General features: G+C 37.6%; 5 protein-coding genes across 8 annotated transcripts; 3 read left to right on the forward strand and 2 right to left on the reverse strand.

Annotated features, from left to right (window-relative positions):
- The first annotated feature begins 24,502 nt into the window (after positions 1-24,502).
- LOC133861153 (ketol-acid reductoisomerase, chloroplastic) lies at positions 24,503-29,963 on the forward strand. The gene is made up of 10 exons (XM_062296870.1): positions 24,503-24,880; positions 25,255-25,347; positions 26,087-26,152; positions 26,274-26,414; positions 27,353-27,580; positions 27,680-27,797; positions 27,875-28,014; positions 28,130-28,297; positions 28,505-28,660; positions 29,194-29,963. The coding sequence occupies exons 1-10, from the start codon at positions 24,599-24,601 to the stop codon at positions 29,560-29,562; spliced, it is 1,761 nt and encodes a 586-aa protein (XP_062152854.1). The 5' UTR covers positions 24,503-24,598; the 3' UTR covers positions 29,563-29,963.
- Positions 29,964-34,728: 4,765 nt separating this feature from the next.
- Positions 34,729-36,166, reverse strand: LOC133861657 (senescence-specific cysteine protease SAG39-like). The gene is made up of 2 exons (XM_062297445.1): positions 35,648-36,166; positions 34,729-35,518 (listed from the first exon to the last, which is right to left on the reverse strand). The coding sequence occupies exons 1-2, from the start codon at positions 36,081-36,083 to the stop codon at positions 34,926-34,928; spliced, it is 1,029 nt and encodes a 342-aa protein (XP_062153429.1). The 5' UTR covers positions 36,084-36,166; the 3' UTR covers positions 34,729-34,925.
- A 26,522-nt stretch (positions 36,167-62,688) lies between these two features.
- Positions 62,689-66,951, forward strand: LOC133861357 (inactive TPR repeat-containing thioredoxin TTL3-like). 4 transcript variants are annotated; one of them, XM_062297129.1, is made up of 8 exons: positions 62,689-64,044; positions 64,653-64,848; positions 64,954-65,138; positions 65,221-65,554; positions 65,645-65,849; positions 65,959-66,065; positions 66,360-66,557; positions 66,768-66,951. In XM_062297129.1, the coding sequence occupies exons 1-7, from the start codon at positions 63,131-63,133 to the stop codon at positions 66,510-66,512; spliced, it is 2,094 nt and encodes a 697-aa protein (XP_062153113.1). In that variant the 5' UTR covers positions 62,689-63,130; the 3' UTR covers positions 66,513-66,557; positions 66,768-66,951. The 4 variants fall into 4 exon arrangements, with proteins under 4 accessions (XP_062153113.1, XP_062153112.1, XP_062153111.1 ...); XM_062297128.1 differs by having other exon boundaries at positions 66,360-66,545; XM_062297127.1 differs by lacking the exon at positions 66,768-66,951 and having other exon boundaries at positions 66,360-66,757.
- Positions 66,952-68,297: 1,346 nt separating this feature from the next.
- Positions 68,298-68,711, reverse strand: LOC133860295 (uncharacterized). Its single transcript, XM_062295929.1, has one exon. It carries the CDS (start codon positions 68,709-68,711, stop codon positions 68,298-68,300), a length of 414 nt encoding a protein of 137 aa, XP_062151913.1.
- Positions 68,712-70,461: 1,750 nt separating this feature from the next.
- On the forward strand, positions 70,462-70,785 carry LOC133860296 (uncharacterized). The gene has a single exon (XM_062295930.1). It carries the CDS (start codon positions 70,462-70,464, stop codon positions 70,783-70,785), a length of 324 nt encoding a protein of 107 aa, XP_062151914.1.
- The last annotated feature ends 1,304 nt before the right edge of the window (positions 70,786-72,089 follow it).

A 72,089-nucleotide genomic window follows, 5' to 3' on the forward strand; every position in this document is an offset into this window, starting at 1 on the left:
GTCCGACCTCAGTGCTCCCTTCTGAAAGCACAGAAAGCAAAGGTCAAGAAAGAAGTACCCAGACAAGCTAATCATGGCACTAGACCTCTGACCCAGCATCAGACTCCATGGTATCAAGCTCCTTACCAAGCTCCATACAGGCAAGCACCAAGGCATCAAGCTTCTCAATATCAAGCCCCTTGGTCTCATGCACCTTGGCACCAGGCATCTCAGCATCAGCGACCTCAGCAGCGATTTGTACCGACCAATCACAGTGGCAAATCCAAGATCAAAACCAAGCACTCTAAAAGGTCATAGAAGGTGGAAGAGGATCAAAACTACAGAAAGCCACCTATTTGGATGCAAAGCATGATGGAGTGGATGGGTCAACAGATGAAGTCCTGCCAGCAACCACCCACTAGAAGGCAGGCTTGGGTCAAGAAGAAGAATAACATTCACCCCATGAGGGGGAATGGACGCACCCAGTAGGAAAAGGTGTTCATGCCTAGGATTTGGTTCCTAATCCTAAGGCATCAGGTTTGATTGCTTGACTTTTACTTGTTATATTTTGTATGCAATCTAGGAACCAGTTTTGTTTTGCCCCCTATTTCTCTTGAGAGAGCATTGCAGGTACTTGTTGGGGAAGACAGAAAAAGCAGGTCGAGCGATTGTTTTTCTGTATTGGCATCATCAGGCTTACACAGGTTTAATCATGCCTTGCATATGATGTCATTTCCATATAGCATTTTTTTTAATAAAAAATGGGGAGAAATTGCAGGATTTGTTTTCTTGGCATATCAAATATTGCATGTGTTTTCACCTGATATCTCAATTCTTTATGCATTAATCTACTTTGCTTAGATATGATTGAGAGTTTATATCTATATCTGCCAAGTGTTTTTCCTATATATGCAATAGTTGGATAGCTTCTTTCCTCATGCGATGAAAATATACACTATCCAAGACTTCCCCTAAAGGTACATCTTTCCTTCTCTGACTTTTTATTTCTAGAAATTTTGGATAAGAGAAGAGGTTTTTGATAAGATGGCCCAATTGACCAAATGCTAGTTGAACCTAGAACCTAAAAACTCTGGCATTTTCTCTAGGTTGCAGCATAAAAAGAATTAAGCAGTTACTATTATGAATTCTGCGCTATATATGCATATTTTCTGCTTATGTGCTAAATTTGCAAAATGCCTTGTCCTTCATGGTGCAAGTAAAATATTTACCTTGTCCTTCATGGTACAAGTAAAACAATTGGATGCTGCATCTTAGGAGGAGTGTATCAGATGAGGATGGCTAGGCCCTAGTACTGAATAAGGTTTGACTTTTCACTAATTTTCTCTCTTGTCTAGAAAATCTGGTTGCTTTTTGTTAGATCAGTGAAAGTCATATCTTGTGGGAAAAGTCTTCACACACACACGCATTACATTCTATTTAAATTTTTTGTCTACAGGAAAATCTTTGTGCTGATTGAACTCTGAACTCTCTCTTATATCTCTACTTGGTTTTGAGATGCTACTTGATTGTTTTATCAATTGATTATACATGCGTGTTCTGAAGCTGACCTTAGGAAAAATAATTTCTGCAAATTTTTCCTCAGCTTTTGTCTTTTCAGTGTGAAGCGTCCGAACGGCCTCTTCTTGGGTCCAAACGGGAAGTCCAGACGGGTGTGGCTCAGTCGTCCGGATGATCTTGTTAGACGTCTGGACGTGCGCGGCTCTGACGTCCGGACAATAAGGATACATGTCCAGACGTGCGCGACCTGTCAGCATGTTTACGAGGCAATGCGCATCTGAACGGGGTTAATGATCCGTCCGGACGGGGACCCCATAGCCTCTATAAAACATGGCCACCGCATTTTCTCCCTACCCCACAAAATCTCTCCTTTGGCTTCTAGTGAGTGATTTCTCACGAGTTTTTACATTATCTCGCTCGCTTTTGTCTTTTTGTGCAAATCTCTCACATCCCAGGTATTCTTCTAACTTTATTCTTTTCAATTTAGTTTAAACTGTTACAATTTTGATTATTTTGGAATGTTGTTGAGAGTATATCTGCTGTGTGGGATTATCTGTTTCGGTATTATTGTGTACTAAATTGTGATATATTATGTCTGAAATTTTTGGAACAGTCCCTTTCACTGCTGCTATAATGCCGGATTTTCTATGTTCACTAACAAGATTATTTCCTTTGGAATTATTCTTGGCAAATCTTATTGGTTTCTTTTTGCAGAATCATGTCTGCAGGCAGTCCACTGCGCAGGGTCCGCCAGAGGACAGAGGGAGATAGAGCAGCTCTTAGAGCCAAAATTATGGACCGACCAGTCATTGCCGAGAGGAATGTGGCCCGTTCCGATATCATGGTGGCTCCTCTGTATAGTATTCACGACATTATCCAGACTTATCATTGGGGATATCTACACTCCTGTACCTGCGTTGTGTACACCAGGCTAGTCAGGCTGTTCTATACCAACCTTGAAGTGGTACAGGATGATGACCACGGGTTGGTGCTTCAGTCCACTGTTGGAAGGCATAATATCACTGTTGATCCCCAGATCATCAGTCAATTCATTGGATTCCCTGTTCTCCAGATCCCTGGCAGCCTATATAATGAGGTGGTCATACCTCTTTCTTTGGATGATCTCCGAGAATTCTTTCATGCCGTTCCCCAAGGAGAAGAGCGCTCCACCACCATCAAGATCGGTGCCTTATCCGCTCCTCACCTCATGTTGGCCAAGATTGTTCAGCACAATCTATGGCCTGTTGTCAGGCGCAGTGACCTGATTTTGAAGAGAGCCCAGTTTGTCTATGCTATCAGTCTTCGCTTGCCGTTCTGCCTATGCAAGCATATCTTGGGTGTTATTCTAGAGGCCCATGATGAGGGCAATGTCGGTCTTCCATTTGGCTGCCTACTCACACAGATTATTCTGCAGTCAGGCATCAGTATTGCTGGCGAGCCAAAGATGAAGATCCAGGATCCCCTCAGCAAGCAGACTCTGATGAAGTCAAAAGCTCAGCTGGGACACGATGAGCAGGATGATGATGTGCCCCTGCCTCCTCATATTCTTGTCGGCATTCCAGATGTGGCGTCTTCTTCTCAGACTGTTCTGCCACCACCACCATCGGATGTCAACTATTCACAGATTATGGAGGCATTGGCCGCTATTCAGGGGGGCATGAGTTCTATGCACCTCTCCATGGCATCCATGCAGCAATCCATCTCAGTCATGTAGTAGAAGGTTCACTCAATCAACCTCCTTGGTTAACGCACTGGAAAAGTCGAAATGGTGTTTTGAATTTTTTTTCTCAACATGTTTCATTATGTTTTCTAATGTGTAAAAAGTCTGAAATTTTAAATTCCTGGTACATGTTTAGGACTTACAAGATTTCTTTTTTATGCATAATCAAGGAAATAAATTTATTTGATTATGGAATATTTTATATAAGATATATAACATGTTAGTGATCAAACGAAAAATAAGGTTACAAGTTATTGCGATGTGTTTTAGAACAACTTTAAATTTTATTCAAGTTCTTGAGGATTAAAACACATGGCTATGAAATCAATATTTTCTAGTTTTTTGAGTGCAAGGTTTTCATGTTGTTAATAATTTGAAAAGACTTTTATATTATTAAAACATGATTTTGCATTCATAAATGTTTGGTTGCATGGTGATTTAAATCACCATGCATGATAGGACATGAGTTTTACTCGTGATCAAGCACATGAGATCTCCTTAGGTGTCACCTAGTTGTGGTGGCCTGCAAAAAATTTTCTTCTAGGAGAGCCATGGGTCTAACCCATGACTTTGGCATCACCTAATTGTGGTGGTCGGTGGCCGGCGGCCACTCTTGGAGTGCAATACCTAAGTTTTGGATATCAGTCCCAACAATAATATGTCGACCTTAATGATCTATTTCGATTAGGAGAAATAGGTAGGGCTTTGGGTTGATATGTTGGTATAAGAGCAAAGTACTGCTATGCATCGAACGAACTACATGAGTTATCATTCTTTCAACACTATGATAAAGAATGATGCACGTGCATGACGACTTATAACAGTTACTTTAAATCCTAAGAAGACTGTGAACTCAAATGTAAAGTGTAGGTCACTTTGATGTATGAGAGTGAGATCAAATCTTTGGTCAACATATCTGTGCATTAGGTGATCGCATGTAGCATTATGGGAACACACTTTTCAAGAAGGAATTCAAATCTTATGTCATTGAAGAATGATGTACGTGCATGACGACTTATAACAGTTACTTTAAATCCTAAGAAGACTGTGAACTCAAATGTAAAGTGTAGGTCACTTTGATGTATGGGAGTGAGATCAAATCTTTGGTCAACATATCTGTGCATTAGGTGATCGCATGTAGCATTGTGAGAACACACTTTTCAAGAAGAAATTCAAATCTTATGTCATTGAACAAAGAGATAAGTAATATTCCGCTTGATGTAGATTTAATGAGAATAACTATCTCAAAGCTCATGCCTGAGTGTTTTAATGGTATTTGTTAGTTTTTGTGTTGGCTGCATTCTGTTGGACAAAATCACTTTTATGTAATGTTGCTGCTTTCACAGGGATGCTGCTTTATCCAAAGTCTACTCTTCAGCTATGTTCTTCGAGAAGATTCTGTGAAGTTTTCAAGGATTTATTTCGGTTCCTTGTCAGCCATCCGGACGACGTGGTTTTCCGTCCAGATGCTCATCAGTCAGCAACATCCGTCCAGACGATGAGATCTTTCCGTACGGACGCCCATCAGTGTCTAGAAGCTTCGAACAGTTCAAGGTTGCATCCGTCCGGATGTAATGGCAAATCGTTCGGACGCTCTTCAGAGTTCGAGAAGATCCCAGTGTTCCAGCGCATCCGTCCGGACGACGTGGTTATACCGTCCGGACACCATTCAGGGTTTGACAAGCATTAGGGTTTCTGCCTCAAGACACAATTATGGGAAGACGGCTGCTACCATCCGGACGATGTCCTCTATAAGGCAAGAACGTGCATACCAAGTTCAACCGTCCGGACGTCAGCCTTCATGGTCCGGACGATCAAGCTTCAAATATGGAAACTACGTGCACCAGTTCAACCGTTCGGACATCAGCCTTTAGGGTCCGGACGCTCCAAGCCCTATTGTGGTAATTACGTACAGCCAAAGTGTAACCGTCCGGACGCTAGGGCAACACCGTCCGGACGCGGCCTTGTTATGGAAGCTTTCAGAGCTATCTTGGAGAGGCGGTTGCAGTTGACCGTCTGGACGCTCGGTCAAGCCGTCCGGACACCCTCGGGTATTTTGGTCATAACTTTTTACTCAAATATCGGATTAGGACGAAATTGGCTTCATTGGAAAGCTTAGAAAAAATAATATAATTTGAGCATCAGGACGGACCCTAGAAGCATCTGGATGCCATCCCTACGGACAGAAAGATTTGCCCGTCCGGACGGCCCTGCAGAAAATTCCAGAATTACTTTCCGGACAAGAAAAACTTGGCCCGTCCTGACGGTTCTGGCTCCCATCCGGACGCGCGTGTCTCATAATCCGTTTTTGAGTCAATTTTGGGTTTCCTAAGCCTATAAATAAGAGGCTCTAGGCATGCTTTCAATATAGAATTTGGTGGTGAATTCTCTACAACTTAGAGACGTGATATTTCCTCTAAAGCCTTGCCAAGTGTGTGATTTGATCAGCTGTGAAGTCTATCTTAGGGGTTGGTCCTAAGGTAAAGGAGTTCCATTGAAGACCCCTTTAGGTAGGAGAACCTGGTTGGGAAGCGTTCGTGTTGGGCTACACGTCAGAGATCAAGGTACGACCACTGCATCGGTACATGTGAGTGTTACTGTCTTGTATCTAGCTATGTCTTCTGAATAGTGGAATTCCTGGGTTTGGCTGTCCCGGAATGGTTTTTCTCTTAACTGAGTTTCCACTTCGTCAACAAAAATCTGTGTCATTTACTTTCCGTTGTGCTTTAATTTTTGTTGACACCTATGCACACACTTTATTTTTAGAAGTCAATTTCGTTTTTCAGTATTTACTGGAACTTTGTTCTATGTAAGGTGAGATCTCATAGGGTAAAAAAAAGAAAAGATAAATCATGTAATTAAATCAGGTTATCAAGGAAAAGAGGTAGTGAACTAAGTTACAGTATATTGACTTTGGTTCAACTACGGAATGATTCCATGGAGGGGTAATATGTAATAAATAAGTACGTCAAAAGAATTAATTCATTAATTTGAAAATACATATTAAAGTGCAGTTACATTTGTTTAGTGGAACTAATTGTGATTAATAGTGTCATGTGATATAGTCACAGACCTATTAAAGTTAATTGTATTTTTTCCTTTAGGTTCCTCTTTGAGCTGATGTAAATTGACCATTTGATTTGGGTCTTAGTTATGAATTTATTTATTTGGATTGTTTTATTTGATAAAACATAGGCCATAGGAATATGATTCTTAAGTGGCTTATTACTTAGAGAAGATTGGGCTTAGGAATTTATTTTCTAAGGGCTTAAGACATTAAAAAGCTTTGGGCTCTTAAAATTTATTCCAAAAAGCTTAAATGGAGTTAAAGGAGCATTGGGCCTAAGGAAAAATACCCAAGCCCATGTTTAAGAGCGCGTAGTAGTGGGCTAGGGTTAAAACCCTAACCCAAGGTGCATGGGGAGTTTTTTTTTCTCCCGATGGCCATGTGATGCAAGGCCAAGGGGAGTGTTTTTCTCCAATTTGCAGTTTACCTAGTAGGATAGGACTAGGAGTCCTACTTCTACTGTGGCTGTAGTCTTAATTTATCCATTACTCCAGTCCTAGTTCTACTACAACTTCAACTTATCTTCTAAGACAATCATGATTGTAAATCTAAGTCTATAAATAGAGGACCATAGTGAAGTATAATTGACCAATTCACTTATTGATAGAATTCATCGATTCATCAGTTGAAAAACTGCAAGACTCAAGTTGCACAAATATTTTTGTGAAAGGTGAAAGAACATGCAAAGAGGATCGTGAGAAATATTCAAGAGAGAATATTTGATTTTCTCAATGGTATGCTTCTACCTATTCTATTGATTTAGGAATAGTTTGTGAGTCCACACTCATGGTCATAATTAGTCATTAAAGAGAAGATCTGAAGGTTTAATCAAGAACACCAAGAAAGTCAAGAACGTGTTCTTGATCATTCAATATGCAAAGAGAATCTCAACGAGAGTCAAATAGCCCTACATGCCTAGGAGATGCCAAATTCAATTGTAAGTACCCCGAACTTGCGAATTAGTGTAACGCCCCAAAAAGTTAATTAACTGGTAATTAACTTCATAGTTCGTCTCCCAGTCTCATTCCACAATGAATAAAACTCAAGGATATACTACTCCTCAAGAAGAGAATACTATGCAGTAGAAACATAAAATACTTAATCAACATTAATTACAACCAAAGCATCTATCAAAAGTCATTACGTTAATTGAATCACACTATACACATCATCAATAAAAAGACCAGAGCTAAACCTTAATACATGGTCAAACCTCAAATGCTAAGCCTACAAAATCACCCAAAAGTACTAATTACCATGAGTGATCTTCAAAATCCAGCAATCAATCCTCAAGCATAACTGGTGAAAAATTAAGACTCCTACTAATGTGTGTGTGTGTGTGATCAACCAATCAACCAAAATATAAATGCGGAAAATAAATAAGACAGATATTTTGGTGACGAAATGAAAACTCTTTTTACTAAAGAGAAAAACCACTATGGGGCAGTCAAACCCAGGAAATCCACTATTCAGAAGAAAAAGCTAGTTACAAAGGAGTCTTACTCACATGCCCCAAATGCAGTAGTTGTACCTTGAACTCTAACACGTACCTATACGCGAGTGCCTCTCAACCAGACCGTCTATTTGAAGGGTTTTTCAATAGACTCGTTTAGCTTAGGGCTCCTCTCTAAGCTAGACTTCAATAGATGATCAAATCACACAAATACTCTAAGAGAGCTAGCACATTTAACAATATCTGCCTAAACACCCTCTCTTAGCACACTGAAATTCAATACAGAATTCTCACAATATAACAGCCTAGGAGCCCATTTAAATAGGCTCTGGAAAACCAACTTTGACACAAACTCGGATTTCCCTAGGCAGTGTCTGGACAAGACATTGGGCGTTCAGATGGTAAGCAGTAATTCTTCATAAGTTGCTGAAGCGCGTCCAGACAATTGCATAAAGTACTTCCATTGTCTGTAGTCATCGCATTTGCATCCGAACCTTCATGCAGACAGGTGCTCTTTGTGGCTCGCGTCTTCTGGGCTATCCAAACTTCTTCTAGACTTTTGCTCTCGGACTTCAACGTCTGTTGAGCCGTTCGGACCTTCATAGGACTTTGACTTTCTGAGCTAGGCATCCAGACTCTGGCATCTGGGCATACGAATGGCTTGTAGGGAAAACCGACTTTCTGAGCTCGAAAGTCTCTAGAATATTTCCTTCAACAGGAAATTGCCTTCTTAAGAGATATTATGTGCAGATACTTGTGATGATCGGTCCTTTCCATAAAGGAATACATATTCTGCAATAGTCTTCTTGAAGTCCTCTGGAAAAAAGGTGTCTCTGTTATAGAAGTCCCTGATATGGAAGCGTTTTTGTCCACGAAAATGTAGCCAATTAAAATAAACCAACGAACTCCCTTTTTGGCCATTGTGGACAAAAACGACTTATGTCCAAAAATAAAACTACTCCCCATTTTTGTTTCAAAAGGACAAAAGGTCAAAAGAGTACCCATAAACAAACATCCAAAATAAATTGGGAATGTAGCATATTGCTACAATTACTACAAAAAGTAGCCCAGACAAACACAAGTGACACAACACTTAATCCTCTAACAGCTTTCTAAACCAGAGAAGAAAGGCATGCAGAGTGATTCTTTCAAACATATAAAATGGATAAAACAGTTATGAAGCAGGTCAAACATATCCAAACATATACAAGAGAGATGAGTAGTTTATGAGCAACAATTTTTCTGCAGAATTTTAACTATGATTAATTTACTCAACTTATGCCGTGTGTGTCGTGTATGAAAGCTTTTTCAAGAAGGCATATGTTCACTTATAGGTTGAGAATTTTCTAAAAAGAGAAAATTATTGTTTGATTAGTCAAAAGTCAAACCTTATTTTACTAGGGCCTAGTCACCCACATCTGATACACTCCCCCTAAGTCACAACATTTTTTTTCTTTTACTTAGTCCGTTAGTGATTGTCTCTTTCCACAATGAATTGATCATTGACTTTTCTATAGGGACAAGTGTAAGAACAGTTTAACATCACATTCAACAGTTGATCTTTTTTATATCCAAATTTTTTGGGAATTTATTTGTTTTTTATACTTTGTGTTGTGACATAGAAAGAATGCTAGAATTTTTAGGTTCTAGGTTCAACTAGCGAATTGGTCAATTTGACCATCTAGGCAAAAATTTATCTCTTAATAAAATATTCAGTGTCAAAACCATAGATAAAGAATTAGCTGCAACATCCTTTTTTTTCTGAAAAATAAAACACATTTAAACAGAAAAACAACAAGAACATGATTTTCATAGAAGAAGAAGATAAAATCTAATTCTAGCATGTAAAGTAAAAACAAACCTGCCCTTAGAAAAAGGTTTGAGATTCCCAAAACAGAAAAGCAGCCACCTGACGTGTTTTTTTTGTAATCCTCATGAATACCTGCAGAAAAATTTTCTAAAGAGAGCTAGAGAATAATGAGGATAAGGTTCCAAGCAAACCATGATCCTAGGCATAACAAGTACTCACCTACCACTAGATGAGTCCACTCCCCCTTAAGGGGTCAATGGCCTCATCCTTCCTTACCCATACCTTACTTACCTTTGGGGTAGGGTTGTGAGCCTTATCCAATTTGTCCAACCTTGTTAGGACAGTCTTCATCATGTTTATAGGCCATTCATAGATCTAATTTGGCTTAGGCTTGCGAGGCTTCAACATGAAGCATTCGGCCTTGGAGTGGCCAGTCTTGCCACAGTGATGGCATGAGAGAGATTGCTGCTTTTGCCGAGGAGCATGATGAGGCTTGGAAGGTTTAGAGCTGGACTTACCTATCTTTGGCTCTTGCTTCTTAATCCGAGGCTTTTGAGAACGGATTTGAGGACAATGTGACCTGATGTGCCCAAAGATGCCACAATGAGGTAGGGACAAACCTTTGAGTGGATTGTCTCTTATGCGAAGGGACATATTTGGACATAGAAGGTTCTTCAACACCTTTTTTCTTTCTTAGAAGCATCCTTCTTATTCCAAGGTCTCTGACAACAATTTGGTCTCATGTGACTAACAATCCCGCACTGATGACATGTATGCAAGCTTCTTGATTTCAAATGCTTTATGACAAATATTGTAGGTTTAATGTTAGCATTCTCACAAGAAATAACAATTGCCTTAACTTTGTCATCACAGGCATTCTGAGGCTTTGCAACTTCACGCTTCACAAAGACAATCTTAGAAGAAGAGGCAATGTTAGAAACATTAGAAATAGAAACAGTTTTAACAAATCCTAAGCCAATCTTATCAAATGAGCACTTTTGCCCTTTCAGCATTTGAGCTAGCTTACTATCAGTGTATTTCTCTAACTGCACCTGTGCCTCAAGCAACTTATCTTCTAAGCCTTTGATCTTATCAATGAATGTGTTTTTCTCTGTTTTTAAAAGATTCAATTCCAGCACATTCATTTGGTTTACTTCTCTCAATTTCATAAATTTTATGTAGAGCTTTTTGTAAACCTCCTCAAGATCTTCCTCATTACTACTCTCAGAATAATAAGACTCATCGGGATCATTATGAGATGTTGTAAAAGCTAAAATAGTTTAGAATCCTTACCTGGAGTCTCTAAATCATCACTGAGAGTGGCATGGAAAGTCTTTCCTTTCGTCTGCTTGAGGTTTCCACAATCTGCTTGGATGTGTCCAAAACTTGAACGTTCAACAAACTTAGGACCATAATGATCCTTTTTGTTAGCTTCAGCTTCTTCTTTTTCAGTACCTTCGGGGTCCCCTTTGGAATTCATCAATTTTCTGAGATTCCTAGCAATCATAACTATATCATCCTCATCATCAAATTTTTCTATAGAAGAATTTTTACTTTTACCTTTTGCAACCTTGAGAGCGATGGTTTAGCTTTCTTAACAGGCGGCAAAAAAAACTCATAGGTTAGAAAAGACCCAACAAATTCTTCAATCTTCATGTTATCTAGATCTTTGCTTTCCTCAATTGTGGTCACATTGATTCTAAATCTTTCAGGTAAAGATCTAAGAATCTTCTAAATGAGTTTTGCATTAAAAACCTTCTTTTCAAGACTAATCATGGAATTTTGAACATCATTGATTCGGTCATAAAACTCATTAAATGTCTCATCTTCCAACATTCTAATCCTTTCAAAATTAGAAACTATCGTTTGAAGTCTAGCAGATTTAACTAATTTGGTTCCTTCATATGTAGTTTCAAGGATATCTCATGCTTCCTTAGCAGTTTCACAATTAGAAATTCTTGAGAATTCTGATGATGAAAGTGCTGAGCATATGGCATTCATAGCTTTATCACTCGTACCACAAGTTTATTTTTGAATAGCAGTCCATTCAGCTATTTTTCTATCTGGTGTAATCAATCTAGATTCGACAATATGCCAAACGTCTATTGCTTTTAGAAAAAATCTCAGGCGTGATTTCCAATAGCCATAATTATATCCATTAAAATAAGGAATAGAATTAAGTGAGATAGACAAAATACAAGGAGTTTAAGATCACACTCATGAAATTAATCCAATCACCAATGTACCTACTTTGATACCAATTTAAAAATTAAGACTCCTACTAATGTGTGTGTGTGATCAACCAAAATATAAACGTGAAAAATAAATAAGACAGATATTTTGGTGACGAAGTGAAAACTCTTTGTACTAAAGAGAAAAACTACTCCGAGGCAGCCAAACCCAAGAAATCAACTATTTAGAAGAAAAATCTACTTACAAAACAATTGTACTCACTTACCCTTGATGCAGTAGTTGTACCTTGAACTCTAACACGTACCAATACATGAGTGCCTCCCATCTAGACCGCCTATCTGAAGGGTTCTGCAATGGACTCCTTTAGCTTAGGGCTTTTCCCTAAGCTAGACTTCAATGGTTGATCAAATCACACAAATACTTTAAGAGAGTTAGCACATCTAACAATATCTGCATAAACACCCTCTCTTAGCACACTAGAATTCTCAATACAGAATTCTTACAATATAACAGCCTAGGAGTCCCCCATTAAATAGGCTCTAGAAAACCTAATATGACATAAACTCGGATTTCCATAGGCGGCATCCGGACAGGACATTAGGCATTCGGACGGTAAGCAGCAATTCTTCATAAGTTGCTGAAGCGCGCCCAGACCTGCAACCCTAGCTTTCGGATAGTTGCGTAAAGTACTTCCACTATTTGCAGTCATTGCATTTGCGTCCTAACCTTCATGCAAACAGGTGCTCTCTGTGGCTCACATCTGCTAGGCCGTTCAGACTTCTTCCGAACTTTTGCGCTCGGACTTCAGCGTCTGCTGCACCGTTCGGACCTTCATAGGACTTTGACTTTCTGAGTTAGGTGTCTGGACTCTGAAATTTGGGAGACCGAACAAAATGACGAACAATCGCCGCGAACGTTCTCCATGATTCCCAAACGTTTGCCATTACCCAGAATGCATTACGTTTGAATTTCAAATGACATAAACCCATTTTTCCTCAAATTTCTCTCCAAAACCTCTCTCCCTTCACAATTTTTGGCCAAATCTTCGCTCAAATCTTTCAAGTTTTCAAGGATTCACGCTTCTTTCAAAGACCTAACAAGGTATGCTTGTTTTTAACCGATTACTTCAATGATTTTCAAGTTTTGTGATTTCAACAAATTTATGATTTACTTAGTTTTCATGCTTTAATCTTAGTCTATACATGAGTTAGGATTGTTGTTGGTTAGTTTTAGAGAATAGGTAGAGTAGATTCAACACCTCTAGCCCTTGGAAATCAACCTATTTGGATTTAGGGAAATTTTTCCCAAGAAATCCGAAAGGACCATTTTGTTTCTTGATAATTTAATGTCCAAGCAATAAATAGAACCCCATTGTTGTGTTGGAATTGAACTCATGCTATTTTGGAAGGTTTTCGTCCAAAATCCGAAAATGACCAAAAAGCCCCTGCCAACCCCAAATTACAATTATCCCCTTATGGGTGTGGTTTACCTTATTGAAAACCATTATGCTCAGAAAGTTTCATGAATCTTGAAGAGTTTGGTGAAATGCACTGACCACCAATCTAAATTGACATAATTCGCTTAAAACCTAAGGAAAAGGCCACAGGGGCAATTCCATCATTTTACCGTCAACCACTGAAATTTTATCTCAAAATATTTTCACACCTAGTCTCTAGCAAACAAACCAAAAACTCCAAACCTTCTCGTGTTGATTAGGGGTAGGACACTTAAGACTAGAGTTTGATTTTTGTTTCTTCTGTAACAAGCACTGATGACAAGCATTAGGGAAAGATCACACGCTTAAAGTCGAGGACTTTACCTCCCAGAGCACTCAGGATCCCCAGCCCACCCACGACTCCTAGGCTGTCTACAACTCTGATGCTACAGAATCTGAGTCCAGATTGACTCCACCCATGACTTCACTAGCCGAACAGCCCAAAGACCCCTGGAGCTACTATTCGACCGTATCAAGTTTTGCACCCGATTGGCATCCTATGCATTCTTCAAGCAATACTTGGGGAGGAATGTGGTCTTGGAGAGGAGGGTGAAGTTTGACGACCTCATGGAGTCCGCTCTACGAGCAATGGAGGTTTTCACCCAACATAAATAGGTGCAGATGCTCTCCACAGTTGAGAAGGTGTCCCCCACCCTAGTTCAAGAGTTCTACGCGAAAATGCACGACTTTCATGATGGTGCCTTCTGATCCATGCTTCAAGGGAATAAGATTCTAGTCTCCCTCACCTTGATCCACGAGCTCACCAGCACTCCCTTAGTCAATGACTCGCCATATCCCTAGACTTCCGAGTAAGCCCTGCCCCACATGGAGGTCGTCGCCACTTTAGGCACAAGGTAGACTGAGGCTGATACCCAGTATCTCCTCAAGACTCTTTCGGTGGATGTCCGCGTCATCTATCGGATTGTAGTAGGATGCATCCACCCCGTCTCCAACACCTACCTGATCGCACTTGAGAGAGCATACTTTCTATATGCACTGCTACAGGGCACTCTTATCGACTTCGCCACCCACGCCATTAGGATGCTGTGGAATGTCCACAGGATATTGACCAGCACCGCTTTGCTATTCGGAGGGCGGATTATGAAGATAGTGAGGACAGTCGAGGTACGAACCTAGCACGGAGGAAACATCCAAAAGCCGCTGAAACCCTTCAACAAATGCTTCATAGGCATGAGCATGGGTCAATTAACCAAGACAGCGGCACAATAGCAAGGGGAGCTACAGCTGAGCAGCCATCTGATGGAGCTATAGCACCCCAACCACTGCCCCAAGACCAGGTTATGCCTCCATGGGCAGCCCAACTATTTAGCAAGGTGAGCTTGCTATGGACGATGGTTGATGACCACATGCTACCTTCAGGGAGGAGAAGGGCAGATGGGACGTTGACCGGTATATGTTAGCACACCTCACCACGACTGTCAACCTCATCAAGGAGAGGATAGTTAGCGAGGAGCCAACTCTAGATAACCCTCTTGCTGATATTTAGATTTATATGTTTTATTCATTTTCCTATGACATTTATTTTTGCTTTAAAAACATCCTTTAAAATTTGATTTATTTAGGTACGCTTAGAACATCTTTTAATTCAGTGATTTTGGGATCATTTGCGTTTGCATGAATGTTTATTTAAAACTCGAGTGCTTATTTTCTTACAAAATTTCCAGAATAAAATTTTTATAAGAAGGGGAGAATATAATGCCAATATAAAAATCAATATTTTTATAAATGATTAATCCAATAACACTGACTTTTACAAAAATGCCTTAGTTAATAATTCATTTATTTCTCCCTTGAACATTCTTTGTCAATCTTGGAACATTCGGTGCAAACCTTTGATGAACGTTGGTCATCCTCTCATGAATGATCAAAAGAAACCCTAGCTGATGCAACTAGTCATCCTTATCCATTTGCGAACGTTCGTAGTTCCCATCAGGAATGTTCATGGTTCCCACCAAGAATGTTCGTAGTGCCTCCCGAACAATTACGGTCGTACGCCAAATGATTGCCTAACCTTAAAATTCACTCGAACGTTTGCTATTCGCTTGAGGAGCGTTCACCAAATGGCCAGATCAGTTAAACTTTTTCCTCTGCATTCTTTGCCCTATAAATACCCCTTACACTAGGTCTTCCAACACCATTTCTTCTTCATGCACCTAATTCATCCCATTTTTTTATTAGAGGAAAGTTATAGAGTGAGAAGAAAGAGTTTAGTTGATATCTACCTTCACTTAAGGTAACCCTCGTTGCCTAATCATTCTTTCATGTTGTTAATGTTCTATCCTCATTGACTCATTAGTTGTTTTTACAATTTTCATGCATGCTTTATAAATTATCTTCCTATTCAAAAGAAAATGCCATTTTCAAAATATAAGTTTATAACCACTCTTAATTTCCATATATGGTCACGGTGACATGTTTTATAATGCCTTTATTATGTTATTACAAGCTTAAAATTAAGAGCTAGCACGTTAGATTACATTGTCTTTAGATTTTCAAGAATTTTGGTAATGTCAAGCGTTCTCTAAGCCTTGCATGAACGTTCGTCACTTGTGAGCCGAACGATCGTCCTTCTTGCCAAACGTTCAAAGTATGCTAGAAATGTTGAAAATAGGGTTTTATTTATAGATTAAAAAGTGTTATTAATCTTAGGATATGTTTTGCAATAGCAATAACCTAGGATGTTCCAGTTAATGGATGAGCGGATGAGGTAAGTAAATACTTACAAAATTGAATTCATAATTGATGCAATATGTTAGCTGACTGAGCATTATTTACTTTTCTTAAACAATATGTTATAAGCCTGTTAAAACTTCATAAGTATTTGATAACTGGTCTAAGATGAGTATTACTATTTTAACGATAAATGAACCATATTATTGCATTGTATGACATGGTACACCGGTACATGTGGTAGAATGGTCATAGGCTTACTATTATATGGGTTATTATTTATGGTCAAATATTTATAATATGTTATGATAGGCCTTGGATCCAATGGTTATTTTGTGACCGGCGCACCATGCTTGAATGGGGGTCACGATTACGGCTTTGCTAGTAGTGTGGGCCCCCAACGTCAGACTCGGTCAGGCTGCTAGTATATGACGGTATGCGTACATATCCGAAGCACCAGTGTTGTACTACAGGTCCCCTGGAATAGCACCAACCCTACCAGGAATGAATTAATATCTTGGGTAGACCATATAGGATAAACTATGACATATACATATTGTTAGTTGTTGTGTTGGCTGCATTCTGTTGGACAAAATCACTTCTATGTAATGTTGTTGATTTCACAGGGATGCAGTATCAGTTCAAAGTCTTCAAATATTCAGAGTTTATTTCTCTAATATTGAAAGGGCCTTATTATGACAATATTAGTGTCACAAGCGTCAAGAAGGAATTTCTGGACACCAAGAAGACTCTGCAAAGTCTACAACTCAGCTAAAGTCGGATCCTGAGTTTATCATCCAAATGGCCTAGTGAAACGCCTGGACACTCATCAGTCAATAACATAAACAATGATGCATTTAAACAGGGATTCAGCTATTTAGAGTTCTTTTAGAAGATTCGGCACAATCTACAAGCCAGAAAAATTGAATCCCTTACAGCAGTTCCGACGACGTGATATACCGTCCAAACGTCCAATTGTCCAAAGCATCATCCGTCCAGACGATGAGAACTTTCCGTCCAGACCTTCCTTTGTGTCAAGAAGCTTCGAATTATTCCAGCTTGCATCCGTCCGGACGTTTCAGCAGCACGTCCAGACGACACTCAGTGTTTGACCAGCTATTGGATTTCTTTCCAAAACACAGATATGGGAAGATTGCTGCAACCGTCCGGACGCACTCATCCATAAGGCAAGTTGCGCATTCAAATTCAAACATCCATACGACAGCATTCATGGTCCGGATGCGCGAGCTACATATATGGAAATTGTGTGCATTTGATCAACCGTCCGAACGACCATTCCCTTGGTTCGGACGTGCAAAGCCTTCATATGAAAATTGCGTGCAGCTGAAGTGCGACGATCTGGTAGACAGGGTAAAACCGTCCGGACGTGGCTCAAATCAGGAAAGAATTTCTGCAAAATTTTGGAAAGCCGATCGTATAGTTGTCCGTCCAGACACCTTATGTCTACCGTCCGGACAGCACCTAGGTTTATCAAGCCAGATGCTCATTTGAACTTGCAGCCTATAAATAGAGGGCCCTAGGCTTGAGAACAGCAAGAATTCGGTGGCGAATTCCATTGTACTTAGAGAGTTATATTTTAGAGTTACTGTGCTGATCTGCTCACTCTCAAGCCTTTGCCAAGTGTTGTTGCTGTGTTGAAACTGAAGTCTATCTTAGGGGTTAACCCTAAGGTAAAGAATTCCATTGAGACCCCTTCAAGTAGGAGACATGGTTGGGAGGCGTTCGTGTTGGGTTACATGTTAGAGTTCAAGGTACGACCACTGCATTAGGGGTATGTGAGTGCTACTGCTTTGTAACTAGCTTTGTCTTCTGAACAATGGATATCTGGGTTTGGCTGCCCCAGAGTGGTTTTTCTCTTAACTGAGTTTCCACTTCGTCAACAAAATATATGTCTCCTTTAATTCCGCATTTTGATATTTTGTTGCACACTATTACACACACTTGTTTATATTAGAAGTCATTTGTTTTTCAATTGGTATCAAAGCAGGTATACTCTGTTAAGGATTTATTTCCTGAGTGTGATCCTCATCTCTTGTGACTTCTATTTTTTATTACACTTTTTATCATGGATTTCTCTCAGTTACTTGAAGGAAAATTATGATATTGAGCTCTCTAAAGTTTTTATAAAATTGGATAAAGTTGTTTCTCCAAAAGAGCTCAAAAAGGTGAAACAATAAAAAGAGTCTTTGATTGTTCAGTTATCTGAATCACATGCTTTGATTAACTCTTTGAAATCTGAGAATACCATGCTATTTGACATTATTGATACACTTAAGAATAAATTAAAGGAATTCGAAAATCTCTTGAAAAAATTCTCAAGTGATAATTTGAAAAGCATGCTATGTATTCATTCAGATATTTCTAACAAGCCTAGTTTGACTGCTGATTAAGCCTATGATAGTAGATGCAGCTTGTTCTGAAAATTCTTGCTTAAATAACTGTGTGAAGCCTAACTCCAAGGATTCGGAAACACAAGGTAAGTTTGTTCCTATTTGTCATCATTGTGGGAAGGTTGGTCATATTAGACCAAAGTGTTATCTGTTAAAATCCCACAACCTTGAAAGAAGCAGGAATCCAGAAAGGGCTTTATTGAGAAAACCTCTTCAGATAAATATGTTCCGCCCCGTAGAAGGCATATATCTCAAAGAGGTAAGGACTTTGTTATTTGTGAAAATGCTAATCTTAAATTTACAGAGCCCTTCAAGAAGCATTTCAGCAAACAAAGTCAGCCTACTTCCTATCATTATGGTGTCTCTGGACACATTAGGCCACACTGTCCTCAGATCTGACATCAGCAGCCTCGGATCAGGAAAACAGAGCAAAAGACAGGTAAGTCTAGCTCTAAACCTTCCAAGCCCCATCATGCTTTTCAGCAACAACGGCATTATCCTTAAAGGGATTCTCCCTCATGCCATTACTGTGGTAAGTATGGCCACATCAAAGCCGAATGCTTCAAAGTGAAGCCTCACAAGCCCAAAAAGAATCAGACCAATGAAGGGCTTGTCAACATGATGAAGAATGTCCTAGTCAGACAGATCAATTGGGACATGGCTCACACCCCTGCCTCACAGGTAAAGAAGGTATGGGTAAGGAAGGATGAGACCATTCACCACTTGAGGGAGAGTTGACTCACCTAGTAGGTGATGTCTCCCATGCCTACGATTTTGGTTCCTAAATCCTAGTGCATGTCAGGTATGTTTGCATTGCATAGTTTATCTTGTCATATCTTATTCATGCCTTGCATTCTGTTTGAGGAACCGTTTATTTTATCCCCCACATTTTCTCTTGTTGTCTTGAAAAACATCTGCAGATATATTTTTTGAGGATGACAGTTAAAGCACGTCGGACGGCTGCTTTTCTGTCTTGGCATTTCTAAACCTCTCTCCCTGAGGACATGTTTGATTTTACCTTATATGCTGGGACTAGATGTCATTTTCTTTTCCATAAGCATGTCTTTGTTTTTTTTTGTTTATTGGTTTTCAATAAAATAAAATAAAAAAAAGAAAGAAAGAAAGAAAAATTTTTAGGGAGAAGATGCGAAATTTTTATTTTTTCTTTTGATAGCTTTTCAGATATTGTATATGTTTTTGCTTGATATCTCAGTTCATTGTGCATTAATTGAATATGCTTATATATGATTGAGAGTTTATGTCTGATATCTGCTAAGTTTTCATGTTGCATCTTAATAATTGATAGTTACTTTCCTCATGCGATGAAAATGTGCACTATCCAAGGCTCCCCTAAGGTACATCATTTTCTTCTCTGACTTCTTACTCCTGGATATTCAAATGAGAGAGATGTTTTTGATAAGATGGTCAAATTGACCAACATGCTAGTTGAACCTAGAGCCTAAAAATTCTAGCATTGTCTCTAGGTTGCAGCACCAAAAGAAATAAGCAGTTATCCTTGTGCTTAAATTCACTACTTCTATGCTGAAACAGCGTTATATCTTGTCCTTTATGGTGCAAGTAAAATTTTATTTTGTCCTTCATGGTACAAGTAAAACAATTAGGTGATGCATCTTAGAATGAGTGTATCAGATGAAAGTGGCTAGGCCCTAGTAAATAATAAGGTTTGACTTTTGACTGATCTTTCATTGATTTTCTCTCTCGTTTGGAAAATTCGGTTGCGTTAAGTCATATCAATGATCTTCATACCTTATTGAGAAAGCTTTCATACACACACGCATTGCATGAGTTGAGTAATCTATTTAAAATTTCTATCTACAGGAAAATTTGTGCTTATTGAATACTTAACTCTCATTTGACTGCTTTATCAGTTGATTATATATGCGTATTCTGAAGCTAACTTTTGGAAAAAAAAAAATATTTTTCTGCAAATTTTTCTCCAGTTTCAGATCATCAGTGTGAAGGGTCCGGACGGACCTATTCTTATGTCCGGACGAGAGCAGTCTTGCCATATGTTGTTCCTAGCAATAGCCGTCCGGACGGTTAAGTGACACGTCCAGACGGGATCTCTATAGGTTTAAGACTTGCGTCTCTTTCTCTGTCATAGACACTTCTCTGCATTTTTTATTGATTTATCATGTCATGTGATGTGTTTTTCTTGTGAATTTCTCCCGAGATTTTGGCATTCTCTGCACATTTCTTCTCATTCCATGGTATTTGTTGTATCTTCCTTTGTTCTTTTAAGTTTTTGTGTTTTTTAGAATATTGGAATATTTGGTGATTGGGATTTTTTTTTTTGAGATATTGTGCCTAAAAATCCTATTTTATTTGTGTGTTGGGTTGATATTGATCTATCTAGGTCATTTGGATTACAATCTTTGCTTGGGCATCCAATTGACAACTGTCATCATACCACTTTCTTTTTTAGACTAACATGATCTAATATTTCTTTGTGGTGCTATTTTTGAAAATATTTCTGTTTGAATCTTTTCAAGAATATGTCGTCCAGCATCTCCCAGCACAATATCTGATAGATGGATCCTTTGGAAAACTGACTGTTGTTGAAGTCAGATGTTCAAATTCCAAAGGTCTCAGGATTAAGATGAACATTTTCCCCCCCACTCATGCAGAGCTTTCCGTAGCATCTCCCTCAGATCTGCATCAGTTAGAGGTTCAGTGGTGAATCTCCTCATTTATCTTGTAGACCAGTTGCTTAGAAGATGTCAATTCGCGGATAACCAAGTTCAGGTTTTGCAAAATCAAGCGATTGAAGGTTTTTCAATCCATGGTTCCCGGCTTCTAGATCTAGAAGCTGAAGTAGTACAAATCCTGCCTTTTGTACGGCTTTCTCTCCACTACTTGATTTCAGTGGATCAGCGGGATTCGGTACTAGGAGGATTGTTTTGTTCCTCTCTTGTGGGCCTCTTGCAGACTCTTCTCTATTTTCCTTTTGTTTTGGATTATAGAACGTTTTTGTCTGTGGATTTTATATACTCTATTTACCCTTGTCCTGTTGAGACATCGAGGGAGAGTATTTTTACTATGGTCTTTCTATACTATGTTTACCCTTTGTCCCTTTGAGACAAAAAGGAAGAGTATATGTTTGATTTGGACCGAGATTGTATTTTTAAGCCGGTCAAGTGATTTTTGTCCCATAATGGCCAAAGGGGGAGTTTGTTAGTTTTTGTGTTGGCTGCATTTTGTTGGACAAAATCATTTCTATGTAATGTTGCTGATTTCACAGGGATGCCGTATCAGTTCAGAGTCTTCAAATATTCAGAGTTTATTTCTCTGATATAGAAAGGGCCTTATTATGATAAGATTAGTGTCACAAGCATCAAGAAGGAATTTCCGGACTCCAAGAAGACTCTGCAAAGTCTATTGTCCCGAGTTTATCGTCCAAATGGCCTAGTGAAACGCTTGGACACTCATCAGTCAGTAACATAAACAATGATGCATTTAAACAGGGATTCAGCTATTCATAATTCTTCTAGAAGATTCTGCACAGTCTACAAGCCAAAAAAATCAGATCCCTTGCAGCCGTCCGGACGACGTGATATACCGTCCGGACGTCCAACTGTACAAAGCATCATCCGTCCGGACGACGAGAACTTTCCGTCTGGACCTTCCTTTGTGTTAAGAAGCTTCGAACTATTCCAGCTTCCATCCGTCCAGACATTTCAGCAGCACGTCCGGATGACACTTAGTGTTCGACCAGCTATGGGATTTCTTTCCAAAACACAGATATGGGAAGATCGCTGTAACCGCCCGGACGATGTGCATTCCCATCCGGACGCGCTCATCCATAAGGCAAGTTGCGCATTCAAAATTCAGACGTTCGGACGACAACATTCATGGTCCGGACGCGCAAGCTACATATAAAGAAATTGCATACATCTGATCAACCGTCCGGACGACCATTCCCTTCGTCCAGACTCGCGAAGCCTTCATATGGAAATTGTGTGCAACTGAAGTGTGACGGTCCGGATGACAGGGCAATACCGTCCGGACGCGACTCAAATCAGGAAAGAATTTCAGCAAAATTTTGGAAAGCCGATTGCACAGTTGTCCGTCCGGACACCTTATGTCTACCGTTCGAACGGTGCCTAGGTTTATCAAGCCAGACGCTCATTTGAACCTATAGCCTATAAATAGAGGTCCCTAGGCTTGAGAACAGCAAGAATTTGATGGCGAATTTCATAGTGCTTAGAGTTACTGTGCTGATCTGCTCACTCTTAAGCTGTTGCCAAGTGCTGTTGTTGTGCTAAAATTGAAGTCTATCTTAGGAGTTGACCCTAAGGTAAATGATTCCATTGAAGACCCTTTCAAGTAGGAGACTTGGTTAGGAGGCATTTGTGTTGGGTTACACGTTAGAGTTCAAGGTACGATCACTGTGTCAGGGGTATGTGATTGTTACTGCTTTGTAACTAGCTTTGTCTTCTGAATAGTGGATATCCTGGGTTTGACTGCCCTGAAGTGGTTTTTCTCTTAACTGAGTTTTCACTTCGTCAACAAAATATCTGTTTCATTTAATTCCGCATTTTGATATTTTGTGTACACTATTGCACACACTTGTTTATATTAGAAGTCATTTGTTTTTCACATATACAAATATATTTTTAGCACGATTTCCCTTGCATTAAATTACAAGTATTGTCACCGGAATTATTTCTCCGTAATTATTTTCATATCAAACCATAACCTTTTAATTAGAGCATAGTAACGAGGGCAATACACGCCATTTTGCAAAAGACTCACGTTTATGATTCCGCAAATAAAAGTTCATACTTAAGGCTTATTTCATAACTAGTCTTGTAATGATTTATTTACTAACTGTCTCGAAACCTCTATGTGTGTTGGTAATTATCAGGTTAGAGTTGGGAAGTTCGCAAGGATGAAGACGCCAAGCGAGTAGTCCCTTGGTAACAGGTTTGTTTAGATTAGATTCAATTTTAGATAACTCTTGGTCAATGATTGATAGTATTATTTTAGGTTTGATTACTTTTAAATTCTTAGATTTCAAATTCTTTCTTTTCCCGCTTTCCATTCACTCTCATTAGATTTTTATGCTTAAAGAGGAGCTCTAAGCTAAAGAAATTCATTGAAGAACCCTTCAGACAGGAGGTCTGGTTGGGAGGTGTTCACATATAAGTACATGTCAGAATTAAATATATGACTACTACATTGGGTTATGTGAGTACGACTGCTTTGTAACTAACTTTTTCTTCTGAATAGTGGATTGTCTGAGTTTGGCTGCCCCGGAGTGGTTTTCTCTTTGGTACAAAGAATTTCCACTTCGTCACTAAAATGTATGTGTTCTTTATATTCCACATTTAATATTTTGGTATATTGGTTGATTACACGCACACATAGGAGTTAATTTTTCAATTAGTAAAATCCACCTTACTCTCACAAGATAAGGATTCACTCAATTTTAAATGATATACGTAATATTCATTTTACAGTAAGAATTTAAAATTGATATACCTAACAATATACATAATTTCATATAATTTAAATTTTTTAAAAGACGTATCAATATTAACTTCATATATGAAATTGAATTCTCCTCAGTTTAAATATTGGAGAGGAGCCGGTTCCTTAAAAAGGAGGGGTAAAATTATCCAAAAAAAGTGAGATGGCATTTTTGCATCTTTTTATTTTAAGGAACAGGCTCCTCTCCAGTTCAAATGAATTAAAGAGAATTTAATTTCTTCTTATATAATGTTAGATGTACCAACTTTAAATTTTAACTATAAAATAGATATATCAATTTTTATTGCAGGGGTTTAATTGTTGAAATTAAAATCATAAAATTTAGAGAGAATTTTTTATTTTTTTTATTTTAGTATTACTTTTTTCAAATGTATTCAATTTAATTCACATTCTCAAACATAATTTTTCAATTTTGTTTCATATTCTCTAAATCATCCTAACCTAATTTCAAAAAAAAAAAAAATCTCAATATTCACACTTTTTAAATACAATAAAAAAAAATACAAAACATTACTATTAAAAAAAAAAAAAACGAAAAAAAAAAAAAAAAAAAATCGCGCATCTACGATTCTACACGACTACACGTACCAAAATTCACGCTTCCAAAAAAATAAATAAATAGAAACCCTAGTAGTACGTGGAAACAGAAACCCTCTGGTAACATTATAAAGTCACAGCCTCAGCGGCTTCCATAGACTCTCTCATTTCCTGTTACTCTGACTGCGCCTCTCTTTTCTTAGCTCACAGATGGCGGCCTCCACATTCTCTCCGGACCTCTCTGCGCTCTCTGCGCCGTCATCGTCGATCTCAAAAATCCTGAAGCCCGTCTCGAAACCCTTCAGTCTAGGCTTCGCGACGTCGGTTTCAAAGGACCTGAAGGCTCTCAGAGTTACCACACCTGGTTTTGTCGGTGGGTCGGCTCTGGGCGCCAGAATGGTGTCGATGCCGGCTATCAAGCCCCTGACTTCGCTCGACTTCGAGACCAAGCTGTTCAAGAAGGAGAAGGTCAACCTCGCCGGCCACGACGAGGTATTTCATAAGATTTTTATTTTCTCTCGGTCTCCGTTTGGTTCTCGGGAAATGTGTGAGGGAAAGTGCAGGAAATGCTTGAAAATGACTTCTTTTTTGTTGTTAGAAGAATCAAATGTAAAAAATTTCTTGATGGTTTGCTTGAATCTTCGTTTCGATCTTCTCTCGTGCTTTCTGGGGTTTCAAACGAGGTGTTAGGGTTCTTCAATATTTTTGCAGGAAATTTTTGAGTTAATAAGATTTTTGGTCTGCCGGATGGATAGATAAATGAAATAAAATGCTGTATGTATGTTTGTGTGTGCATGAATGTATAAGTTTCTCTATTGTATTTTGGTGAATGACAGTTTATGGTGTCATGTAATTATTAAATGCAGTATATTGTGAGAGGAGGGAGGGATTTGTTTCCTTTGCTGCGGGATGCGTTCAAGGGGATTAAGCAGATTGGTGTTATTGGCTGGGGTTCCCAGGTAGATTTGTTACTCTCAATCTTATCTCTTAATTAATTAATTCATTACTTGATTGGATTGTCGTGACTCTTTACACTTTGTATTCATTGGCTGCAATTTTGATGAGGGATGTGAATCTTTGTACCAAGCATTAGTCTATTACGTTTGGAACAAAGAGTGTATCTTACTTGAAATTTTGATTTGTACGTTTTTTTTACATGCAATACAGAGACTAATTTTGAACTAACAAGGTTTTTTTTTTTTTTTTTTTAATAATCTTGCCTGAGTTGTTTTATTGACCTATGACTTTGGAGGAAATATTTGCTTATACTTATAGATAAGGCTTTTTTATTGTTGTTGTATCTAGGTATGTTAGAAGATAATTTAGGATATGTTCGCAGTTTTGTTATTAATGAATACTTAATTGTCTAAGTATCTTTCTCCACTAAAGTTAGTTAGTGCATGCTAGTTCTTTAATACAGTATACCTCTTTCTCATTTTTTGTTGTCTTTTCTGCTTGGTAAATTCGCTCACGCACCTAAGGGACTCAAAACTCCCAATCTCACCATGAGCCAGCCATACGTATGGAGGGTGGAGATGCCGTTTTGCCCATAGGCACTGGCTGTTTCATATGCTTGGATAATTTATTTTCTCTCTCTAAATTTATATTTTGTTTAACTTTATTTTATTGTCAAACAGCAGTTTAGACATCTCTTCTCTGCATGTGTTGATATGCTAACCTCTCATTTTTCCTGTTTAGGGACCTGCTCAAGCTCAGAACTTAAGGGATTCTCTTGCTGAAGTGAAATCTGATGTTGTGGTCAAGGTGATTCTTATTATTATAACTTTGGGAGGTTATTACTTTAGGCTTTTGCTTTCTAATAGATTGTTTATATGTGGTGTTTTCTTTCTCTCTGAGTATGGATTTTCTTTTGTTGTTAATACAGATTGGGCTCAGGAAGGGCTCCCGTTCTTTTGCTGAAGCTCGTGCAGCTGGTTTTACTGAAGAGAATGGCACTCTAGGTGATATATGGGAAACTTTGTCGGGCAGTGATCTTGTTTTGCTACTGATTTCTGATTCTGCACAGGTCAGTTAATTGTTCACTCAAATTTTGTACTCCTGAATATTGGTAGAAACTTTTTAATGTTCTCTGGTTCTGTGATGTATATAAAGTTTGTTTAATACTGACTACCACTAATTTATCTTTGTCTCTCTCTCTCTCTCTCCAACACCTTTTCTCTTGTGCTTCTTGTTCCTCCATAAAAGATCTATCTGTGTAGAGAAGAAAAAAGGATAAGGAAAGAACTGAATGACAAATTGATTCCTGGTACAATACATAATGTCGCAAAAGTTAAATTTTACTTAATATGATGTAAATAGTTTGCAAATTCAACTTTGCAGGAAATCTGATGATAATTAGTGAATCTGACTGTTGAAATTTCAGGGTGTTTACTTATCTCCAAATTTCTGCATGACTGCACGTGATGTCCTTGTTGGTATTGATTGTATTTGCCTAAGGGTTTTGAACGGCATTTCTGAAGTCCTATTAAGTTGGTGGGTCAAGTTGGTGAATTAATATTGCTTGTGATTGTAATGTCATGTTATTTGCTTTTCTTCATTTGATGTAATTCTTCATTCCTGTTACAATTCAAATATTATGTCACAAAAGCTGAGTTGTCTTTTATCTTTACAATGTAAGTTCTCTAATTGGTTAGCTTTAATAAATGTATGCAATTCATCAAAAAAAAAAAGGTATGCATATTTGCACATGATCTTTATGTCCGTTTCATAGCTATTTTTGTTGTGACACTATTTGTGTTTGTGTGATTGTTTCATGGTATTAAAATAATGTATATGCTCTTATGAGTTTTATGCTTTGTTGGAAAGCCTGCAAATAGTATGAAAGTTGTTGAATGAATTGGAAGTATATGTAATTTTTGCAATATTGCACTTGATTTGTCTCCGCTCTCTTCCTAATCTATGTGTTGTCTGATTAAAAGAATTTAATTTTGTAATAATTTTCAGGCAGATAATTATGAGAAAATATTCTCCCACATGAAGCCAAAGAGCATACTTGGGCTTTCCCATGGGTTTCTTCTTGGCCATTTGCAGTCAATGGGACTTGATTTCCCTAAGGACATCAGTGTGATTGCTGTGTGTCCAAAAGGAATGGGTCCCTCCGTGAGGAGACTTTATGTACAAGGCAAAGAGATAAATGGAGCAGGAATTAATTCCAGTTTTGCAGTCCACCAGGTGACCTCTCTCTCTCTCGGTTGATTTCTCCCTCTCCCCTCCTTGCTCCCTCTTTCTATTTCTCTTATGTCATCTTAACTGATTATTCTGTGTTTGCAGGATGTTGATGGTAGAGCTACAGATGTTGCCCTAGGATGGTCAGTTGCTCTTGGTTCTCCTTTCACATTTGCCACTACACTAGAGCAGGAATATAAGAGTGACATCTTTGGGGAGCGTGGTAAGTGAGGCTTCCTATGGTGTTACACCATTTTCCTTTAATACTTGATCCTTAACATTTGTTCCTGTGGACTACAGGCATTTTACTTGGTGCTGTTCATGGAATCGTTGAGGCCTTGTTTAGAAGGTACACTGAAAATGGAATGAGTGAAGAGCTGGCTTACAAGAACACTGTTGAGTGCATCACAGGGATAATATCAAAGACTATCTCAACCAAGGTTGGATTCTAGTGCTGAATTTGCAGAATTCATTCTTTTAATGTTGCATGTATTTGTATGTGTAATATTCACGAAGATCTATATTGATAGTTATTTGATCCTTTCTTTCTAAAAGGGCATGTTGGCTGTATACAACTCCTTGTCTGAAGAGGACAAAAGGGTATTTCAGACTGCATATAGTGCCTCATATTATCCCTGCATGGACATCCTGTATGAATGCTATGAAGATGTGGCCAGTGGTAGTGAGATCCGCAGTGTTGTCTTGGCTGGGCGTCGCTTTTATGTAAGTTTACTCTCACCTATTTTAAAAAATTTGATGTGTGATTGAATGAAACAAAAATGTGATACTATCACTGAATTTGGAATTTGATTACTTTATCACTTTATGTTGAAGTTTATGATCGTCTAGGTCTCTCGATTATTAGATTTAATTCAGGTAATATTAATGTGTTATATAAAGTGATGGTTATGTTATGCCTTTGTTTTGCAGGAAAAGGATGGTCTACCAGCTTTCCCAATGGGTAAAATTGATCAGACCCGGATGTGGAAAGTTGGTGAACGTGTCCGATCGACACGGCCGGCAGGAGACCTAGGCCCATTGTATCCTTTCACTGCCGGTGTGTATGTGGCATTAATGATGGCGCAGGTATGGAACTCCTTGTTGAGTATAATAAGATGATATTGCTTAGTTTCACTTGAATGTGTATAATTACAGGAATTGATTACATAAGAACAAAAAACTTTGTTTTGTTTGATAACACTTTTACCTCTCTTCCTTTTGTTTTCTCTTTTCAAAATAAAAACATTAGCGAACAATCTAAAACACAAAACACTCAAAACTATTTTTACCTTTATGTCACATTGGAACATTTTTTTCACAAAAAATAAAAAATACAATCTAAAAAGCATTAACAAATAGAGGTTTTCTTTTGTTTCTCGAAATTTGATTGCAAAGTATTTACCCATAATGTGGCATGACAAAAGCGGTTGCTTTCTCTCATTGTAACCTTGGGGCCTTGGGATATCTTTGGGTCAATACTGACTTGGGAGTTAAACCTTCTGTCTTTTTGTTCCTTTTGGTGACTTTGCTAGGATATAGTAAGCTTTGCAAATGGTCTTATGAAAAATCTTGCCTGTGTGCTGTCTAACAATTTTCCTATGAATGTTCAAAAAATCCAGATCGAGATATTGAGGAAGAAAGGGCATTCATACTCTGAGATCATTAATGAAAGTGTGATTGAATCGGTTGATTCCTTGAATCCCTTTATGCACGCTCGTGGAGTTTCTTTCATGGTTGATAATTGTTCGACAACAGCACGATTGGGATCAAGGAAATGGGCGCCACGCTTTGATTACATCCTCACTCAGCAGGCCTTGGTTGCAGTGGACAAGGGTGCACCCATCAACCGGGATCTCATCAGTAACTTCCAGTCGGATCCGGTGCATGGGGCCATTGAAGTATGTGCCCAACTGAGACCGACAGTTGACATTTCAGTGCCCCAAGATGCAGACTTTGTGCGCCCTGAGTTGCGCCAGTCTGGCAATTAAAGCCTGGGTAACTCCAGATGGCAAGTAAAATCCCTTTTGAGGATGTCAGAAGGTGAAGACTTTGTTAAATTTAGGAGTAGCTGTAGTTCTTTTTATGGATGTAGTCCGCTTGGCTGAGTTATGTCTATGTTCCTTCTTGACTATTGAGTGAATTAGAGGGGGCAATGCGTATGTGTAATATGTGTTCTAGTGATTTTGGTGTGACGAAATTAATCTGAATAATGTTGTTGGACTTGATTGTTTGCATTTCATAAGGCTGTATGAAAAATGGGTCAGTTATGATCTAATTATAATGGCCTAGAACAAAGTTTGGATTTTGGTTGTTCTATGTATTTGTAGAGCCACTATATATATGTTTATGTTCCGAATGAGAGGTGGCAATGCGCATGTTCTAGTTGAAATTATTGTTAGTAATGTTGTTGGACTTGGTTGTCTGCGTTGTATTTGGTTAGATGAAAATTTGGAAGAATTTTTAGCAGCTTGATTTGCTTTGTATATACCATGCATGAGCATACAGGTAAATTAACATACACCAAGAATCTCCGGCCTACACAAAAGTCTCTCTAATTTCCTAGAGAGAAGCTCTCACCTTTGTTCGAGCGAGAGCTTTCCTCTCCCTAAGTGGGAGCTTCATTTTTACTTACCGTGAGACAGATCATTAAGACGATTGTTTATTCTTCCGCAACATCTCATTCTGTTTTACCTCCTTGCAGCTTGTTTAGCTTATGGAGGTCTAAAGAAGCGTCGGCCTCTGCGCATCAATTGTTGGGATTCACATAAAGCTTTGGGCCCATTCTTAGAATACATTGGGCTTTCTTAGAGTACAATTTTAGGCTATTCTTAGAATACAATTTTATAAAACAACATCCCATAACAGAAAACTAACGTTACTCTATTTCAAGTCTCCCAACGCATCTTTCAATTTCCCAAACGTCTTCTATCTTCTGCAACTGAAGAAACTTTTAAACCCTTTCTTCTTTCCACAAGTCCGTTGGCCATGGTAGTGCACCGGTGTGGCCAAGATAATACACCCGTGACATCATGACAATTTCTGCCTTTTATACCTTGATGCTTTGTAAAGGACCCAAATAAGTTTTAAACGTGTGGAATCGCCCGGGTTCAAAACATGATAAACTAGGGTTTTAAAAACATTTGCCTTTAGAGCTTTTTGAAAAATGATCGAACGGTGCATTGTTGCACAATAACAATTGGATTGCCTCGCATGAGCGCTAAATTTAACGTCTTCAGCTAGATGTGGGTTTGTAAGAAAACGAAAAACTAAATAAAAAATAAACAAAGATAAACAAAAAGAAAAATAATAATAAAAAAAAGGATAGAAATTTAGTGGGTTGCCTCCCATTAGTGCTAAGTTTAAAGTCTTCAGTCAAACCCATCAAAACTGACATTGTATGGGTTGATCAATGAATGGGAGTGAAAAACAACCCTTATTCAGAATACCAGGAAGTGAGTCTTCAACAAAAAATTTTAGTATATTTAGAAAGAAACATTCATTCTCAGACGATGGTTTCTGGGCAGCACTGAAGATGTTGTGCTTTACTCTCACTTTCTCAATAGGCACTTCTCAAGATGGTGAGGAAAAGGAGATGTGGACTCATATTCCATCTCAAAAGGTATTGGGTATGGAATTGGATCTTTAGAGAGTTCAAAATGCTCATTCTTCCTTTCCTCCATCACGTTGTCAATTATCCTCTAGCTCCTCACTGGGATGTTGGCTTGGATCAGTTCACATTGAGAACTACTTGAAGCATTTTCATCAATCATGAAGTTCGGAGAATTGTTTTCAGAGCGACCCCAAAACTCCTCTTTCTCTTCCTGATTGAGTGCATTAATTAGTTGGTCCAATTGGAATTGTATCCTATGCAGCGCTTTAGTGTTTGCCGCAAGTTGTTCAATGAATGCCAACCTGTTATCGTCATGGTCACTGGTCAGCACTACATGGAGATGATTGCCATTGATGGTGTGGAGGATGGAAGTTGGATGGTGGATAGAAAACTTGATTATTGAACTGCGGATATGCTTGATTGTGCAGTCCGTGAGAGTATGGAGCTGAATTCCTCTTGGTTGGAGCTTCCCGAGAAAACATTATGAGGGTTTCTCCATCTCAGGTCATAATAATTGTAGTAAGGATCATTTGCCGGTCTGGAGAAAGCAAATGGCTCTATATAAAAGTGATCATACTCAAAGCGAGTTTGATAACCTTCATATGGGTCCATAAACATCGTTCTAAGTCAAGATCACAAAGATTAATAGAAGTGATAAAGAACAACGACCAATCATAACTAAGTAATAAAAAAATTTAGAGGTTACAGCTTTTCGTGATTGTCACTAGTCTACTCTGAGCAATGGGGCTCGAGCTCAAAGGGTCTATGCTTGATGCGCTTTAATGCAGCAATGATGCGCTCGAGCTCAACTAGTTGTGCTCAAGCGGTTTTTGACAGTGTTGAAACTGAACATGAAAAACAGAAAAATACTAGAAAAAGATATGAAAAATCAATATGTACAGTATAAAACTTAACGGCGTAACCGTAAACAATCCCCAACAACGACGCCAAAAATTGATGTAGTCTTGAGTGTATCAATAATAAAAATAGCCACTTGCAATATAACGAATCTTTGTAAGATTTGGTATATGTGAGGGTGTTGAACCGCAAGGATTATTGGTTGTTGTTAGGTTACTAAGATTAACTCTAATTTAATTCAGAAAGTATTTTTAAATTTTGATTTGTAATTGAAACTAACTAAAAACGTAAAAGTAAAATAAGATAGTCATGAGAAATATAGGGGATTGATCTCACCTCTAACCTCATCATAATGGTAAATTGAATTTAACCTAGGAATTTCACATACATGAATATTATGACTTGTGTGTGTGTCAAGCACCCAACGATGTTGTTAATAAAATTCATTTATTAAGAAATAAGCATAGTTCATCTTTCGGCATGGTATGAATGCTCTACCTAAACTAGGGTGCAGAACAATTCATTCTTCCTTAGGCATGGGCTATCAAATATCTTTATTAGCTAACATATATTCCAGGGATAAGTATAACTCATATTTCGGCAAGCATAAATTGATTTACCTAATGCTCTGTTTGTTTGAGTATAAAATATTTTCTAAAAAATATTTTCGTTATTTTTCAGTATTTGGTGCAACCGAAAATGAGAGTCAACGGAAATCATTTTAAGTTTGATCATAAAAGCCTCTTTAATTTTTGAAAAATTAACAGCTTTAAATTATTTTCTGGATTTAAACTCTTCATTCTTGTACACACATTTGTGGAAATCCACCACCGCCGGACATTGAAGTTTCTTCATAACCTGAATCTACCGTCGAAGGTCCTCGAATTTTGGTACATGATTGCCAGAATCTGGCGGCACTAGCTTGATTTTGGCGATCAACCCAAATTCCAGCAAAACAAAACCGGAATTTAGTAATTTTCGGCCACCGTTGTCGGATTCTAGCTAAATTGGCCGGAATCCGGTCAGTTTGTTGGAATCCGACTATACTGTGCCACATTCCAGAATCTAGCCATTTGGGTCGGATTCTGGCCACCTTCGCCGAAATCCAGCTAACCTAAATTCCGGAGAAACTAGCCGGAATCTAGCCATTGTCGTCGGATTCTGGCCTCCATCACCGAAATCTGGTGAAAGTGGTCTAAATCCTGCTGGCCAATGATGGAATCTTGTCACCAGTGATTTTTCGTATAAGCCAAATACTAGAAAATATTTACATGGAAATCATTTTTTCTATTGAAAATATTTTACGACGGAAAACATTTTACGTCGAAACAAACAGAGCATAAATTAAATTAACTAGGGTGTAAAGTAATTTATTCTTCCTAGGCATGACCTATCAAACCCTCTTGATTCTATGTCCGTTAAAACAATTGAAAAACCATCGTTCACATAATCACAGAAAATATGAATGTTGAGTTCAATCAAAATAAATAATTTTCTAGGACAAGATAAAAGATTTATCAAAATCAAATATAAACATTTAAACACAATCTTAAGATTAAACAACCAATATTCATGTTCATAATATTCCCAAGAGAAAACGCAATTATACAACTGCAACTTGAAAATTGCTACATCAATACCCTACGAAAGATTTAGCCGCTCAAGGAGAATAGGAGATGCTGGAACTTTGAAAACTTTTTTCCAAAACCCTAGCCTCTAATCCTATTGATTCTATTAATGTAAACTAATCTCTATCTATTTTAATCTAAACGAGTCTAGGGTATTTATAGAGATTACAAGTGAAATCTTTCATGGATTTATACATATAAGAACATCTAATCCAATAAAAAATCGTAAAACAACTCCTAAATGAATCTGGTGTCTCGCTGTCAACTCTGCCGCACGACTATGCTCAAGCTCAATTTCGCTCGAGCCTAGATCTTCTTGCGCTCGAGCCCAATGTGATGGTGTCCTGTGCACATGTCTTCCGACTGAGCTCAAGCCTTAGGGTGTGATGCGCTCGAGCCTAGCTGAGTTGCGCTCGAGCGGAATGGTCCTGCGCTCGAGCTCACTTGTCTTGGTGGGTGAATGCTGGATTTGGCTTTTGCTGAATTTTGCCTTTTAAATTCGGAAGATTACTTGTGTTTTTCTCTTGGTTCCTAAGGGTGTTGTTAACATAAAAACAGTGCAAAACATCATATCACAATAAAACTAAGAGGCTAATATATGCGGGTTAAAGGGCTTGAATATGCAATATTCAATGCTCATCAGTGTTCAAGAGGAAAAGAGATTGAAACCTGTGAAACCAGAGGTTGTTCTCATGGTTACTCATGCTAAAAAGAAAAGGCCAAGAAAGACAAGCATGCTCAACAGAAAAAGAAAAAGAAGAAGAGATTGGAACCTGAGAAACTAGAAGTTGTTCTCATCGCTAATCATGCTAAGGAAAAGGATAATTTGGTCAATAAACATACTCTTGACCATATGTGTTCAAGAGGAGATATTGAAACCTGAGAAACACGAGGTTGTTCTCATGGTTACTCATGCTAAGGAAAAGGCCAAGAAAGAAAAGAAGAAGAAGAAAGAAGAAAAAGAATGCATTGCTACTTTCCGTTTTTTTTTTTTGGTAAGGAGAGTTTCTTGCATGGCTACTTTCCATTGTTTTTTGGTCATGGATGCAACTCAGATATTAACATGACTGATATTTTTATCTTCTCAATAATATTTCTGGTATAAATGAGAGATACATAAGTTCCTGTCCGATTATATATATCAATCAAGACGGAGAACGTCAGAGAAAGATGCGAATTAAACAAGCAGACAAATGCATAATATATTACATATTAAATGTGACAATTTGTTCGATCTAATTAATTCAGATTCACTTCATGCAGTGGGGTAAGAGGCTTCCATAGCTATGCCACAGAGGCCTTCCTTTGCATCAACATCTCTTTGCATCCGTATGTACCCTTCTTCGCCCCATTGTGTGCCCCACGAGTTCTTCACCAGCCAATATTTAGTCCCATCGTCGCTAGTCCCGTACCCAACAGCAGTAACTCCATGGTCCAATTGCGTCCCACAGGCGCCGGTAAAGACACCGCTTGAATAGAATTGAAAGTCAGACCCCCCGGCATCAATGGCAACAGAAACCGGCTGGTGAGCAACAGCGTTGAGAAGGGCCTCTTCACTATTGGCAGGAACATCTTCAAAGCCGTTTATCTTGGCCGCATGGATGGCTTGTTTGTTAGTGTTGCAGGTTCCGTCAACACCCTTGTAAGGATAGTTAGCTTCTGATGCGAGGCCGTGATTATGTTGGATGAATGTGAAGGCGTTGTCCATCAAACCTCCTTCACAGCCTTGGTCCACGCCACTGGTGTCACAGTCAACCAACTCTTGCTCAGATAAAGAGATTAATTCACCAGTTGTTAGCTTGGTAATACCTTCCGTTGCTGCTACTGCTGAAAATGCCCAACAACAACCTATAGCGTTTGACAAATAATAATTATATATATATAGAGTTAGATCTAGATCATATTTGTCGATGGATCTAGCTAGTAGATAGCTAGTGTTTGCTAATTAATTAAAAAGAAATATTGATATATACTTACCGCATTGTCCTTGGTCCTTGACGGGTGTCACGGCTCCTTTCATTCTCCAGTCCATAGTAGATGGCACTGCGAATGAGACATTTTCATATTTGAAAGAAGTGGACTTTGTGGAACAAATATAGCCCTTGAATCTATTCCGTGAGGCTTTGAACTCTTCATTTGTGAGATCTGCAAATTGGTTAACACTCAGCTTGTAAGGTTTGTTTGGATCTCCATTAGAAGATTCAATAAGTGCCACATTTTCCTTGAATATCTTATAGCGTTTCTGCTTCTCGTTAGTGTCCTTATACTCACGTCCATAGCTTGTCATCCACTCCTCATGCCTCTCACGCATTGATGCATCTTGGAGGCTGCGAGCTGCAGCTAATGGAGAAGCCAAAGCTCCCAATGTGACGATCACAACAAAACAAAAGCAGTACTGGCTAGCGAACCCCATGGAACTTATACTAATTACTGCTTTAAGCTACGATTTGATAAAATTAATGAAGGAATGAATGAGTGGCACAGCAACTCCACAGCTGCTCCTAAGATCTTTATAGAGACAAGGAATTTGCATTCTAATCTTGGGCAATGTTAAAGAAAGCATTAATTTCCTCATCATCGTGCCTGATTAAATTTTCTGAATCGGACCCCCATAAAATAATACATTCAGTTTGATTACTCTTTTTGTATCTGGGGCTGTCACATCAAACCAAACCAAAATGGTCTCACCGTAACGTTTCACTCATCTACGTACGTAAAAAGTTGTCTTTTAGAAGATACAACGTACGTAGTGTAACGATGTGTGATTCTCCGAAAGCATCAATATCACAAAGTTGTTGATTAAAAGAAGCTTCAAAGCACAAGCTAATTAACATTAGCTCTTGCCTAAAAATAATTAGGCCTAGCAACAAAAAATAAAGAAAAATAAATCTTGGAATCTCTCAATCAATGTAAATTCTTCAATGTCTTTTATTGAGTAGCTTGACGTCGTTTGTATATATTTATATATATACTTAGCTCACAGATGGCGGCCGGCCGGCCTCCACATTCTCTCCAAAATCCTGAAGCCCTTCTCGAAACCCTTCAGTCTAATCTTATCGACCTCTTAATTAATTCATTCATTACTTGATTGGATTGTCGTGACTCTTTACACTTTGTATTCATTGGCTGCAATTTTCACGAGGGATGTGAATCTTTGAACCAAGCATTAGTCTGTTACGTTTTACGTTTGGAACTAATAGAGTTTTTTACATGCAATACAGAGACTAATTTTGAACTAATAGATTTCTTTTTTTTAATCTTGCCTGAGTTGTTTTATTGACCTATGACTTTGGAGGAAATATTTGCTCGTACTCATAGATAATTTTTAATCTGCAGGCTCCTTAGCACCTTAGTCCTTAGCAATCAAACAAGTAAATTAAAAACTCTGATACAGTCTTCTTTTTTTATGTATAAAATATAAATTGAAGGGGGCATTCCAAGAATTGAACTCGGAAGTCTGACTCTCAAGTCTGATACAATTAATTCATGAATCATACAAACCTAGCAGTCACACAAGTAATATATATTGTACTTCACTGCAGGATGCATCAAGAATTAGAACAAATTTTAAATCAATATCTAAGCAGAATTAAAAGTTCCAACAAAAAAAAAAACATAAACTTGGACCAACAAAAATTAAAAGTTTCAGCAAAAAAAATTAGAAACTTAGACCAACAAATTTAAAGTTCCAACAAAAAAGAACAAAAACTTAGTCCAATAAATTTAAAGTTTCAATAGAAAAGAACAAAAACTTAGTCGGTTAGTCCAACAAAAATTAAAAGTCCCAAAAAAAGAACAGAATTCGTAATTTAGTAGAATCAAAGAAAACAAAAAAAATCAATAGTCTCATCAACAGCTGAATGCTCTAAACCAGCAACAAAAAACAAGAAACCCCGCATGACAGCATCTTCAACTAATCATCTTCAAGCAAAATGCTAATGTTCTTCAAAGTTATTTTACAAAGGAAAAAAAAATTGATTTACAATCATAATTCAAATTTGATAAATAGAGTAAGTGAATATTTAAATAATAGAAAGCTTACCTAATTCAAATCTATAACTTTTAGCATCATCAATTATCTCTGAATCATAATCATTGCCACCGCTTATGGGTTTTGACCTTAACCAATTCTGTGAACATATCAAGTCTTCAACTGTTGTTGGAGCCAACGAACTCCGAAAAGGATCCAAAACACGTCCTCTAGTGCTAAAGACCAACTCTGAAGCAACCGTTGTAATGAGAATTGATAAAACATCTCGTGCTATTTGGGCAATTACTGGGAATTTGGTTGAGTTCACCTTCCACCAATTCAAAATATCAAAATTAACATTCATTTTCTCTACATCCTCCATCAAATACCGATCTAGTTCTGATTTGCTTTCTACATCACTTTTAGAAGCTCGGTACTTTTGGAACTTACTCATGAAGTAAAATGAATTGTCACTACTCTCATTTTCATCTATTGTGGATGACGAATCACTACCATTATGAACCCGAAAGGAACTCCCACCATTGTTGTCAGAGTGATCATATAATTTGTCCAAGTGGTACCTCAATTTTGTAATCATTCGAGTTGCTCAACACTGAGAACTTCTTTGAACCAATAATCTAATGAATCCAATTTGGTGCGTGGATCAAGAACAACCGCAACAAACAACATCAAGTTAACCCTATCATGATCTCCCCAATACTTGTTGTATTTCATCTTCATTTTCTCCGCCAAGACACTTAATACATAATCCACACTCTCACTAAAAGCCTGTAAATGTGCTTAGATGCCACAAATCTCTTGGAAGTACATATTAGATGTCACATACAAAGAACCTGAAAGTCGCATGGTCACATTATAAAAAAGTTGTAAAAACTTGAGAAAAACCTTAACATTTTCCCAATCCTCAAAAGTAGGAGGTCCCAAACCCCTTCTCCCTTACCCTCCCTCAAACAACGTAGAAACAAAGTATCCATCTTCTTCTTCCATTAGATGTAAAGCATTTTGACATTTTTCAGCGACTTCTAACATATTATATGTGGAGTTCCATCTAGTTGGAACATCAAGACACAACAAACCCTTTAAACTGAATTTTTTCTAATCTCCATACAAGCCTTAAATTTATCAAATCTTGAAGGTGAAGACTTCACATATTTCACCGCATTTCGAACCTTCACAATAGAGTCACTAACCTCTTTTAAACCATCAGTCACAATAAGATTTAGTATTTGTGCACAACACCTCATATACATAAACTCATTATCCAATATGGCGCCCACCTTATCTCTACTTCTCCTCTTCAAATACTCAATAGCAGTATCATTGGCACTAGCATTGTCAACAGTGATAGTAAAAATGCTACTAATACCCCACTCAAGCATACAAGACTCTATCTTTTTTCCAATAGTCTCTCCTTTGTGATTAGGAATTAAAGAGAAATTTATAATTTTTTTATGTAAATTTCAATCACTATCAATAAAGTGGCAAGTGACACAAATATAATTAAGGTTTTGAACTGAAGTCCACGTATCAGTGGTAAGACAAACCCAAACACCAGCTGTCAAGAACATTTCCCTAAGCTTTTCCTTCTCAGATATAAAGATCTTCATACAATCCTTCATCACAGTGTAACGGAAAGGAATTTTAAACCTAGACTCAACCGTCTTTCATGAAATCGTGAAACCCTTCACCCTCCACAAATTTAAAAGGCAACTCATCCACAATTACCATCTTAGCCAATGCCTCCCTTATTTTTTGAATATTATATTTCGCAATAACAAGATTGCCAACAGATCCTTCTCCCACTTGTCCTTCCTTCTTAGCATCAAAACTCAATGTTGACTGTGACTTATCTAATTTGTCAAACCTACCAGGATATTTCTTGCAACTATTTCTGATATTTGATAACATGAATGAAGTACCTAGCCTTCTGGTGTGAAAACTAAACAATTTGCTACAATAGTTGCATTTTGATTTAGGATCTTCGGGATCACCCCCCTCTACCTTGGTAAAATGTTCCCATACAATTGATTTTTGCACATCTGGTTTAGGTTTTGGTGGGAGAGCTTCAACTAAATTAGGATTTTGAGTACCAACATCACCAACACATTCAACATTCTTAGTATTAATGGGAGGCATAGTGCTATTTAAAAGACTAGGAGTAGGACTAGGTGAAGCCAAAGCACCACTATTTGCATTACCAGCCATAAATCTACAATTAGTTTTTTCAAAAAAGAAAATTCATCAACAATTTATAAAATATTGAACTTTCTATAAAAAAATAAAGATTCATAACAAATACATATACAATCCATATAATTCACATATAACCCAACCAACATATTACATATACAATTAAATTTAGGATTCGCATAATTCAAAAAGATTCAACATGTTAAAGATTCACATAAGGATTCATAACAAAAATTGATGCAAAAATACACACTTAAAATCAAAAAACCAAATCGAAAAGTTTTATTTATCCAAAGACTAAAAAGATAATGACTCTGTTTGTTAATGTATTATATCAAACCAATAACTCTAACATTACAATTTTGCAAACAAAGAACTCTTTCCCTAAGGACAAAAACATTTACATGCTTATGCGCAATAAAGTATTGAAGGTAATATGTCCATAATAACCATTAACCAAGTTTGCAAAGTACGAGGACAATGTGCGTTTAATTAGTCACAAAAATAAATCACAATCCTACTAACCCAATTCAGAATTTGAAAATCCCAATTGAATCAACTTCACTAGCAAATAAGAACAAGAAGAAAGAACCAAAATTACCAACAAACCCAACATCAAAATCAAAACTTTTCCAATAACCCTCCAAACCAAACCAAAATTTTCCCAAACTCATGCACATGACTGAAAACAGCAAGAACACATCAGTCCTCAAACTATACTGAAACAACACCTGCACCAACTAGTTTCTTCAATAATTATTTAACTTATATTTTTTAAACTTGATTAGTATAAAATCCTTTTAAACAGCACCAACTAGTATATTTTAAATAGCACCAACTAGTAGCAGAATCTTTCAAACTGAAAACGATATTTACCCAGGACTTTTCATTTGCATAAAATCCTTTGATAACCATGGTTTTCACACTCAAATAGTCTAGGTGATTGTGACGTCCCACATCGCCTGGGAATGAGGATGTGCTTATATGTATAAATGCACCCTATATGACACAACGCGTTTTAAAGCCGTGATGGTTATGAACTTATCAGAACTCCGCAGTTAAGCGTGCTTCTGCGAGAGCAATCTCAGGATGGGTGACCTCCTCGGAAGTCTGATTTGGGGAGCCAAAAGCGGACAATATTGTGTCATTGGGGGTGGGTCGTTACAAATGGTATCAGAGCCATTGCCCAGCCTGAGATGGTGGGAGCGTGCACAAGCCCAAGAGGGTTGCCGGCGGGCACTCGCTGGGATGCCAAGAATGGGGTGATCCCATGAGGGTCGCCAGCGAGGACGCTGGGTCTCAAGGGGGGGTGATTGTGACGTCCCACATCGCCTGGGAATGAGGATGTGCTTATATGTATAAATGCACCCTATATGACACAACGCGTTTTAAAGCCGTGATGGTTATGAACTTATCAGAACTCCGCAGTTAAGCGTGCTTCTGCGAGAGCAATCTCAGGATGGGTGACCTCCTCGGAAGTCTGATTTGGGGAGCCAAAAGCGGACAATATTGTGTCATTGGGGGTGGGTCGTTACAGTGATGAACCTATTGCTATTGAAGACAATTTGAACCTTAATTGAAACAAAATATACACAGGTTAAAATAAAAAACCACATCAAGATCAAATTCTATTACCCGTTGAGACTATGAAACTGAAAGACTGAGGTTGAATTGGGGCAAAATCAACTGAAAATATAAAAGAATTATTGTCAAAAATTAGAATCATCAACAATCCTCTAGCCTGCTTTAGTATTTCTCCAAATATACAACAAGCATCTAAATATCACAGACAACGATTAAATTTGTAAGTAGGAAAAAGTACACTTTACCCCCCTGATGTATCCACCTATTGGCAATTTGACGTCCAATGTTTAAAAATTGGTAGATGACCCCACTAATGTTATCAACGTGTGACAAGTGGGACCTTCCGTCCCCTTATCCGTCACTTTGGACGGAAATGAGACCACGTGCAACTCACGTGTTCGCTTAAACAAAAATCAAGACCATGTTGCCCCTCCTCCATTCAGAGAAATATTCCTTTGAATCCTCGCAAGACGACGGGAAGTTGCCGGATCTGGATCATTGCTTTCCAAACAACGACCCACTGCCCAACATCTGGATCATAACTGTAAATTATGAGATTACCATCGTCGTCAAGCGTCAATCTACGCCACCGGCTATCACCAAGATCTGCAATAACGAAAGAATCTCCATGGGCAGCCTAATAACTATCGGTGGAATAAAAAACTAGATCAAGTCCGTGGAGTTGGAGAAGCTATACTTACCTTATTTTCTCTAGCTGCTTTGCTTCCTCGTCAGAGAAAACCACAGATTCTACTGGTTATTCACGAACTCATAAGGGATGTCAATCCTAATGTGCTACTCTCTACTCTAGTCTTGCAACGCTACTTTGCAAGTGCTAATGTTACAGCGATGCTCTCAGTCATATTTCCTTGAAGCCAATTCTCTAGAGGACTATCAGCACATGGTTTTGGCTGAAACGCGAAGTTCATATTAAAGAAAACTCATATATATAAGTTCCTGGCCGGGCAGTCTATAAATGTTTTCCACGTCCTCTGTTTGACGTTCAAAAAACAAAGCATGATAACACCCGAAGCAGAGTTCAAAACAACCAAAAGCAAAGTATTAAATTGAGGATCTAGGAGTAAGGCTTCATGCATTTTCATCGTCAAAAGCACTTATAGCCCCTTCATATCGTTGCCAACAGCATGAAATCGTTGAAATTGACAAAAAAAACTAGAAAATATCACGTACTTATAGTCAAATAAAATCAGTTACCCACCAGCAGAATCTAGACATGTCTTGCTCATTTGGGATACGGACATGCTTTTAGCCTAACAATCCTAAATTTAAATGGACGTTATAACTCATCTCATGGCGATGGAGAAAATCTCATAACTTCCAAACATATTCATGAAATCAATGAAAATAATGTCGAGCATACCTGCATGTAAGCATCAACACCACATACACGATGATCTCTACCCAATGATCTTTTTGAAGATAATTCTGAAACAAAAAAAAAAAAAAAAAATGATCCATATATGAACCAATTCAATACTGGATAACCAAAAGATGCAGCAAAGAAAAGACCAACCAAGTAACTAACCATGCAGACTACGCTGGACCATGCACTACGTTGCGACCTTCATGCACTTCATTACACCACCCAAAAAAAAAAAAATGAGCCTCTGTTTCTTATTAGGGAACACCACGAAAACCACACTAGAAACCGCGCCAACAACAGGTGGCAGCACCCGGAGCTAGCAAAATCTTCTTGGTGGACTCAGACACCGGATAGAAGCACCCCACAGTATTTCAATCCAAAAGCACCAAAACGGCAAACACAGCCCAAAAAAGGCGTGGACAAAGTCCGCAAACCGGAGCTTATACGTTGGCAAGTCCACGTTCTTAGACTCCGGCGAAGGCCAAAGACCCTTTCTTGTTGCAACCCCGTAGTGTGTGATACCGTCATCTCCAACGTAGCTATTTGTGAAGGAAGAAAAGAAGCAAGACAAACCGTAGAAAGCAACAAGAATGGCGGTGAGGTACTTGTTGATGGTGTTGCAGTGGCCATTGTTTGTTCTGTTGGTTTGCAATTCATGTCCACAACATATCTTAGTTTCTCAGGGCTCGACATTTACTTGTGTCACACATTTTAGAAGGCACAAAGGTCTTCTTGGAGAAGTAATTAAGTCTGAACCAAGTTAATCTTTTTAAAAGTTTATGGGTATACCATTGAAATGACTAACTTAGAAAGCTGAGGAAAAAAGACACCTTGTTGTTAGAGTAGAACCAACAAGAAGTTTGCTTTATAGGTTGTTGATCGTTGGCTCTTGCCAGCTTGGTCAACAATGGTGTTGCAATGGTAAAAGAAGACAGTGCCAGTTGGGAGGAGGTTGATGAGGTTGCCAACTCCTGATAATGTTGTCTTTAATGGTTTTCTGGGAGCTTCCCTTGGACTTGGAGGAAGAGTTGGCTGCGCCAATCAAATCGATTGTGTTTGGTGAGATTCTTGCAAGTGGAAACTAACAATATATATATAGAGAGAGAGAGAGAGCCGAGATACACAGCGCAAGTTGCTTTTACGCTACTGGCCCTTCTGCTAGGACCATAATTGTTCAAGAGAAATCGCAGCGGTAGCAGTGCTAGTGCTTGCACCAGCATGCTTCCATAACAGAACTTTGAGAACACGCCGGTGACAATATTTCTGAAGGGCGATGTGTGATGTACTCAAGCGGTTCTTCAGTCGTGGACATGGGGCCCTCAACGTGTGTTACAAGTGCTCTGAAGAATTGCAAGGTCACAGTGGTTCTAAGTATATGAGAGAAAGAATAAAATATATGTGTTAAAAATGACTGGGGCGAAACTCACCGTTTTGAGTGAGGTGCAAAATAAGAAAATGGGACTTCACTTTCCATCACTTTTGCCAGACTAAGTGGACAGAAGGTCCAAATTGAGACAAGTGGTAAACGTCAGAGGGGTCATCTACCAATTTTTAAACATTGGGCGTCAAATTGTCAATAGGTGGATACATTAGGGGGGTAAAGTGTACTTTCCCCTTGTAAGTATCTAACTTGTATCAAAAACTTACAAATATTTTTTTGTTAATTATACATCAAAACTGAAAACAGGATCTAGAAGTTGAAGAGAGAGAGAGATTGAACTACCTATACAGTATACCAACGGCCAGCGGTGGAAGTTGAAGAGTGAAGATTTCTTCAGCACAGAGTCGATGCACAAATTGTGTGGAAGATGAGTGATGGCCGACGGTCACAGTTTTAAAGAGTGAAGAACGGGCACCCATTTGATTTCAAACCCTAAATCGTATAAGAAATCAAATTGTATTTTGGAATTGGAAAGAATCAGACACTCAGTGATTCACGCTTGATCTTCGGATGGATGGGATGCGCCGCTTTGAATCGTTTGATGAGGGTTTCTTCACTTTCTTGTTGTGAGATGTAAGCGGCTTAGGGTTTGTTTTGGGGGAAAACTGGAGATAGCAAAATATGAGGGTAAGAGTAAAGAGGGACATGGGGCGGGGCGGGTCTGCGGGTGGGCAAAATACTAATACCACAACCCGCCCCAAAAATGATGGTTTCATGATTTCAGGATCCACGAGTTTAAACGGATGCCTTATATCCGCACTTCGCGGGGCGGACCGGGTCGGTTTCATGGGTATGAGTGGGCTCTGCCCACCCTTAGTCTTTTCTGCTTGGTAAATTCACTCACTAGCTGATTCGTTTGGCAATGAAAAAGAATATTGATTCTATTCTACTTTTTTCAAAAACAAAATATATTTTATTCTACTTTTTCAAATTTTTTCAAATTTTATCTCACAAAATTAAACCTCGAAATTCGCTCAGTGAATTAGAATAGAATTCTGATTTCAAAAAATCTAACATCCAAACTCTTAATCTGACCATGAACCCATACATATGGAGGATGAAGATGTTGTTTTGCCCATAAGCATTGGCTGTTCCATATGCTTGGATAATTTATTTAAAAGAAGCTTCAAAGCACAAGTGGAGATGTGTAATCGGCCACATAAGCAACCGAACAAGCACTATACCTGTCGTCCCTACTTTTTTTGGAAAGGGGATAATTGCATCACTGGTCCCTGTGGTTGGCCTAAATTACAAATTACTCCCTACGGTATCAACATGAATTCAAAAATCCTTGTTGTTGGCTTAATTTACAAATCAATTCCAGTAGTCAAATTCTGTTAAAATTTTTGACAGATTCGGTTAAGCGCCACGTCAATACCAATAAGATGGCGACACATGTCCATATTAATATAAAATACAAATATATTTAAAAAATAAATAAAAAAAAACTTATTTAAAAAAAAGAAAAAAAAAAAAGAAAAAAAAAAGAAAGAAAGAAAGAAAGAAAGAAAGAAGCAAAGGAGTGGCTGCCGCTTTGGGGGTGGCCGCCCCCCCCCCCCCCCCCCCCCCCGGGACCAATGGGGGTGGCCGCGCGGCTACGCCCAATCCCTTAGGGGGTGGATCTGGGGGTGACTGTGCGCCACCCCCGGCCACCCCCATTGGCTAGGGGTGGCTGCCAACCGACAGCCACCCCTTTACTTTTTTTTCTTTTTAAAAATAATAATAATAATAATAATTTATTTTTTTAAAAAAAAATAAGTTTTATTTTTTTTATTTTTTAATATATATATATATATATATTTATTTATTTATTAAAATGGACACGTGTCACCATCTTATTTGTAGACGTGGCGCTTACGTAGCGTTTAACAGAATCTGTCAAAAAATTTAACGGAATTTGATTCCAATGATCGATTTGTAAATTAAGTCAACCACAAGGATCTCTGAATTCATATTGACACCCTAGGGAGTGATTTGTAATTTAGACCAACCACAAGGACCAATGGTGCAATTATCCCTTTGGAAAGTAATATTATATGCAAAATTTATATCTTCCTCTTATCTCCCGAAGGTAATGTAACTTTTAATATCATCACAAATCTAATAGTAATTTTAAAAGTCATGTCACTTTCAGATTATAAGAATGGGATAGGAGTGTTGTATATATATATATATGATTACTGTTTTTTGTATACACCAAATTCGAATACTTTGGGGGTACCTATGTTTTTTGGTTTTTTCTTTGTGTTGGCTTTGTCAAGTATTTTTGGTTTAGCTTGTGGTCAATAAAAGAATCCATCTACCACACACCATTGTCAAAGCTTGGATTTTGTAGATTCTTCAACCTTAAATGGGAAGTCCGAATATTGTTGGGCCTGAAAGTGAGAGAGGAATAAATACTGGATGAATCGGATCTAAATTCATACAACAATACTTGGGCCTTTCCATTTCAAAATATGGTTGAGTAGGACAAGCTTGTCAGGATGCCTTCGACCTAATAATTAGGCCTGTTTCGATATGCGGCAAAGACGGGTCTCCCACTCACACAAGTTCTTTTTTTTTTTTCTTTTTTTTTTAATTATTATTATTATTATTTATTTATTTATTTTAATTCTAAGCAAATAAGAAGTGGGTACAAGGACTCAAAACCCCAAAAAATAGGTGATTCCCAACAACAAACTTATGTTCTATTTATTTCGGCATAAAATGATTTCAGTGTTTGGTGAGGGTGAAAATAATAGTTAACCAGAAAATAATTTTTATTTGACCAAAATTGCTTAATAAATTTCAAAAAATGATTTACGTTTTTTAAAAGCATAATTCATTTTTCGAAGATAGCAGACACATTCGACTCTCTTTTAAACGACACAGTCGACCTTCACGTTCAAGTAATCGACCACCACCGAAATTTGGCCGGTGTCGAATTCCGACAACGTCCAATCATTGTCCCCGGAAATCCGACAACCGAAATCCGGCCACCTTCGTCGGAATCCGATTAACACAGATTCCAGCAACCAAACTGGTAGTATTCCGACCATCTAGCACCGACTGGATTCCGGCCTATTGGCCGGGATCTAGCCGTTTTGTCCCGGATTCCAACCGTTCTAGCGGGCTTTCAGCTAGAACAGTCAGCTTCCGGCCGTTCTGTTTCGAATTCCAGCCATTTCGAAATCCAGCCACTTTTCCTGAAATCCAGCCAACCCAGATTTCGACGAATCTGTCTGAATTTCGGCATTTATCTCGAATTCTAGCTATAGTAGCCGAAATCCTGTCAGTCTGTCTGTGACGGAATCTCATCACCAGTGATTTTATATTAATATTTATATATGTTCTGAATAAAAATTTATTTTTATAGGTTAATATGATTGAATGAAAATATAAAAAATATTTGTAATTTTTTGTACGCGCCAAACACCGAAAAACACTTTCGATGAAAAACATTTTCCTGAAAAATAATTTTCCTTACAACAAAAATCATTTCACGTTGAAACAAACGGAGCGTTAAACAAAAATTAATGCGCAAAAGATACAACCAAATAGTTAAAAAATGAGTGAAAGTGGTAACCGAAGCAAAGTCAAGAATAAGGAAAAGGACACGTACCTCGAAGAGCCCATCAACCCTTCTCAAGCCCCCACAAGCAAATGACAAGTGCTGGTTTATGAAAAATGTCTAACGAAGAGGAGAAACGATCTTCGGTATTCTGCAACAAGATCAAAACATAAAAAACATCATGAGGCAATAACCCACAAAATGCAACAACATAAACAAAAATACATAAATACAACATAAAAACCAACAACAGTAGCATCGGGGGAGGAGATCGGCGACTAAATGGTGTGTGTAAGCCGAGCTCCGGTGCAACCCTTACTCACATAAGTTATAACCAAACAAACAAGTTAGACAAGAGCCCTCATATAAGACTAGCCAAAATAGTCAAAATGTAATTTTGGGTAGTCTTGTAACAATTAATACTAAAAAAAGCTTTTTTCATCCGGCTAGCCGCTTTAGCAACAGATGTGACTAGTTGTTATAATGCTAAGAAAATTTGTTGAGCTCGGTGCTCAACAATATATAAGCTAAATTAATAATAATAATAATAATAAAATAAAAAATCAATCTAATTTAAGAGAACTGTTCTGTCCTCCAAAAAAAAAAAAATTAAAAAAATGCTCGTTGTGCTATAACCTTTACACCAACTTCCTTACAAACTCATGGATAATTTATATATTTATGGAAATGAATGACACATGAACTGTATATCATGTGTCGGTTCACATTTTAATAATAGCTAATGTAATAAGTATATATAATACGGATTATCACGTCGGCTTGTAAATATAGTAAATGTTATTTACATTGTCACGTGGCAATTCTTAATTTATTGATTAACGTTATAAGTATCACGCAAACTAATAGCAAAAACTGTAGCTGTCCTAACAGCAAAGAATACTGTTAAGGTTAATGCTTACTTTACATAAACTTTTGTAATATAATAGTATAATGAAACCCTAGAGTTAATTTAATCTTTCATTGCACATAGATTATAATTTATATGGATGTAGAGGATAAGTTATCCACGACAAGATGCTTAAGAATAGTCGATTGGTCAGGCCCTTGAAGATCTTACAGGATTGTAATTGGAAACATCGGGTCCCATTACTGTTTCTAATGAAATCCTGTAGCAATAAAATATAGGGTAAAAGATCAAGTTTTACGCGATAACTTGACGGACAAGTTTCATTCAAAAAAAAATATTTAATGGTTAATTGGATAGATAGATTACTTTAGGAAGATTGTTTACTTTTGTCCCAAAAGTTTCTTTAAATTTTGGGATAACCACCTAGCTATTTGGATCGGATCAGAATTGCAAGAGAAAGAATCTCTCAATGGAACTTACCTACTTAATTTGAGCATTTGTTTGGACAAATAAATTTCATCAAAAAAAAAAAAAATTAATTAATTAATTAATTAATTATCTGCAACCCGAACAAGCAATTATAAAGGATCTCGATGTGAATTTCTTTCCCTCCACTAAAATAATGGTGGTGATTTGAAATTGTTTTGCAGGATGATATATATTTTCTTGTAGATAAGAAGAATTTTCAATTTTGGTAGCAAAGTATTTACAAAGGCTTTTTAACACTTTCCGACTTGCTTTTTACAAAGGCTACCTAATCCATTATTTACATCTTATATTCCTTGTCTTTTTGACTTTGAAGTCTATCTTGAGTGAGTTTAAGTTGTTTGAATACCAACCTCTAGCTAGCTAGCTAGCCTCTAGGTCTCTAACCAAATGCCTAAACTTTTTTGATTAATTGCTAAAGGTAATTATAATAGCAAACAAGAGAATACTATAATCTCGAATATAATAATATTAAAATTAAAGTATAAGTTATTATATAAATCAACACCAATTGCACTTAATTTAAATGCATTTTAGCTTTCTCTAATAAAATTTATCAAATTTTATGCCTTCGAGCACAAATGCACAATAAAATAAATTATTTCTCTTTTAAAAAGATATGCTTAAGGTAAAACTTGAAGACATTAATCATTAGGCCATCTTTTCATCAAATATAAACCCATAAAAGTCGGTAATTTGGGGGTTGGATTTCCAATCAAAGAGTCACCAATGCCAGTGTTGTTGCCTCGGTTGAGTTAAATGTCAAACATTGTCTATTCACCTCATAATATATTATTATTCTTCTGGTCTGAAATCTGATTAAAACGCCATCATTATGTGCTAACTGAAAATTTCCACTTTGGGAATGCTGATTTTTTTTCTTTTTTTTGAATGGGGGAATGCTTTATTTACGTGCCTTTCTATCTCCATTTAAGTTTTTATCTTCTTAAATTGACGTAACTTTTAAAATTATTATTACTCTAAGATAATAATTTTGTATTTATATAGTAGTCTTTGTTGTATATAGCCTTCACTGTATACAACATTCTTTTGACATGGTAATTTTAAAAATTGGAATTGAACAAGTGGAGGATGGTGTATTCTCTTATATTTTAAAGTGTGGTATGAATTTAGTGTGGTTTAATTAAAAATAAGTTGAAGTCCTTTGATAGTTTATTTGAGTAATATTATTTATTAGATTCTTATACGATTAATATATAACTGGAATGACGTGACATTAAAAATTAAAAATTGATTATTTTTTTTAACAAAACCCTTGTTGATCTAAAAGCTGGTTTTCATAACATTTTCTCAGTTGTTTAATAGTCATATAATAGTCTACTAAATCGTATTTATTTTTTTTCATTAGAGAGATTATTAATAATGGAATTCTAATTAAAATCATTATTATTTGATGGGAAAAATAGTGAAAAGTAAAATTTTAATCGAGGGTTCTTAACATAGCTTGTAAATAAAAGTTTATGTATTTCATCAATATAAGCAAAATTGGCATAAGTTAGAAGAATTTCTTTTTGGATTTTGTCCTGCTTCAAATCAATAATGGGCTTCAACAATACCTGGATGTATGTCAAAGTTATTAAATTAGTATTTTTCGTTGCGTACTTTGAATTTTTTTATTTTTGCCTCAAAATTCAACATGACATACAAAATAAGTCTAACATATGTAATTAAAATATGCATGATGCATCTTAATTGGACAACAAAGTCGCGCCAGCATTCTGTAATTTGGAATTTTCTTTTCACCTGCACGGTTGCTAACATTATTGTCTTTTTTTTTATTATTTTTTTTTCTAATTGAGTAAGAAAATAGTTACATGGGAAGATCGTTTCCATTATTGATCTGAAAATGAAGGATGAGTGAACGATCCTATAATTGAAAAATGAGTGAGCTTTCTAACAATAGACTCAAAACAAATTATAACAGTGCTGAAATGATTACAAAGAGTAAAAAATTGGTCAGACAAATAACCTGATCCTCTCAATGGGCCGCACAAGACGGTTACATAAGCTAAAGGGGCATAGATTAAAGCGAATCCATCTGAACCGCCACTTGAAAACAACGACAACCACCTAATGGAGGCTGAAGAGGTAAAAGCATTATTAGAGTCAAAATCCAGAACTGAAGAAGAGAGGCACTAACACAAACTCAGTTAGAAAAGTCTCCCGTAAAAGATAAAGCCACATATATGATCTTGGAGACAATAACCTACACAACACAGAAGTAGAAAAACACAAACATAGCTGCAAAAATACATAACAAATACACTAAAAATAAAAAATAAAAAACCCAATAATAGCAGTTGCAGCATCAGGCGGAGTGGAGGAAGACTTCATGAGGGGTGGCGCATGAGATCCACGCACCGGCGCTTGGAGGTCGGAAGGAGAAAAACTAGCGGCTGCAGGGAGCTAGAGCGCCGATGGAGATGGTGGAATGTCTCGTTGGAGGCTGAGACCATCGGAGGAACGTAGATCTAACTTTTAAAAAACCAGATCTAAGAACTTGGACAAAAACAATTTCCAACGTAGAAGAGAATACAGGCGGCGCAGTGATGGATCATTGATACTTTTTTTTTTTTGACATGTTCACACAAGAGGGGGAAGGAGGGATTCAAACTAGTGACGTTCGCTTCATGAGGCGTGGTCTCCAACCGATTGAGCTACCCCTTGGAGACATAAAATCCTTGATACTGAGCTTGCAATTTTAGGCGATATAAGTTATACTAGACGATGGATAGAACTTCATCAAGATGTGAAAAGTGCTAGAGAAACCTCTAAGCAAACTACAAATAAAGAAAAAGGCTTCATAAGGGTAAAAGTATGAGGAAATGAGGGATGAGATGAAACCCTTCCCTCCTCCCTGTGACGGCTACAAAGAGAAGAAACTAGCGAAAAAAAATCGCATGAGAGAGAACAGAAGATTTGCTTTTTAACCTAACGGCAAATAAGGATGATTCATTCATAAAGAATGATTATTGTGATTGGAATGTATTTGCAACAACTTAAAGCAATTAATATGATATCTTCTAACCTATTATCCATCTTATCTTAATTGTGGAGAAAGCCTTGAAGTCATAGCCAACTTTTCGAAGTGCCTAGAAACGATTATGTACTATGGAAGGAGCTGGTATCTAGAGGACTCTTAGTTGGAAAGTCTCCGTTACAAGTATAGGTGTATGTGCGAGTAGATATTAATTATTCATTTCTGCTATTTTTACTTTCAGCTATCTACATATATCTATTATCCATATGTGCGGATGCAGATGCTAATGCGGTAGTAAAAACTACTATCCATATATGCAGATAGTGGTTTTGGGTTTATCCATATAACCGCATCCACGTGCCATTAACATATAATACAAAAAGCACACTCCAAACAACATTAATAATAATAAAAATAAAAATTATAATGTTTTTGGACGTGCAACACATTTTCTTTACCCCAAGCAAATTAGTGTAATACTATACTTTATATAAAATTTAAGAAGAAAAAAAATACAAAATAAAACATTCGACAATTTGGCGGTAGGGCAACGTGGTTTGTTCTCTTGGCAACTTGGACGCACGATTACCAAGCCTACCACACGAAACCAATGAGACGTGGGATAAAACATCAAATAATAATATATATATATTTGATTCACTCGTGCTTATTAAAAAAAAAAAATTATAAAAAATGTGAATATTCAATGACATCAAATTAACTAGTTGATTCACTCTTATTCTTATATTAACTTATAAAAATGTGCTTATTAAAAAAAAAATTATAAAAAATGTGAATATTCAATGACATCAAATTAACTAGTTGATTCACTCTTATTCTTATATTAACTTATAAAAATGTGCTTATTAAAAAAAAAAAAATTATAAAAAATGTGAATATTCAATGACATCAAATTAACTAGTCTCACTCAAATAAATGCTTATATATAAATAAAGAGAAATCACTATTTTTACATTTTTTTTTTTTGTAATATTAATGAGCATAATTTCAAGGAGATCAAATAGGTCTCACTTTAAACACTTTATCTCAACTGACCTTAAATCATAACATATAATTTTATCCTAATTTTGAATCTTATCTTAAGTTAGATTTTATGGTCCATATTTTCTTTTTCTTTTTCTTTTTTGTATTTAACCATTTACATGGTGTTACGTCATTTGAAAAATTTTAAATGACTTGATAATATATTGAGATATGTTATTTGTATACATATTATACACACAATGCTTTTTGACGTTTTAAAAAAAATAAAATAAAATAAAAAGTCACCCAAAAGGTATTGTGTGTATAATTTATGTACAATATGTGTCAAAATAACGTATCCCATGTGACAATATATACATCGAGTAATGTTTGCTGCATAACATTTATACAACAAAATTAATATGTCCAACGTTTTTGTTTTTGTTTTTCTTTTTTTTTTTAAAAAAAAGAAGTGAAAATGCTGGACACATCAATTTTGTTGTACAAAGTGTTTACAAATGTTGTGTAGCAAACATTATTCTACATACATCATTATATATGTAAAAGAGATATGTTAACTGTACAGCAATTTTGCACAACAATGCTGATGTGTCCAACATTTTATTTTTTAAAAAAATATTAAACACATCAGCATTGTTGTGCAATCATTATGTAAAAGTTGTGCAAATAAATATATCTCTATGTAAAATTTAATTTAGACTATAAAATAGATCTTATTCATTTTATTTAAGTTAAGAGATTATTTTTCCCATAAAACCTTTTTTCGACCTTGAAACACCAAAAAAAAAAAAAAAAAAAAATGTAATGTTTATAATGGAAGAAATAGATTAGTAATTAACTCTTATTTATTCGCAAATAAAAATATGGATAATTGCACCGTTGGTCCCTGTGGTATGCTATAATTATTTTTCACTTACTATGGTTTAAAAAGTGCATGGGAGGTCCTTGTGGTATGCAATAATTACAAATCGATCCCTGGCGTCAAATTCTGTTAAAATTTTTAACAGATTCCGTCAAATACCACGTCAGCGCCACATGTCGCTGACATGCACATCTTAATAAAATAATATAAATTTATTAAAAAAAAAATAAATAAACTTATTTTTTAAAACAAACAAAAAAAGAAAAAATGGGGCAAGGGGGTGGCCGCGTGCCACCCCTTTGCCCCTTGCCCCATTTTTTCTTTTTTCTTTTTTAAAAAAATAATAATAATAAGTATATTTATTTATTTATTAATAAATTTATATTATTTTATTAAGATGTGCATGTCAGCGCCACGTGTCGCCAACAAGATGGCGACACATGGCGTTGATGTGGTATTTGAAGGAATTTGTTGAAAATTTTAACAGAATTTGACGTCACTCGTTAGGGATCGATTTGTAATTATTGCATACCACAAGGACTTCTCATGCACTTTTTAAACCATAGGGATTAAAAAATAATTATGGTATACCACAAGGACCAACGGTGCAATTATCCCATAAAAATATAATAATATCCATATAGAAATAAAAGGAGGAGGACTTAGTTGAGGCTGGGGGAGCCGAGCCGATGGTGTGGGTCTGAGCGTGGCAATTACCGATCATGTCAACGTCTGTGACAAGGCGGATCGGCTCGGCTCCAAATAACTGTGGCTGACGAGAATGGTACCTTAAATAGTGATGGGAAATTGGAATATCCGACGGCGTTAATTGTTTTGGCGCCTCATGTGCTTAGCTGGAAGCGGCCTGGGAGGGCATAGGGTTCCTTGGATGGCCCAGCTGGCATGGCACTCTGCACATGGCCACCTCCTGCTGTCTCCAGTTCACACCCGTGTTCCTCAATTTTTTACCCCTTCACTTTTCTCATTTGACGTTTATGCCCTTATCCATTATCCTTGGAACTTTTCTCAAATTACACTACGTGGTCGTGGTTGGTTGGTTTATTTTTTCTGATTTATTGAAACTTAATTTGGAGAGTTTGCAAGCCAGTAATATTAGAAATTATTTTTTTAAATTTGTGATTCTTAAAATTATTATAAGATTTGGAATGAATTACTATTGAATTTTGATTCAACAGTAATTTTAAAAACCACATCAACTTTAAGATGATAAAAGAAAATAAAAAGATAGTCTTTAGTGGGCATTTTTTACCCGCATCAACTTGAAGATTTTTTACCCCTTCACCTTTTATTAGAGGTGAGCATGGGCCGGGGGGGGGGGGGGGGGGGGGGGGTTCCCCCTTTTCGGCCCGGCTCCGCACCCCTTCAAGTTCCTTAAAGTGGATCCGTAAACTGCACAGAAATTGAAGAATCTGTGCGGTGTGGGGTGATACGGGGCAGGGATGTGCGAGTTGTGTGGGGCGCCGGGGGGGGGGGGGGGGGGGGGGGTGTTCTCAGAAACAAACAAGCAACCAAACAAAACATAGTGAAATTTAAGCAACAGAGAAACACCAACCTACAGTCCGGCAAGGAACGGAGGACGCAATCGCAATCGACCAGTCGGAATGGTGATGCCACTCCTGTCACTCTCCATGGTCGCCATTCCGCAAACCCTAGAAGAACTGAAGAGCCAGAAGAAGTAGAGGAGCAAGTGAGAAAGACCAAGAGCCGGTGTCTGTAGAGAGATGGACGAAGAAGATGAGGAAAATGAAAGAAGATTTTAAAGAGAGACCGAGAGCTAGCCTAAACGCACCGTATGCGTGGCCCGTGGGAGTTGTTCTCAATTTGTTCTTTACTTGTTTATTTTCACCCTTTCCTAAACGCACCATATCAGTATGCAGCCTGATAATGTTCATTAAACGACCAAACACACCGTTTGAAGTGGGTGAGTTGTTAACAACTGTAGCATGCTTGTAAAACACTTTGAAATGTATTTTTTTCTCTCTTTTTTTGAGAAAATGTATCTCAACCTTTAGATTACCCACGTGGCTTTGTCTCTTTCTTTTCCTTTCAAAGTTTCAGGTTTCAGTGTGTTTCACTTTCATCGTTTCAAACTTTCAATTTTAGGTTTCATCTTCTTTTGATCTTTTCGCAAATCTCAGCCGTTGTCCAGGCCCGTCCTCCTCCAGTCCTCAAAGCCAAAGAATCCAAAGCTAGTATTACTAATGAAGATGAAGAAAGTGTGACTCGTGAGGGATAGCCGGAGTCGCTGGAGTCGCCAAACAGGGGGTTTAGGATTTTTTATTTTTAGGTGTTTTAGGTTTATATGGTGCGGTGCGGGGATCCGGTGTTTAAAAAATTCTAAACCCGTGCCCCGCCCCTCCCCGCACGGTTTGGCAAAAATCCAACCCGTGCCCACAAATATCAATGTGAAAACTGGTAAGGACGGTGAGGGGCGGTGCGGAAATATGCAATTTTTCCTTGGTTCTACTTTTTACCTATGAAATCAAAATTACAAATGCACCTTTAAATAAGATGAAGCGGCAGAATCTTTCGTTGCTGAGCTTCTATCGTGATCTGTCATTGCCTTCATTAAATGAGATGATTTGCTAGGGTAACATGATTAGTGGAAAATGGAAATGGTCATAATAAACTGTTGGTACAATTTTCGGTATGGTGTGAATCTGTACGCTCTTCTAATGTTCTTCGCGCTTCTCAATAATTCTGCAAAACAACAAAAACTAGGGACCCTTCTGGGGATCCCGCTCCGATACCTAAGTTAGCTTCTGTGAGAAAATAATGTTCTATGCGTGAAATTGAGTCTTAATTTATACCTAGGGTATAGGCTTATTTATAGGCAAAAAGGTGGAGTCAAACCTGGATTAGGACTCCTACTCCTTGTTGATCTAGAACTGCTGTCAGAGTTCTAATTGGACTTTAATCCTTTATTAGACTTCTAATTGGATATCTTTTTAGACTTCTGATCTGATAATTCTTCTTATTTGATTGGACCATAAGTCTTATCCCAATTCTCTGATTTATCTGAAGTAGTTGTTAAATGTTTATTTCCTCCTTGGATCGGGTTGAGTGGAATTTATCCCCAACAGTTAAGGGTCCCTAGTTTTTGTTGTTTTGCAGAATTATTGAGAAGCGCGAAGAATATTAGAAGAGCGTGCAGATTCACACCATACCGGAAACTGTACCAACATAAACCATGCATGTTAAGTTAGATGCGGATGATCCTACTTTTATAGGGGAACTCCATCTAACTCCTAACACTGTTAGAGCAGTTTTTATGGTGCTTTATAGGAAGTACTTGCAAAAAAGAAAGGAAAGTAGCAAGAGAGGTTGCCGGGGTGTGAGCGGGTAAGTCAATATATATGTTTCTAAGAAAATTGATCGAAAAAAAAAATAGAACATAATTTCTTTGGTGTAGATCAAAAAGTCTTATTTGAGGGATGATATAAAAGCACCCCTTGTACATCAATTTGCTAATCAGCACTAATAATTGGACGACATGTGTTACTTTTAATAAAAAAACATTTGACAGATTTTTTTAGGTACCACATCAGCACTAATAATTAGACGACATGTGTTACTTTTAATAAAAAAAATCCAAATATATAATTTTTCTTTTAAAAAAAAAAAGAAGAAGAAGAAGAAATGAAAAGGGTGACTGCCAATTTTATTAAAAATAGAGGTGGCTGCCGGTTACCCCTTTCATTTTTTCAATTTTTTTTTTTTTTTTTTTTTTAGTTTTATATATTTATAGTTTTTTATTAAGAATGACACGTGTTGTTCAATTGTTGGTGTTAACGTAGCACCTAACGACATCTGTCAAATATTTTAATTGAATTTGACTCTAAGGACTATCCCAATGGCCTTTGAATTTATTTTGACACCGATTTGTAAATTTGGATAAACACAGACTAATTTTACATTTTTCCATTTGAAATAAGCAATGCTACACAACCCATCCCACTCTTATTTCGTTGAGTTGATGTGGCAGTACATATCAGCCCTTAATCATTCAAAAGTTCATAGGTGGACACTGCCATATCAATCTTTTTTTTTTTTTTTTGAATAATGAAATAACCTTCATTATAATTTGAGACCCAAATGGCGAAAAACTGTAATTAATGGTACAAATACTCTTAAAAACAAAGTACATGACTAATACCTGACTTGGAGGGTAGCTGCCTTAGCAGAAGGACACAGAAAAATACTTCTCTTTTACAATAACTTCTACTATGAGAAGATAAAAGAGTAAGATCTAATCTAAAAGCTAGATTTAAAGTCTACCATGGCATGCTGCAGAGATTCAACAACAGAACACAATCTAAACAAGTCAAAAAAACATAAATTAAATAACATTGGCCAGCATAGAGCGTAGGGAGTCGCTGGTAGATCTATATAAGGCTCATTCGAAACCAAAAAAACCTGTTCTGAAATAAGTTTATCCGCGTACTATAATAAAACCCCACCAAAACCTACTCAATAATAAGTCTATTCCCATGCTAGAATAGAAGCAATCCAATTGTGCACCCAAACATCAATCTTCTTCTTCATCAAAACGTTGTTGATGCCCTAGAAAAGAAATACTCCAGATTGTGCAACTCATCATTATTTCCTCCTCAAACGTTGTCGACGACTCCTGAAACAGCACAGAAAGTGCAGAACCGAGAGAGAAAACCCCTCTACATCCTCCACGCTCCCCGCACTAGTCCAAGCCTATCTAGAAATAGAAAACCGATATTTGCTCCTAACTTTAAACATCTCAACCGTAGAGCGAAACCTACGAACTCTAAATCCTCAAAAGGATTAGAAGAAAACACATTCACCTCTTAGGTTTGTAGAGAGCCACCTAGAGGGAATAAATCTAATAGCCCACGGCTCAATACCGGACTGAAAACAAAACAATAAACAGAAAGCAAGTAAACAAAACGAAAAAAAATCAAATAATAGAGTCAGGGGTAGCGCCCCCTCCCCCTCAACCAAGATCTGACACTGCCGAATTAATCTATCGAAAGAAATGTGAAAGGAGAGTGTAGTCTTTAGTATTTCACATTTGAAATTAATATAAAAAACTATATAATGATGTTTAAATTTGCTGGAAAGTTTATATCAAAAAGCTAGTGACAACATAAAATGCTCATGAAAGTCTTACTTTAAAAAAAAAAAAAAATCTTTGTGCAGTGGTAAAATAGCATGTGCATGATGAATTAATTTGATGCAGTCAAAATTTTCTACCTAAAAGAAAAGCTGGCGATAAATATTAATTAATTGGTGATAAATTTTCTCTTAAAAAATATAAATGTGAAGTGATTATACATAAATTTCTAATTTCTAATTTCTAATCACTCGTTGAATCTACTGCTGTGATTGTCTTGTTAATCGACGACATATATCAATTACTCTGGATTCCCATGAAACGAGGTAGGCGAATAGGGTCATAATTGACCTCCTATCCGAGGACCACTTTTAGAAGCTAGTTGCATAATATATATATATATATATATATATATATATAAAAGGAATATGCACTATTTTTTTTTTTCCTTTTAATTGAATAGAAAAAAAAAGTTACAATAAATGATCTTTTCCACTATAATGCTTTCAAATATAATATGAGAAGCGACTCATTTAGTTAAAGTATGTACATGATATTTGCACAATGAGATATTTTCAAATCATTCCAACTTTGAAAGCAATATAAACTTAAATTAATATCTGAAACTAAATTAAAAAAGTTTCATAAGGACAAAAGTTCAGGAGAATTAATCTCTAGAATAACTAAAAAGAGCATCTCCCTTAAGAACAAAATGGTCAATATCAGAAGACAAAGTTAGGCAAGAAACCAGAAGGAAAATGAAAATTCACTTAACCCCTCCCTTAACTTCTATCACGTTTGTAATTACTTTCTTAAATTTTAAAAACTCTCAATTTAATGTATTCATTTTTAAATTTTTCAATTTTATCTATTTGTTAGGATTTGTAAGTTAAATCTTAACGGAGGGATGCCAAAATTTTTAAAATACCTTTTTGTTTTTAGGGAAAAAAAAAAGAAAAAAAAATTGTAAAGATTTAAACGTTGGTCAGGATTTAATGAAATTTGTAAAAATAACAACGCCTCGATTTTTTTTTTTTTTTTTTTAAATAAGGTTATTTTTAGGAAAAATTTTAACGAAACGAAATAAAATAAAAAATAAAAAATAAAAAATTAAAAGATTGATACACGTCTCAACCCAAGGAAAGAAACAATATATAGTTAGTTGTCATACCAAAATGAAAATAGCATGTGGTTGACCATAATAGTATTTCAAATAACTCCAAAAATCACTCATTTGGTCAAGCAAGGGTAGTATGGTAACTTGGAAGAGGGTCTTTCACGTCATCCAACTTATTACCTTCCGTAACAACAGAAATCCCGGAAGTACGGAATCTAATGCATGGAAAAATGAGAAGGGAAAGAGGTTAATATTGAGTAAGTACACGTAAGCACGTCATTAACACTCTAATGACAAGGGCAGGTTCCAGCACCGGCCCCAGGCCAGCTCAGCTTCAAATTATGCATCCTTCTATAACAAATAAAATTAAATGCCTCCCATTAGAGCCTTGTTGGGGACAATAACTATATATGATTGCCACAATTCCGCAAAAACACTTGTACAAAATTATTATTATTATTATTATTTTACTTTTTCTTTTCCCAAATTCTAGTCAAGGTCTCATTTTTATTTGCTTACAATGTATGACTTTTAAATTCCAAATTAAAATTATTATATTTGTAATATGTAGAGATTTTCAGGATGATTTAGGAGTTTTATTTAAAACATGTGTATTATTCCCTATAAGTTGTTTTTTTTTTTTTTTTTAAATGATGTGATGTTTAAAGATGTGAACTCCATAAATAATAGGGCATTGTCTAAATTCAATAGATTTTTTTTTGATAGAGTCTAGATCTTCTAAGATTTACATGCTTCTGTTCAAATATAGCCTTTTAATTATCTCCTAAAAAAAGTGTATTTATATTAACACACAAAAAAAAAGAGGCCTGCTATATTTAATCATGGGATGTGTTTGCACAAAGTTCAAGCATGTTATGTTTTTTCTCATGAGTTTACCTGATGAAAAATAGAAATTATCACAAAAACATGTCAGCTTTGAGTGGTGTTTATATTCCTAATTCTTATTTTTGTATTAAAAACAAGCAAAAAAAAAAAAAAAAAAAAAATCAACTACAAGAGTAAGTAGCAAAAATTGAACACAATATATTGTACAAATAGGCTCATCAATTTGGAGAGTGGCTAAGAACAAGTGAACTTGATGAAAACACAAGTACAAATATTCACAGGAAACAAATATTTGAGACCCTTGCATCTCGATCTCCTGAAAAACTCTGAAATCCCTGTACTTTCTTTCCACATTTATTGGTAGTGCTTCACCACCTCTTTATGAGTGACTCCTAGGAAGGAGGTATGACCTCCATTACCCTGGCCGCCGTCCGTTGTACCGTCATCCTTCAACCTCCTCGCCTTTTGCTGTCTACAACCACTTAAAATCTGCTGTGTTGCCTAGCCTTTGCCACCGCTCCGCCTCTCCCCATTTTTGCTTGAATTTTAGATTGGGTTTTTTCAAAACCCGGTTTACTCTCTTCAATCGATCCCGTTGCCACTCGTGCCTGTCTACCTTCTTCTTCGGCTCCCCAACTTTCGGTCACCACCAGTTGCTCTCTGTGCCGCCTCTCACACGCCAACACGTGATTCACACTCGCTGGTGCGTGAAACTCACGCGCCTTTCAGTTACGGGGGTGGCTGGACCACCCTCAAGGGCCTGGGGGTGGTTTCGACCACCCCATACGACTGATCTGGGAGTGGCTCGGCCTTTGGGGGTGGGTCGGCCACCCCCGAAAACCCTAACATTTTTTTTTTATTTTTTTTTTTTGTTTTTTGGCCATTTGGGGTGGCCGGACTTCCATTCGCCTCTTCTCCTCTGTTGGTCTTGGTGTTTTGTGAAGTGGTGGTTTTTTTGTTGTTTTTATTTTGTCCTTCTATATTTTTCTGTTGTGTTTTTCTGTTCCTTTCCTTTTCTGTGGATTTTTGTCTTCCTGTTCCGATGCGGTTTGAACTAGTGGATGAGACTTTTGTTGTTGGTGTGTGTCCTTCAATGGCTCTTATTCGATTCTCTTCGGTACCTTTCCTGTAATAATCACTTAACAGTGGTTGCTACTTTCACCGCGTATAATTCTTTACCAAGTTTTTTTGCCATTTGTTACCGTCTTGTGCGGCCTTTGGATCATGAATGATACTATTACCTGTTGTTTTTTTTGTTTTTGTACTGTATTTTTTGTTTGGACTTTGTTATTGGGGTGCCTACTACCCCTTTATAGTTGTTTGATCTCTTGTAACCCACTTTCCTTTGCCCTCGCTTGATTTAGGAAAAAAAAAAGAAAAAGAATGCAAATATTCACGGTTTTTTACTCCGCCGTACTGAAAATTATGGGATTGTAGTAGACTCTGAAAAACAAAGCTAAAATTTGTTAAGAGAGAGGGAGTGAATGCTCTGCCGTCCAGAACCAAAAAAATAAATAAAAAAGAAAAAGAAAAAAGAAAAAAATAAAGAAAAGAAAAGAAAAGAAAGGAGGTAGCCGTAGAGACGAGGACAGGAGAGAGAGACTCTCAGAGAAAGAATCAAAGAAAGAGAGAGAGAGAGACCGAAGAGGTGGTTCTGGGCCTTCTGGCTCGTTAAGAGAGAACGAGAAGAGAGAACATTTTCACAGAGAGAGAGAGAGGGAGAAATCAAAATCAAATCCAAATCCAAATCCAAATCCCCATTATCATCTCGCTCTGACTTTTCTGTCTCTCTCTCTCTCTCAAAAGCACTTTCTATCACTCATCACATTCATTCTTTGCTTCATCCTCTTATATCACGAGATCCCCATCGCCCTCTCTCTCTTTCTCTATGTCTTCCTCACACTCCCTCTGCTATTACTTCTCTTCTTTGTACTCTTAGACACTAAACCTTGCGAAAAGAACATACTTTGTAGACCCACAAGCAAGCCTATCCCAGTCTTCGCAAACAACCTTTGCAGCTTGTACGTGATGTCACGTTCTGCAAAACCTATAGAAGAAATGGGCCTCGATTCTTTTACAACGCAGTTCCGGGACTCTCTTGGTTGCGACCAGAACAAGCCTGATTTCAGAGAACTCGATCTGGGCTCACCCGTCTCTCCCTTGACGACTCGGGGCTCAGTAGTTAATGGTGCTGGTGGTGCAGCCACTTCAAGCTGCAGCTCGAGCTCGTCTGGCTCGTTCTCGGGCAAGAATACCAATACCCAGTTGGCTAAAAGATCGGAAAGTAAGCCAAACAACCACTCCGGAGAGCTCTCGGGGTTGTCCGAAACCAGCCCAATTGCCCCCGATTGCCTCCGATCCATTAAAACAACGCCTGATTCGAAACCGGGTCACCGGAGATCGGTCTCGGCCGGACCCCCATTGATCTACTCAGGTAGAAGCAATGGCTGTGGCAATGGAGCAACTTCAGCTTCCTCGAATTCGACCACAAATGTGTTACCCAGTGGCAACATTTTCCCCCCTGGGAAGATCTTAAAGGCTGCTACGGCTCCTAGAAATGCAGCTAGGCCTGATGTTTTGGGTTCTGGGACTGGTAACTATGGCCACGGTAGCATAATGCGTGGTGCTGCTAATGTAACTGGGAATATACAGTTTGCAGGAGAAGCAGTAATGGTTAAGCGTGCAATGACAAGTACTGATCCTGAGGAGGTCAAAAAGGTGGGGAATGAGTTGTATAGGAGAGGGCATTTTGTGGAGGCCTTATCGTTGTATGATCGGGCTGTTTCGTTGTCGCCGGAAAATGTGGCGTACCGGAGTAATCGGGCAGCGGCGTTGACGGCGCTGGGGAGATTGGGCGAGGCGGTGGGGGAGTGTGAGGAGGCTGTGAGGTTGGAGCCTGATTATGGGAGGGCGCACCAGAGGCTGGCATCTCTTTATCTCCGGTGAGTGTTGAAAACTAGAACTGGAGGTTTGTGGGTTTTAGCCTTTGTTGTTTTTTGTTACTATGTTTGGTTGCTTGGGAAAAAAAAAAGTTTCTTTTTCTGGTTCGGGACTTTTTGCTTGGATTAATGTGATTGGTCTTTGTTGTTTTGATCTGCATTTTTGTGTTTCTTATTGGTTCTGGTGCATAATGCATCTTGGATCTATTTTCTGTGGGTCTTCTCGTTGTGTGATTGGTTTTTGCTAACTTTTGTACCCTTTTGCATTGGTTAACTGGAGTCCTACCTCTGAAATTCCTTTCTTGTTTTGTTCTATTCCATTTTATGGTACCCAATTAGAATGGCGGATTGCTATTTGAGTGGTTGTTGAAGTTGCTATCATTTATGAGGGTCCTTTGTTCAATTTTGGAATTAGTTATGATTAATATGGGTTTCTAATTTTCCTCTATCTTCTCATCCTTAGTAAATTTACATTTGTTGAGTTATTGAGCGTCTGCCTTTACACATTTGTTGAGTAATGCGAAGTTTGTTGTTATTGGCTGAAAGACTAATTAAGATTCATGGGTAGAGATTCCTGGATCAAATAACTTATTAATCTGGATTGTCTATAGTTTTGGGCAAGTCGAATATGCCCAGCGCCACCTTTGTTTCCATGGGCAAAAGCCCGATCAATCAGAGTTGCAGAAGCTAAAATCATTGGAGAAGCATCTGACCCATTGTGCAGATGCCCGAAATATTGGTGATTGGAAGAGTGCAGTTAGCGAATCGGATGCGGCCATGGCAATTGGGGCAGACTCCTCTCCTCAGGTAGAATCCCTAGCCACAGATCTCTCCTTTTTTTATTTTTTATTTTTTATTAATTGATGTGGAGCAAAGTATCAAACTGGTAACTTATTAGTATGGCTTTTACAGCTTGTTGCTTGCAAAGCGGAAGGCCTTTTGAAGCTCCATCAGCTTGACGAAGCAGAGTCTATCCTTGCTACCATTCCTAAGCTGGATAATTATCCTCCTTTCTGCTCACAAACCAAGTTCTTTGGTATGCTTGCTGAAGCTTACCTGCTCTATGTCCAAGCCCAGGTAGAGATGGCATTGGGAAGGTATGCTATGAAGTATAAAATTCAAATGCAGAGTAGTTATGGCTTTTGGGGTGAGTGAGAAAAGTCAGTAGATTCCTTGCAGGTTTGAGAATGCAGTTGTGGCAGCAGAGAAGGCAGGCCTGATTGATTATAGTAATGTTGAAGTTGCAAGGGTGTTAACTAATGTGAAAATGGTTGCAAGAGCTCGTTCCCGGGGTAAAGATCTTTTTAGCTCTGGAAGATTTTCTGAAGCCTGCTCAGCTTATGGAGAAGGCCTCAAATATGATAGTTCAAATTCTGTTCTCTATTGTAATAGAGCAGTTTGTTGGTCTAAGCTTGGGCTATGGGAACAATCTGTTGAGGACTGCAACCAAGCCCTCAAAATCCAACCGAATTACACCAAGGCCCTTCTAAGGAGGGCTGTCTCAAATGCAAAGGTGAGTGTTGTCTTAGCTCTTTGATTTTTCAGTTTGTTTGTTTATACTTAAATAGTCAGCATCGTATCTTTATCTTGTGGGATGTTATAGCTTGAACGGTGGGCAGAAGCTGTGAGAGATTACGAGGTCTTGAGGAAGGAACTTCCTGGAGACAGTGAGGTTGCTGAATCTCTACAGCGTGCACAAATTGCATTGAAGAAATCGTGTGGGGAGGAAGTTCATAGTGTGGACTTTGGTGGTGAAGTAGAAGAAGTTTCAAGTCTAAATAAGTTTAAAGCTGCAATATCATCTCCTGGTGAGTTTAAGTGCCTTTGTTAATGCTTAGTGGTGCTTATCTTTTGTTCCTGCTCCACTCTTCAATTTATCTCAACAGTCCTGTCTGAATGAAAATTTAAAAATTTCAGGTGTTTCAGTAGTTCATTTCAAAGTGGCATCAAATGAACAATGTGAGGAAATATCCCCATTCATAAATATGCTTTGTGTTCGATATCCATCTGTTAAATTTTTGAAGGTAGGTAACCTGTTTGTCTTTACTTGCCTCATACTGTTTTAGATCATTCCACTGCATTCTGCAAGGTGTTTGAAATAAGCTCATACTGTGTTGACATGTTCCCACTATACATATGGGCTGTTAAGTTTCTTTCCCTTTATAATCCCTTGAATAATGAATCCAACTTTTGCTTTGTTTTAAAATCTAGTTTGTGATGGTTTGGATTGTGCTTGAGAAAAATACTGAATGATCTTGTTCTGTACTATCTGCCAGGCAAATTGGCCATGTAAACATTTATTTATTTTTTGATTGAAGGTGGATGTGGAGGATCTGTTAGCAATAGCAAAAGCTGAGGGCATTAGAACGGTTCCAACATTTAAAATTTACAGGAATGGAGAGAAAGTGATGGAGCTAATCCGCCCAAGCCATCAATTATTGGAGGACTCATTGAGGAATTGCAGTCTCTAGAACAACAAATGCTCAATTATACAGCAGTAGATGGTAACTGTCCAAGTATTCACTATCTCTACGACTCAAAGTCATACTAAGTTTTACCTGTTACATAATCAGCTACATAATTTTTTCATGGAGGTTTAAGGCAGAGAAACCATAAGAGAAATGGCTTCTTTTAGTTCAAAGTTGCAGAAATATATGTTCTTTCTCTCTGGTTTATTCACCTTCCAATTCCAATGGATGTCCTTATAGTTTCTTCACTAATCGCAGGGTTATTTTTGTGTCTCATGTTCCATATTTTGGAGAGAAAAGCTGAAAAAAAGTGTACAATTTAATACTCTCTGCTCAGTTAAAAGTTTTGGAGAGAGAGAGAGAGAGAGAGATTGTGTACATAGATGATAAATCCAAGTATTGAAAGCAATGGGAGGCTGCTTCTGTCCTTCGTGTTGATCTACTTTGGTCCGAAAATGACAAAGCGCTACACAACAAGGGAGTGTCTTTCCCGGTGCCATAAAATTACCTTCAACCATGATAAATGCTGGAAAGTTTGGTCTTAGTACACCCCTCTAAAATTTTACCAGCGTTCATAGCGGCGGACTCTATCGACACTGACCTGATATAATGGTATTAGCTATTTTTCTTTTCATTTCTCTGTCAGGCTGGTACTTCACTGAGCTTTTTTACATAATAGTAAGACATTTTAATCCAATTTATGATGATTACTTCCGTGACTTGAACCGGTGGTTGAGAACCTGCTATGATATCAATGGTAAAGGGTTTAACTATTGATTGCTCTAAGACTCTTGGATACTAAGTTCGGTCAAACCTTTATTATCCCTAAAGACTGTAATAGTAGTGATTGGCTGAATGTCTTTTGAAAGAGAAATAAGAGAATCTTGGGCCAATAACCCAAAATTGTCTAGTGTTATTTATTTTGTTTGTGTTGATAAAGTTGCAGCATAATAAGAAATGATTGGGTATTCTGCCTTTTGCATGTACGTACCACCATGCTGATTTAAAAAGACTTGAGACTTAAGACCACCACCGGACAAGGCTTTGCTTCTATTCACTTCAACAGGCCACTGCGGGTCCTCAAGTGTGTCTTAAATTTAGGTGGTCTCTTAGTACTTGCTTTTCTAAAGCTGCCTTCGCTTTTTGCTATTTCCGTTCCTTTTTGAGGATGTCTTTTGAAAAACTGTTTTAAGAATGGAGAGCAAATTTCCCTGGAGCCATGCGCACAGTAGTGTGTATATATAGATATACCTCAACATTTGGAAATGGTGCCAAATCTTCCAAAATACCTTTAAACTTTTATTTTGATAAATTTGAGAGATGAGTGCAGGGCAGTCTTCTTCGGTCTTTATATCAAATAAATAATAATAGAAAGATCATTGGCTCTGCCACTGTGGTGTGTTAAGGTTTTGGTTAACAGAGTAAAATTGTATCAAGCAAAGTGCCCCGGCCCCCCGTACACATACTGACATAGTGACATATACACTGTACTTGTTGTCCCTCCAGGCTCCAACTCTCTCGTACCCTCTCTCACTGTCCGACTGCTTAGTTGGAAGGCATTGATTGATTGATTAGAAAGTGCAGGGGGCAGAGAGTCAGGCTGAGATTGCAGAGTGAAGAGGGTACATCCTCCATATCTATTTTAACTATTTTATTTTTAAAAGAGAGAACCTTTTTGCTCAAACCATTTAGCATATATATAACTGAAACCAACAATAACATGATAAATATTCGGAATACTTTCCAACTTTTATTCTGGCTAAACAAACAAGAAAACCATGAAGCAAATCACTGGCCAGCAGCAAATGCGTCAACAGGGAAAGTCTTGGTGATTCCAGCAAGACTCTTGAAGTGAATCTTCCCAGTAGGTGGATCGTCAACGGTGATCTCACTGACGGGAGGCCAGAGCATGAGCTCCTTAGCCTTCACTCCCTTGAGCTTCTTGATCCTCTTCTTCTCAATGTGGCCGGTTATCTCAGTGTGATAGCTAACCATCTTGCTGATCATCTTGAACTCGTGCTCCACCTTCTTCTTCTGCACAATCCACATGTACCCTGTGTCTTTCACGTACCCTACTTCGATCACGTTGGCTAGAGGGAGAAGTCCCAATGGGAGTTCGAACTCTTGGAGAAGAGAGGTCGCCATTTTCAATCCCTCTTCGTGCCCTTTCTTCACAACGCCTCCTTCCTTTGCTGCTTCCATTGATGAAAAGAAATGAAATACTAGGCTAGGCTAGGCTAGGCTAGGCTTGAATGTATTATCAATATAGAGGAAAATGGTGCCTCTATTTATATACTCTCTACATAATTAGAGACCACATGTGTGAGACAATCTTAGTGGTGGAAACCAATGTTAACTTCATTGTAATACCCGTCGGCACAGGCCTTGTTTCATTTACTTTAATTTACTCTCCTCCCTCGTGTCACTAAGCTTTTGTCCGCAGTAATAAGATCGCATAATATCGATCTACTTCAAACTAATTTACATAAGGATGATGATTAAATGGAGCTGGAAATCTTACAATTAATTATCTGCATTACAAGATGGCCGCTTAAAACTACTACTTCAAAATCCTTAATTTGCTTTTTCTTTAAAGAAAAAAATGTCTTTAATTGGCTTATAGCCCCCAATCCTGATTGACGTTTCATAACTAAAATATACCAAGCATGAAGCATATTTATATACTATACGCTATTTCCTATAATATTAATCTATATAACATGTGCTATATATGTACACACACCGTAGTGGCCCGGATAATTATCAAGGGTTAATTAGGCCTTAATTAGGAAATTGGGATCTTTTGACTTTTTAAGTTGACTGAACAAGGAACATTCGTGGTCCCCACCACGAACTATCATTGACGTGTTGTACTATGTGTAAGAAGATACATCTCACGCCTTTAGCATGTGTGTCAGACCGTACTACGAACGATCGCGGTCGTTCACCAAAGGCCAGGCTGGTTGATTTTTATCCACTCCGATTTCTTCTTATAAATACCCCCCACCCGTAGCCTTCATACCATTTCCACCCACTTCCACTCCCTCTTGCTCAGTGTTTTCTTTGTGTGTGTGAGAGAGAATGTTTTGAAGGGAGATCATTGGGTTAGGCTCATCGATCGTTGTACATCGAACATCCTGGGAGCACCAAGATGTAAAAGGATGTGAAGGAGACTTATTGGTGGCAAAACATGAAGTGGGATATTGCCAAGTATGTCGAGCAATGCCCCACTTGTCAGCAAGTGAAGGTGGAACACCAGAGGCCGGCAGGAATGATCAAGCCACTAAACGTGCCTAAATGGAAGTGAGATGAGATCGCAATGGACGTTATATTGGGTCTACCAAGGACGCCAACCGAGGAAGACTCCATTTGGATAGTGGTTGATCTTTTGATAAAGAGTACTCACTTCATCCCCATAAGAGTAAAAGATCCAATGGATAAGTTGTCAAAATTGTATGTACAGAATATAGTACGACTTCACAGGGTAACATCGGCCATCGTTTCAAATAGGGATTCACAATTTACTTAAAGGTTTTGGCAAAAGCTTGCATAAGGATATTGGTACAGACTTGAAGTTTAGCATTTCATTTCACCCTCAAACTGGCAGCCCATCAGAGTAGACCAATAAGATCTTAGAAGACATGTTGCGAGCATGAGTTTTGGATTTCTAGGGTGGCTGGATTCATTATCTACCTTTGATTGAATTTGCTTACAACAATAGTTACAAAGTAACTATTAGGATTCCATCCAATGAGGAACTCTACGGATGGAGATGTCAATCACCCTTATATTGGAGCAACGCTGAGGAGCGACAGCTATTAGAGGTCGAAATGATTCAAGACATGCGAGGCTAGGTAGTTCTTATTAGACAAAGGATGGTAGTTGCCCAAAGCCGACAAAAAGCTATGCTGACAATCGAAGTCGAGTTCTCGAGTTCGAAGAAGGGGATCAGATGTTTCTGAAGATATCTCCAATGAAGAGAGTGATGAGATTTGGAAAGAAGGGGACTTTAAGCCCTCGATTTATTGGACCCTTCGAGATAAAATATAGGGTGGGGAAACTAGCTAACCAGGTTACCTTACCAGCAGACTTGGAAGGGATGCACGATGTCTTCCATGTCTCAATGTTAGGAAAGTATATAACTAGCCTGGATATGGTGGTAGAGTATGAGCCACTAGGAATAGAAGAAGAACTGACTTACGAGGAGAAGCCGGGGCAGATTTTGGATCGAAAGGAGCAAGCATTATGGGAGGCAAAGCAGAACATGAAGAACTGATATCCATACCTATTTGAAGATTCTCTGTGTATGGTTAATGTCATTGGATTATTTTGCACTAAGGAAGGTTGAAGAGTTCAACTATGCATAGTTATTTTCCTATCCGGGAAACGCCCCGAGAAATTAATTAACTGGTAATTAACTGGTAATTAACTTCACAATTTGCCTGCCAGCCCCCATTCCACAATGAATAAGACTTAGGGATCTTTACTCTTAAAAAAGAGAATACTTTGTAGAGGAAACATAAAATATTCTATCAACATTTATTACAACCACAACATCTACTAAGAATCATTACATAATTGAAATCAAATTAGATGAATCATCGATATAAAAGATCCAAACTTAAAAATAAAAATACACAATTGAGCTTCAAATGCTAAGCCTACAATATCATCCAAAAGTACTAATTACTATGAGCGATTTTTGAAATCTTGTAATCAGTTCTCAAGCATAACCGAATTGATTTCACTATGCCAAACGGCCATATTAGCCTCGAGGTCCATCTCAAGTCCAACATCTAGGGGTGGTCCAACTATAAAACAACACATGTTTCATAGGTGGGAAAGATACAAGAATAAATCCATAACTTAGTGAGTAATAATACACATGGTGACAGGTTATCAATGTAGTGAATTCAGTTATTTATAAATCACATGCAGTAATGCAACTTTACAGTTTATTGTTTGGCAAGGTCATCAAGTATGCAATATATATATATATATATATATATATATATATATATATATATATATATATATATATATATATGTTGTAATAAGAGAATCATATCATAGCTCAACACCATATGGTTTACTCAAGATATTAACCCCTTCCAGGCAAGGTTGGTGCTGTCTCGAGGGACCTATAATACAATATCGATGCCCTGCATATTGTACGTTACCGTCCATCATTAGCAGCTCGACCTTCGATCTCGGGTGGCCCACGCCACTAATGATGTCTGTCTATAGTGACCACTACTCAAGCATGGTTGCGTCGATCGTAAAAACCCTTAGATCCAAGACCAAACTCAAAAATAAACTTTTGAACATAGGGTTAATGTGACGACTCATTTCTTTTTTTTTTTGAAATATGAAAATGAGTCATCACAGTGGTACGACTATGTGTCGTTTAGCCATCATACGGTACACATCCCATAATATATACTTGATATTCAGAGTTACATCTATGCAGCAGAACATTCAATTATACATAATCTAAATAGCGGAAAAACACTTCTATAATATAACTCTTAATCACAAAAGAGCCATACATAATTCTATCGATTTAAGGCTTAATCTTAA

The sequence above is a fragment of the Alnus glutinosa genome, chromosome 2 (genome assembly GCF_958979055.1).
Source record: "Alnus glutinosa chromosome 2, dhAlnGlut1.1, whole genome shotgun sequence".
Classification (NCBI taxonomy): domain Eukaryota; kingdom Viridiplantae; phylum Streptophyta; class Magnoliopsida; order Fagales; family Betulaceae; genus Alnus; species Alnus glutinosa.

Coding starts and splice junctions, on each gene's coding strand:
- LOC133861657 (XM_062297445.1), bottom strand. CDS start 36,083: ATGGGGTTCGCTAGCCAGTACTGCTTTTGTTTTGTTGTGATCGTCACA. Junction 35,519..35,647: donor CAAGGACCAAGGACAATGCG/GTAAGTATATAT, acceptor CAAACGCTATAG/GTTGTTGTTGGGCATTTTCA.
- LOC133860295 (XM_062295929.1), bottom strand. CDS start 68,711: ATGGAAGCAGCAAAGGAAGGAGGCGTTGTGAAGAAAGGGCACGAAGAG.
- LOC133860296 (XM_062295930.1), top strand. CDS start 70,462: ATGTTTCTGAAGATATCTCCAATGAAGAGAGTGATGAGATTTGGAAAG.
- LOC133861153 (XM_062296870.1), top strand. CDS start 24,599: ATGGCGGCCTCCACATTCTCTCCGGACCTCTCTGCGCTCTCTGCGCCG. Junction 25,348..26,086: donor TTATTGGCTGGGGTTCCCAG/GTAGATTTGTTA, acceptor TTTCCTGTTTAG/GGACCTGCTCAAGCTCAGAA. Junction 26,415..27,352: donor TGATTTCTGATTCTGCACAG/GTCAGTTAATTG, acceptor AATAATTTTCAG/GCAGATAATTATGAGAAAAT.
- LOC133861357 (XM_062297129.1), top strand. CDS start 63,131: ATGTCACGTTCTGCAAAACCTATAGAAGAAATGGGCCTCGATTCTTTT. Junction 65,850..65,958: donor AGCTGCAATATCATCTCCTG/GTGAGTTTAAGT, acceptor TAAAAATTTCAG/GTGTTTCAGTAGTTCATTTC. Junction 66,066..66,359: donor CATCTGTTAAATTTTTGAAG/GTAGGTAACCTG, acceptor TTTTGATTGAAG/GTGGATGTGGAGGATCTGTT.